General features: G+C 43.8%; 2 protein-coding genes across 2 annotated transcripts; both read left to right on the top strand.

The window, feature by feature from the left end:
* Window positions 1-12,892: 12,892 nt before the first annotated feature.
* Window positions 12,893-36,303, top strand: Znf449 (zinc finger protein 449). Its single transcript, XM_041637300.1, has 5 exons — window positions 12,893-12,915; window positions 14,995-15,440; window positions 17,107-17,311; window positions 32,821-32,934; window positions 33,100-36,303. The coding sequence occupies exons 2-5, from the start codon at window positions 15,087-15,089 to the stop codon at window positions 33,981-33,983; spliced, it is 1,557 nt and encodes a 518-aa protein (XP_041493234.1). The 5' UTR covers window positions 12,893-12,915; window positions 14,995-15,086; the 3' UTR covers window positions 33,984-36,303.
* Window positions 36,304-47,724: 11,421 nt separating this feature from the next.
* LOC121437407 (small integral membrane protein 10-like protein 2A) lies at window positions 47,725-50,849 on the top strand. Its single transcript, XM_041637298.1, has 2 exons — window positions 47,725-48,467; window positions 49,235-50,849. The coding sequence occupies exon 1, from the start codon at window positions 47,878-47,880 to the stop codon at window positions 48,112-48,114; it is 237 nt and encodes a 78-aa protein (XP_041493232.1). The 5' UTR covers window positions 47,725-47,877; the 3' UTR covers window positions 48,115-48,467; window positions 49,235-50,849.
* Window positions 50,850-72,089: the final 21,240 nt, after the last annotated feature.

Here is a 72,089-nt window from a genome sequence, read left to right on the forward strand (position 1 = left end):
AGGAGTGTGATAAGGCTAGCTAATTGATCTAAGCTGGGCTAAAGAGAATGGGAATGAAAAAAAAAGAGAATCCATATCAAACACCACAAAAAATTACCAGAAAGCTTCTAGACCTGCGCCCAAAGGAACCCTTATCTCCTGTAGTCACAAGCTGAAACCTGCATGAAACCACTCTTAAGGATAACTTTTTTTAAGGGCATTGATTGAAAAGAAAAGCTATTCTGTAACACCATCATGTGGATGTAAGGAGAAATCCTCAGAAAGCTCAGGATTCAGAACCTTCAAATTCCGCCACATATTCTCTGACAATTAAGAAAGGTGTCTTTCAGGTCGGACATGGTGGCTCACACCTTTAATCCCAGCACTCAGGATGGAGAGGCAGGTAGATCTCTGTGAGTTTGAGGCCAGCCTGGTCTACAGAGCGAGTTCTAGGACAACCAAGGTTGTGTAGAGACCATGTCTCCTAAACCAGAACAAAAGAAAATTTAAAAAAAAAAGTATCTTTCTACCAGTTTGAGATGAACCCTGAAAAAACTTTAATGACTTCTATTAGTTAGTTGCTTTTCAAGACAATGATGACTCGCCTCAGGATTTCCCTCATAAACAGACTTTTGTATTTCTAGACTGAACACTAACTAGTCTTAAATTCTAGCAGATCTCAAAAGGTGAGGTAGAAGAAGAAATATGCTACAGCTAAAGATTAGTTTATTTTCCAATTCATAAGAACACAAATTTAGACACTGTGCAAATGGATGCTAGAAGCGTGGGATAGGACCCGGAAGAAGGCTCAGCAGTTAAGAGCATGGACTGCTCTTTCAGAAGATCTGATTCTCTGAACTCACACGGTGACTCAAACTATCCATAACTCAGGTTCCATGGGATTTGCTGCCCTCTTCTGACCTCCTTGGGCAGTAGGTACACACATGGAGGACAGACACACCGGCAGGCAGAACAGTCAAATACATAAAAAATAGGAAAAAAATCTTTAAAAAAAAAGGTGAAAAGGAAAAATCTTATGAACCATTCACTGAGAATTTTTTTATATTATCATCTTTGTTTTCGCAGTTTCTAAGGGGTTAGGGTTTTTAACTTTTTTATTTATTTCATGGATATTAGTGTTTTGCCTGCATTTATACATGGGCCCCACATGTGTGCCTGTGGAGGCCATAGGAGAATGTCAGATTCCCTAGAACTGGATTTGCAGATGGCATGTAGGCACTGGAACCAAACCTTGATCCTCTGCAAAAGTAACAAGTCCTCTTAACACCTGAGCCATCTCTCCAGAGTCAGACATGTTTTATAATTATGATATTGGCAGAAATCACAAGAATGAGCTTCCTGGTTTATTGTATGTTTATTAAAAGCTTTTTATTCAGTAAACAAAAGAAAACAAAGCTTTTCTGTGTCAAAAATTGTGTGATTATAATTATAAAGTTTCTCCTCTTCCATTTTCTCACTCCATATTGTCCTATGCAACCTTCCTTGGTTACCTTTAATTTTATAGCCTCTTTTTTTCTAATTGTTATTACAAAAATTATTTTTAAAAACCCAAAACTTCAGAGTTCAAAAATCTGAAACAATGTGGGAGTAATGTAAAGTTGGATCGAGTTGAACGTACTGATGTTAGGTGAGAACGCAGTGCTTCCGAATCTAATGCTAAAACCCAGAGCTGGGGACATTAGCTCAGCAGAGCTGTTGACTGGCATGTTCAACGACCAGGAAATCATTTCATTTATCTGTGGAGTGAGAATTACTACAAAAATATTGTAAAGGGTATACAAGGTGTAGAAAGAGGTCTACTAGTTTCACTGAAGCATGAATGAAAGTGTGCCTTGTGTTAATCAGAGTTGAAATGATTGAACTGCCTTGATATACTGTATACAGATTCTTAGGGAAATTACAATGCTAAAGACCCACTTACCCTCAGTGCAGATTTTAAAACTACAATTTAGTAACTATGTAGCATACATATGTGAAAAAGGCCCCCCTCCCGGATCTTTTGGATCTCTTTGATTGTTCTTCTCTGCAGAAGAAAAATTTCAGTGGCGCTAGGTGGTGGTGCTGTACTCCTTTAATCCCAGCACTTGGGAGGCAGAGGCAGGTGAATAGCTGTGAGTTCGAGACCAGCCTGGTCTACAGAGTTAGTTCCGGGACAGATAGGGCTACACAGAGAAACCCTGTCTGAAAAAAACTAAAAAAAAGGGGGGGGGGGACTGGAGAGATGGCTCAGAGGTTAAGAGCACTGGTTAGTCTTCCAGAGGTCCTGAGTTCAGTTCCCAGAAACCACATGGTGGCTCACAGCCATCTGTAATGAGATCTGGCGCCCTCTTCTGGTGTGCAGCCATACATATCAGCAAAACACTGTATACATTATAAATAAATCCTTAAAAAAATTCATTGACAACTGCTCCCCATGAACCTGTTTACATAAAGTGATGGAGGTGACTGAACACCAGGGTGGCATGAACCAAGTCAGGACACTTAGAGACTTCCGGCATTGACTTAGCTGTTCAGAATGGCCCTTGAAGAGAGCCTACTGACGGGATGGATGGAAGACCTAGAGAAAATTCACAGGAGACTAACTGCAATAGTCCAAACCTCAGCCATTTTCAGATCTGAGCCAGTTACGTACCTAGAGCCTCCTGAATGAAAGGGGAGGCAGAGGCCAAGCACCCTTGAGAAAGGACAGGCTTCCTTCTTGCTACAATCTCAAAAACCTATTCTTATAACGGCTCTGCCAGGTTTCCCCAAAGGGAATTAAGGTCTCTTACCAGACGAATGGGAAGTAAGGAAAATGCCATCAGACATTTCAGAGACGTTGCTGACAGGAGATCTAAGCATCACTGTGATGTATCTACAAGTTTAGAGTGGAGGACTATGGAGGTGAGGTGATTAATGGAGTTTCAGCTCAGGTCCATTCTCCCAGTGAGACAGATAGGTCTCTGAAACCACCCTGCAGCTAATTCCCCACTTCCCAAATGTTTAACTGGAAAAAATACACTCAGCACTTGCTGTAATTCCCACAGCCTTACCTTCGCCTGTAGAATGAGCACTATTACAATGTATTAACCCATGTGGTGTAGTGATATTTTGAGAGAGGAATATAAGGCGAGAGGAGACAGGAGCTCAGTGCAGTCTGCGATGCAGTCTCAAGCAGTCAGTCTGAGGATGCAGTCAGAGCATGCAGCTTGAGGATGCAGTTTGAGGAATAGTAGAGACAGGATGCTCAGTCTGAGAATTCGGTAGAGATAAAAGGTATCTCTAGTAGCTGGCTAGTGCTTCTCTAATCCTTCAGCTTTCACACCATGATAGCTGACTCTGAGTTTTTATTATTAAGACCAAAGAGAAGTCGTGTTACAATGTGGATATTGTTAGAACAGCCTTTCCTGTAGTAAAGTCGTAAATTAACATCAGTGTTTCACTCCTGTCTCTAGTTAGGGTGTGGCTACCTGGGACCCAGGTAAAAAACCTGGGAGGAACCAGGTGTGCGCTCTCTCTCTCTGCAGGGTGCCCACCAGACAAATAGGATGTTGGACCTCCCACTCTTGTAGCGTGAGTTTCCCCTTTTCAACCATTAAAATATAGCTGTTATTTTTGAGCTGGTATGGTTAACTAGATGTGATTGATCGATAGAGTTTCCCCATCATCCTACCACAGTGATTTTCAACTTTCTGGTCTACATTATAATGACTTCACAAAATTCATTTTAGTAAAATATCTTATTAATTCTTTGAAATTTTCATACACGCATACAATAATTTTGATCATATTCATCCCCAATTCCTCTCCCTAAGTCCTCCAGTAGCCATTCATATCCACACAACTTTTATGGACATAAAAATGTCCTCTTTATTATTTAATAGCCCACCAAATCTAGTTTGTACTGCCCTTACATTCAGGGGTGTGGGGACATCCACTACAGCTTGGTTCACCTATCAGGGGCCACTGTAATGGTCTGCTCTGTTCCCTTTAAGAGACAAGCCCCGCCCACTCCCTCCCCAGTCCACACCTAAGGTAGGCACATCTTCCTTCTTGCCTGCAGCCCAAGTCTTTTCTATAAGTTCCAGTCTCTGACCTCCATCTTTGGAGGCCCTGTCCCTGTGCCCGCCAAACCTTGACCCCTCCCCAGAGGAAGGTCAAGACAGCTCGCCAAAATCTTGACCAGTCCCCCAGTCTATTTAAACTGCTCCCCCAGAAAGTTCCCACATGGTCTCTCCCCCACCCCCAGTTTATGGTCCCGATTTCCCCTAGGGGCCACCCAAGAGCACAGGAATACCATTAAACCTGGATATTTTTAATTTTGCTTGTTGTGATTTGGCGTGATTGGGATTTTTGCACAGGCAGAGAGCTCGCTTTAGAAAAATTCCTAACACTTTCCTTTCCTTCTCTCTCCCAAAGAGGTAGCTGCTGCCGTGGCTCCTCTCCTCTCCCCTTTCTCTCTCTCTCTCTCTCTCTCTCTCTCTCTCTCTCTCTCTCTCTCTCTCTCTCTCTCTGTGTGTGTGTGTGTGTGTGTGTTTCTTTTTCTCTGCTCTTACCCCTTCTTTCCTTCCCCCTTTTCCCTTACCCCTCCATAACCCACTAAATATATCCAACCTCACTCTGCATGGCGTGCCTATCCGTGTCTTTAATCTGCCATGGCTGAGGCTCCTCTTGGGACTGGCTGCCCCTCCAAGGTCTCTCACCCACCTTGCAGCTCCCTGCCTAAGCTCCCTGCCTAGGACCCTTGGGCTGTCATGGCCTGCAGGCCACTCAGGGGCTCCCTGCCTGGGACTGGCTGCCTTTGTGACCTGCCATGGTTTCGTGCCGCTGCCCATGCTGCCTACTGCCACCACTGGGGCATTGTTTTATTTTTACCATTATAGCCACACCCTTCAAGGAAGCGACCTCTTCCTCCCCCAGGAGCTATCAACTGTTCATAGTCTTTCAGTTAGGGGTAGGGGATTCCCTCCGTGATGCAGTGTCCACTGGCTTGATCTTGTGCAGATCTTAGTACACAAGCACAGCTTCTGGAAGTTCACGTGTACAATGTTATGCCCAGATCACATAGTCCCCCCAAAAAACAACAAGGAGACCGAGTTCCATGTGTAAAAGCAAAGAGCTTTTTGTAATGGTCTGCTCTGTCCCTTTAATAAACAAGCCACGCCCACTCCCTCCCTCAGAGGCAAGCTGATCTTCAGCTTCCAGCCTGAGTCCTTCTTTTTGTCTCTCCCCCAAAGACGCAGCTTCTGCCTCACTCCATTCTTCCCCACTTCTCCCCTTCTCTCCTCTGTCTGTCTCTCTCTCAGTCTCTCTCCCTGTTTCTCTCTGCTCTTTCCCCTTCTCCCCTTACCCTCTCTCCCCTTCCCTTCTGTTGTTCCTTTTGGAGACTACAGCTCCCAGCATTCCCCTGGACTACGGATACCAGCGCGCACAGGCGCAGGACATTTCTCCCAGACGCCCCTGCGTTCCCCGTTAAAAACAGGGGTCGCCACGAGCCCCCCCCTCTCCCCCTCCCTTTCCTTCCGTCTCTTCACACCCACCCCTCACCTGTTGTTACCCCCCCATTAAAGTGCACCCACGTGGGACTGCCGCCTGTGTCTCCTTCCTAACCCCACACCGCCGTGTGTCTCGCAGTCCGTCTCCACCCTCCAACCCCGCAAAAAGAATAACATTTTGGTGCCGTGACTCGGATATCATCATCAAATACGGAGTCAAAGGCTCAGGCGGTAAGCAGATTCTTAACAAAGTTCCTTGACATAACAGGTCAGTCGCTGACTGCAGCAGTGACCCTTAAAATGTTAAGGAATATACGGTTAAAATCTATTTCTTTTAAGATACTTTCTTTAAGCTCCAGGACGCCAGCCCGACCCACCTAAACAAATCAAACACAAGAGGATCATTAACGGAATAAGTATCATTTAATTTTTTTTATCATTCTTAACCCCAGACCTCCTAAAAATCCCCCACCCCAAATCTCCCCTTTAATTTTCCAAACCTCCTCCCAAACCTCCTCTCCCCTTTAATTTTTTTCTCTACTAATGTGACTTTTGTCTTCCAGCATCTTAACTATGACCCAGCTACTCAGGAGGAGTCAGACAGATGCGATGTCTTCAATCAGCCACCACAAAACGCCAGCGAACAGGACATAACCAACAGGACATCGTCAAAATAATCGGACACTCCCTGGATCCCTCAACGCCCAAAGCCAGCAGGAAGCAGTCATGAGAGACCGGGTTATGCCCCCATTCCCTACCCTTTAAGACCCCCCCGAATTTTTTTTTTTATAAAACCAAAAGGGTGAAATGTTGTTCCTTTTGGAGACTACAGCTCCCAGCATTCCCCTGGACTACGGATACCAGCGCGCACAGGCGCAGGACATTTCTCCCAGATACCCCTGCGTTCCCCGTTAAAAACAGGGGTCGCCACGAGCCCCCCCTCTCTCCCCCTCCCTTTCCTTCCGTCTCTTCACACCCGTCCCTCACCTGTTGTTACCCTCCCCCATTAAAGTGCACCCACGTGGGACCGCCACGTGTCCGTGTCTCCTTCCTAACCCCGCACCGCCGTGTGTCTCGCGTTCCATCTCTACCCTCTAACCCCGAAAAAAGAATAACACCTTCCATAACCCACTAAAAAAATATCCAACCTCACTCTGCATGATGTGCCTATCCATATCCATGTCTCCACCTGCGGCATGGCTCCCTGCCCAGGACCAACCAACTTCAGAGACCTGTGGCATGGTCGTGGCCTGCTCATCTGTCTGTCTCTGCTCATGGGACTCGCTGCCTCTCTTGGCCCACTGCAGGCACTCCGGCAACTGTGCCGTCCCTGCCTGGGACTGGCTGCTCTTGGGACCCACTGCCCTCTGTAGCCACTTGGGGACCTGCAGCATTTCTGCCGCTGCAGCCACTTGGGGATCCACAGTATTTTTACTTAATCCATTACACCTTTATTTTTATACAAGTTCGTGAACTCGGACTCTCTGTGTGTCCAATATATTAGCGTGATTGGAGAGCCCCTGAGCTCAGTTGGGGTTGGATTTTTAAAATAGCAAAGGTAGGGGTGAGGGATTTCTAAGGTTCAGGACCCCTGATTGCCTGACATTTGTTTAGGAGTGTCCTGGTGAAAAGCAATGGGTGCATGTTGGCAGGTGATCCTATCTACAATGGTTGGAATGTTAGAAATTTCCTTTGGAGGGTCTGTTCCTGGGTGGTGTTTGGGTGGTCACAATTTGTGGTCTTGTCTTAGGGTAAACTACTGAGACTTGGGCTTCTATTGAGCTTGTCATGGCTGGGTCCTACATGCAGCAGGCCTGCCATGTCCAGTGGACACTTTTGCCCCAGTACTTCTCAACCTCCATTTATTTCAATCTATACATCTTCTACAATGGTTCCTGAACCTTGGGAGGGCACAAAATTCTTTATCACATTTCCCTTTCATTAGATTACATTTTAGCCTTTTACACTGATGACATGCTGACTGGACCAAATGAATTAGAGGTAGCAACTACTTTAACTGCAGGGCTTTTTTCCCCTATCAATCAATTGCTTTTGAAAACACAATAACTGCTATTCTGCTTCTGAAGGTAAAAGCCATTCCAAAAGCATTTCTGTTTCTAGCCCCCAGCTGGTTGTTTTTCAGTAGCAACCTAAGCTCACTCTTCATCACCATGGGGGGCCAACATAAAAGGGATCTGTTTACAGGAAACTGACAGCAAAGTTTCAACAGAATTAATCTGGCCCCAACAAGAGAAAGGGGTGGTTCAAACACAAGGGTTTTTTCAAAGTCACACATCCATGCAACTATACATATGTAACTACACGTGGACGGTTTGGGGAGAGGGCCCCAGTCAGCATTTATCTTTACCCCTTCCTTCCATCTTCTTCCAATAGAATCAAGCCTGTCCCTGACCACCAGAGAAGCTGATTTGAGAGCCATGAGTACCTCAAAGTCTCACTGCGAACAACTTTTTCAAGTTCACGATTAACTCTTCTCTGAAAAAGGAAAAGCAGGCTGCCAACCCTGACTTTAGTAACTGATAGTGAAGGGTCCAAGAATAAGATTATAAAAATGTAGATTCCAGAAATAAGAATGTAAAAGTAAAGAAATATAAAGTTGTACGCCTCGGAGAATGAGAGCAGGCTGTCAGCAGCTTGGTCAGCAGCTCAAGGATTAACTATTAACAGCAGGTTACTCCACTTTACAACTGGCTGCTCTGTTTACAAGAGTGAAGCAGCCCTCTACAAACTGATGGCCAGCTTTTAGATAACCCCCGTGACCACTCATGACGCGAGCTGAGTTAACTTTTAAATGATGGGATGTACCGTGAGTTTTGACTTTTTGGTTGTGCATTTTTCCATACCCTTCCCTGCAATGAGAAACTGGCAGTGTCATGGGAGGTGCAGAGCCTTGGTAAACACTATCAAGGGATACCAGGAAAGACAATAGATTAAGAACAAGCACTAGTTTAACTGAAAAAAAAAAAACTCTGTTAATGGAAATTGCAAAGAAGGGCAATTTGTATCTGAGTTTTACCTTGAGATTGTAAACATTCTTTTGTTATTGCCTAATTCTTGCTAAAAAAGGAGGAGTTCGGAAGCTCTCCTTTGCCACAGCCTTACAAAACCCATCTCTGGTTGCAGTCTAAGCTAGCTGATAAGCTTTTTGTGCCCCATGAAGATTTTTTTTTTAATTTTTTTCCTAGAATCTGGTTTCTGGAATCGTTTGCTTCTGGTTTATTAGACTTTAGTGGTCTGTCCCCATCTTTGCGCCACCCGTGTGGACCCGACAATAGTTTTAGCACTAACTGTGTCAGCAGAGTGATTAAAATGCACACTCTGCCATCCATCACAAACAACCTCAGAAGACTTGGAGGATTTCATCATTAGAGTTTTACCTATAGGGAAAGTGAGGCTAGGAGAAATAGTGTCTTGTGTTAGTGTCATGCAGATGGTAGGCGACAGGCAAAATCTGAAAGCACCTTTATTCATTCATTCATTTATTTATTTATTAAGACAGAGTTTCTCTGTGTAATAGTCTGGCTTTGTAAACCACGCTGGCCTGGAACTCACAGAGAGAAAGCACCTTTTGATCTAAGGACACAGCTGATGTTTTTATTGAAGTAACTCCGTCTTCCTATGGAAGCCAAAAGCAATACCACAGTATTTACTAGAGTTGGGGTTTGTGGAGAAAGCTTCCAGACTAAGCTATAAAAGGCATCACAGGTAGAGATAGGACTTCTTAGTGTAATCCAGAAAATCTGAATGGACAATGGATAAGTGGATAAAAAAAATAATATATACATACAGTGACATTTTAGTCAACCATAAAGAATGATATTACCAACTAGATGTGATGATGCATGTCAGGTATAATTCTTAAGAGGAGCCTGTCTGCCAACACAAATAATTCCAATCAGACCAAATTAGACCGAATAAAAGATGCCCACGTTTAATGCAGTGCTCCCAGATGGCCAGGAGCATGGTGAGGGGAAGAGAGTGAGGAGGAAGGAGACCATGGGAAACCCGAGACCATGTGTTCCTTTTCTGGGTGGCAGCCTCAATAGCCTGTGGGAGTGGCCCCTCTGCTTGGCGGGCTTTTTTTGACCCTCCTTGGGGAGGGGTCACTGCTTGGCAGGCTTTCCTGGAGGTGGAGTCCGGACCAAGGCAACTCTCAGGGGGAGGGGTCTTCCAAAGATGAATGCCGGGTATTATAGTGAACACTTACAATCCTACTATTTGGAGGCCAAGACAAGAGGATCGTCTAAAAAGCAAAGAAAAACAAAAGAAAACAAAAGACAGAAAATGGAACTAAGACATTTTCAAGAAAATTGATAGAACTGGAGATCATAAATTAAAAGAACGTGAAGGTAAAAGGGAGATTATTAGGGACGTGGGGGTGAATATGACCACAATATATGGCATGCATACATGAAAAGGCCATAAGGAAAATCTTTACTTTGCACAATTAGTATACGTTAATTAAAATAGTAGATGGAACATGTGACCATATTGGTGTCCGAGGACCTTGCTGCCATGGGGCCATGCCAACTGAGTATAGCCTGTGCAGCCACATGGGGCTTCACCAGGCTGGTGCCATGGGGCCATGTCTGGGTCTGTGGCCCAACAGCAGCCAGGATCTGGACTGATGTGCATGGCTGGGTTACCACAGAGGGTCATAGGAACCATGCATGTTGAAATCCAAGAGCCACGCTGAGCCAGCACTGTCCCTCACTGGCCCCAGAAGAGGTGTCCCTGCCTCTGCTGGACACTGCAACAGGTGAGCTAGCAATGCCCCTCCACAAGAGAGCTGACCCCAGCACTCAGGAGAGATGGCCCCGCCCTTCACCACAGGCTTGGGAGAGCTGGTCACAGATGACATGGGCTGAGTAGAGCTGGTTCTGCCCCTCACCTGAGGGGGCAGTCCCAATGGCCCAGCCTGACCAGCTCAGCTACCACCCAGACCCACATCCTGGGCCTTGGGTTGGCCCACCCTAGCATCTACCCCATCTATGACCTGATGGAGTCAGTGAAGGGACTGGTCCTGCAAAATGATACCGCAGGATCTCCATGACTTGGGGCAACAGCAGGGTATCTGAGAGGAGTTTTGATGAAGACCCAGTGATGATGGTGTACCAGAAACTAGAGACGTTGAACCAGACCAATGAGTCATTGCAATGAGCACTTTTACAGGTGGGACTGACTGGACACAGGGTATATATAGTGCGTGACACACTGCAGCTCCCGATGCCACTAGGATGAAGGAAGAGATATTGGAACGATGAAGGAAGAGATATTGGAACAATGGAGGATCATTTTGTTATTTGTTTGCTTTGTTTTATTTTTTAATTAATTTGGGAGGCATACTGCAGGGGTGAGGGGCAGATATGGAGGGACTGGGATGTAAGCAGGATTAGGGTGCATGATGTGAAATTTCTAAAGAATCAACAAAGAATTATGTTTAAAATAAAAAAAACAAAGAAAAGGTAGATGGATAATATTACACAAACACATTATATAAAGGCATTTTCAAAGAATAATTATTTTTAGAAAGGAAAAGGGTTGGGAATGTAGCTCAGTGGTAGAGTACTTAATTAGAATGCATGAGGTCGGCTGGGCAGTGGTAGTGTGGCCCTTTAATCCCAGCACTCGGGAGGCAGAAGCAGGAGGATCTTTGTGAGGTCGAGGCCAACCTGGTCTACAAGAGCTAGTTCCAGGACTGGCTCCAAAGCTAGAGAAACCCTGTCCAAAAAAAGGATGCATGAGGTCCTAGGTTCAATTCCAACACCAATTCCCAGAAGAAACAAAAAACAAAAAACCTGAGTGCAGCAGCCAGACAACATAGAGTCTCAGACCTTAGAGCCAACTACGAAGCAGAAAAATCTTCCCTCGTAACCTACTCTCCAAACCTTACAAGCACTCTCCAAACAAATCACATGAGTTTTTTAAACACACACACACACACACACACACACACACACACAGTTATAGCTTCTTCACAGCTCTCTGAGTACAGCACCTGCACTTTGCTGTGGATTTCCTAGAACAGGCGGTCAGGAACTAACTGCTCTGGCATCAGCATCCCCACGCTCTGCTCCTCCATGCACATCTTAAGCTGAATTCACCCATGGCAGTGCCCCAGGGAATGCCTAAGGGTTCTTTTGAGAAAATGAAAAATAGAACGCCTCTTGGAAACAGAATTCTCAGAAGCATAGGTGGGCAGCCTCTAGGGGTGTGTCTTGGGTCCAGCAGGGACAGGTTGTACCTCCACACACAACTGCAGTTTTACTATCAATCACCCTTTCCAGTTGGCTCTCAGATCAAAAGAATAATCAGACTCCCATACCACCTTAGTGGAAATCAGTTACTCTTGCTATCAAGAGAGCAGCAGTGAGTTCACAGGACTTTGGAGTCAGGGGCTCCAGCTCAGCTGATGAGAACATCTTTGGCTTGGGTGGAGCTGTCTTCAGTGCCTGCCAACAACCCCACTCCTCCCATGTCTGTCTCACTTCCCAAGAGATCCTCAAGGAGACACAGGAACAGGAAGTTTGTTCCTCGATATCTTGGGCCCACTCAGGCCTAGATACAGAATCTCAGGCAGACAAAAAAAGCCCTAGCACTAAAATCAGGCACCCATAGACCAATAGCCCCAGCTTGGTCCCAATATGAGCGTGGTTTTCCAGTTAGCACCATTGTATCTGGTGGCCTTTGGACTGAGTCTCAATCCTGAGAGTGGAAAGTTTGTTTCCAGGGGCGGAAACAGTGGGGGACCAATTTGAAGTAGTGCCAGCGGGCTAATCCTAAAACTCCAGAGACCACTGGTGGCCGTACAAAGTGGAGAGGAATGGGAGGGTTTCGCTAGATGGAAGCTCCAAGTCTTCAAGAGAAAAAAAAAAAAAAAAAAAAAACCTAAGATGTATCCCCAAGGCCACTGTGACACACAGAGAAGACAGATCAGATTCAGCATCCCAGAAAAACTATTAAAGTGCGAATCCTTAAGCTCCAAGCTCTTTCGCTCTCCAGGGTGTCGGGTGGGGCCCAGAAACATGAATTTTAAAATGCTTTCCCTAGAACCTCCCCCCTCGAGGCTTGAGAATCACTGCGTGGGTCAAGGCTGTTTTAAACGAAGTTATTCCCCCACCTGCACTGATTACTCTAAAGCTGCTGGGAAGACGTCCTTACTTGACTCAGGACTCAGGGCTCGTCCCACCCACTCCCCTAGGACCCAGAAGCTATAAGACCGGAAATAGGAGCTCTTCCAAAGTCGCTTGAGGCTAGGTGGAAGCCTGGGAGAGTCCCAGCCATTCCCACGTCAGCATCCTTCTGGGCTAGAAGAGCGGGCAGCGCGGAGCCTACCGGGAGATGTAGTACTGAACGCGGCTCCGCGCCTGCGCCTTGAGCAGTTGCCGGTGAGCTTGGGAGAGCCGTGGGCGCAGAGGCGGTGAGTCCCGGAGCGGCCAGAGGGCGTGGCTGTCCCTGGGGCGCGGGCGCGGGTAGCGGGGCTCCTTTCGCTGGCTGGGGCCACACAAACTGGCAAATTTCATATGTGCCCTGGGCGCCAGGCCCCAGGAGCAACGAGGAGCGGCGGGCCCCTATTCGTTCAGGGACCCCGCCGCCGCTCCCTGCGACCCGGCCAGGCCTTGCTGGGAGTCCTCCAGGACTGGGAGTGCCCATCTGGGTGGTCGGGCATCGTCATCTAGGAGCTTTGGGGGAACCACATCCCTAACACTAGCATCGGATTTTAAGCCAGCTTTTAGGCTTTTGGGGGACATGTCACGCCTGCCGTTTCCCAAAGCGCCCTCTTTTCTTACATTGCTTTATGGGTAGGCCCTGTGGGTGGATTCACTGAGAGAGAGAGAGAAACCACTGTTCCTTAAAGAAGTGAAATTTTCACTAGGTAGGGCCCAGGAAAGGAAACCTAGAGGGTCGCTTCCCCGGTAGACGTGGTGGAAGGTTTTGGGTCAGCCAGGGAAAGGCTAGCCAGCTGTGAGGCTGGAGAAGATTAACTGAGTGGGTCCACAGCCAAAAGACTGCAGATCCTTGGGTGTCCTCCAGCAACGGTTACACGCCTGGGCTCAGGAAACTAGAAGCTTCCTAGGAAGGAGCCTTGACCAACGAGAAACTTCACTTAAGTCTTTACATTGTGCCAGGCACGCTGCTATTCACTTTCGGTGCCATTTGGTCCTTGAAGGATATTTTAATGAAGTTGATGCTATAACTATGTGTGTGTTGCAGTCAGGGGCATGTGGGTGTGACGATTACACAGAAAATTATGCCTAACCCCTGCCACAGAAGCATAGGTCACTGTCCCGGTGACAGGAAGCATACATAGGTTACTGTCACAGTGATGGGAAGCATACATAGGTTACTGTCACGGTGATGGGAAGCATAGGTGACTGTCATGGTGACAGGAAGCATATATAGGTTACTGTCAGGGTGACGGGAAGCATGCATAGGTTACTGTCACCGTGACGCGAAGCATGCATAGATTACTGTCCCGGTGACGGGAAGCATACATAGGTTACCTGTCACGGTGACAGGAAGCATAGGTCACTGTCACGGTGACGGGAAGCATGCATAGGTTACTGTCACGGTGACGGGAAGCATAGGTCACTGTCACGGTGATGGGAAGCATACGTAGGTTACAGTCACGAAGACGGGAAGCATAAGTAGGTTACTGTCACGGTGACGGGAGGCATAGGTCACTGTCAGGGTGACGGGAAGCATACATAGGTTACTGTCACAGTAACGGGAAGCATAGGTTCCTGCCCACAGTGACGGGTGATAAGGAGTCAGTTTCGGATCAATTGACTGAACGGGAGGAGAATCGGACTATTTTTTTCTTGACTCACATCAGAAATCTTAAATAAGACAGGTATATACGGAACTGCCTCAACAAATGCAGAGAGATGGGGGGGGGTCCATAGTATACCTGTATGTACAGATATGGCCAACCCTGTGACCCCACAGATCACACTAAAATGTCTTGACACTTTTAGTTATTTCAGAAGTGTTGCATTATCCCTATTTTTTTTTTAAATCTCCCTATAGGAAAAAAGACTTGGGATTAGACTGGGGATAGGATTAAAAGCCAGCAGATCAGTGGGGGCATATAAAAAGGCAGTTACCTTTGTCATTGTAAGATATTAGCAAAGTGCTTCTGGTAATGTTATTTCCTGAGCACCTTAAATTTATGTGGCATAACTGAGAAAGTAAGTTGAATTTTTGGTTAAACTTAGAATACCATATGTTGTTATTATCATATTGGATAGCATGTTCTAGAGGATATGTGGGGGAGCTCTTGAGATTTTTAGAAATATTAGAAACTGATTGTGTCTATAGATGTTGTTCTGGGAGGTGCGTCCCCAGCTTCTATCTGACTTGCAAAACCGCCAGAAAAGACTGTGAAGTGCTCCTTTAAGTTTTTGTGGGAGAAAGCAAAGCTAAGTAAGTTAAAGACGGTGAGTGTGCCATCTTGTAACTGTTGCTTTTTCTCCTTTTTATGTTTTCCTGTCTTCAGCTGTAGGTGGCTCCCCCAGATCATTACAGAGAGGAAAAACCTGGACTCTGAGCCATAGACCCCAGATACACTGTAAAACTCTCGAAGAGGTGATGGCTGTGGCCCTGGGTTGTGCAATCCAGGCCTCCTTGAACCAGGGCTCTGTCCTGCAAGAGTATGATACAGACTGTGAGGTCTTCCGCCAGCGCTTCAGGCAGTTCCAGTACACAGAAGCTGCGGGGCCTCATGAAGCCTTCAACAAACTCTGGGAGCTTTGTTGTCAGTGGCTGAAGCCAAAGATGCGTTCTAAGGAACAAATCCTGGAGCTGCTTGTGCTCGAGCAATTCCTAACCATTCTCCCCACAGAAATAGAGACCTGGGTGAGGGAACACTGCCCAGACAATAGAGAAAGAGTTGTGTCCCTCATTGAAGACTTGCAGAGAGAGCTTGAGATACCAGAACCACAGGTGAGAAAAAAAAATGTGGAGTCTCTGTTCTTAGGGGAACAAAAAGAGGTACCCAGGCCAGGGGTCTGTAGCCATCATTTTGACTCTGATTCCACAGCCCCAAAACTTCTCCAGAGACTTTTCCAGGGTTCTCTTCTGCTGGAATCAGCATGTGGGTCTGAGATTCTCCCCTGTATCTGACCCCATGCCCTCTCTAGGACACACATATGAGAATGCCCCATTTGGTATTATTAAATGAAATTTGCAGACAGCATAGCTTATCTAGAAACATCAATTACAGTTATCCATACTCTGCTCTATGGCTTCCTAGCCAGTTCCTGTCATGGTATGATTGATTGTGACCACTAAGTTTCTAGGGGTTTTTACTTTGTTAATGACTTTCTTTTCAAAACAGAAGGAGGAGAGGATAGGGTGAATGTGGCCTGCACATTCTAAACTCTTTACTATTGTTTCTTTCCAGAATGATCTGGCTGGCATTGAGTCAAGTAGAGTCTAGAGAGAGTACAAGGAAGGCAGCACAGTTTAGTGTAAACTGATATGCATTTCTCCAGTGCATGTGATCACTGCATGGGAGGACATGAAGTGGTCACATGCCAACCCCTCTGCTTTCAATTACTGTGATGGGACAGTCAGGAATTCTGAGCAAGGCTCCAGTGCTATGAGCAGTGTTGTCCCTGGTGATGTGATTGTACAGAGTGGCCAAAAAATCAGTTCTTGGTAAAGGAAAAGAAAATCTGTGGTTTTCTCTGGTTCGCACAAAAGTTCTAAACTAATAAATGTGCAAAAGCTGTTCAGTTTCTGCCTGATCACCAGGATGTGGTTCATACTAGGTTCTTTTTCTCTACATGAAGATTTGAAGAAGGAGTCCCATGTTTGGGAGAGCGTAGGAAGAGCTCTGATTGTAAGTGATGTGCCCATTGCTGGCCCATTAAATTCCAGTAGCACCGGCTGCCCGCATATTGCCTTGTATTCAGTACCACCCCTGGACGCTTCTGCTAGGGAAACCATCAGTGAACACAGGGCAAGCTGAACACAGGGCACTTTTCCCAGAAGGCAATAGCAAGAGCTTCTGTCTGACATTCACAGTCTCTGGGGCTTGGGACACAGATTACTAGAGCAGTTGGCTTCACTGCAAGTAGTGGCTTGCCTAGGAAATCACCAAGGTCCCTGCATCCCTAGGAAGTAGTTTTCATTACTTTCCTTAGCTTCCTGGTTTGGGTGAAAATAGATGATTTTTGTCTTTGGGAGGTCTGGGCATCTCTGCACATCTCTAGAGTTGGAAACCACTCCTGGCACTTGATCACTTAAATGCACTTAACAGTGCAGCTGGATCACACTCCCCAGAGACTTTGTATGAAGGAAAGAGCAGGTGGAATAACTCACTAGGAATTATTTGTGTTGATTACTATTGAAATCCTGATACTTTGTAGATGTTGTAATAAGGCCATCCTGGTACAGTCAACTTACCTGTTGTTGGTTGATGGTTGGTTGGTTGGTTGGTTGGTTTTTTTTAGTGCATTGCCTCCCAGAACCCCTGGAGACCTTAAAGCTACATCTGTGGCTCATGGTACTGTTGGTGAGGAATGGCTGACTTTGAAAGTGGTAAACTGGCTTTAGTTCCAGTGGAGTCTCAACTCGGGAGTGATGTGTGTGGCCTCTCTCTCAGATTGACATGGATGACATGCTCTTGGAAGAACTGGCACCAGTTGGAACAGTACCCATGCCATCCACCTTGCACCTGGAGGCACCTGCGCTCCAAGTAATGGAACCTGTCCAGGAGCCCCCGGTGCCAGATGCCTGGATGCCACAAGCAGGGCCACAGGAGCTGAGCTACAGTGCTAATGGTGAATGCCAACCCTTTCTGGACCCTGGTAAGACACGACTTTTCTTTTCATTCTGGGTTTGTGTTTGAGAGCTAAAGAACTGGGAAGGTTTTGGTTTGAGTTAGAAATATGAATCCCCCAATGGCCCTGAACCACTGCCATAAAGAAGTGGAGGGCTGAGAACAGGAGGTAGATATCTTTTTCTAGGTCCCCCAGTGCAGTGAGTGATGCGCATCGGATCGAGTGGCCTTGGGAGTTGGGTATAGTGATGGCCTTGCCCAAGAGACTTTTCACCAAGAATGTTATTTGGGAAAACCTCTTGTGGGAGTTCGGATCCTCTGGTGAAAACACAGTTGTTCACCAAGTTTTGAGCCTGTGATGTGAGGTAGAGGGAGGGCAAGTTAGTTCCTTTTATGGCATGCAAAGTCCCATTTTAGAAGAGGACTTTGCAACATGCTTCCTTCAGATCCTTAAAAAGGGTGCGGTTCTTTATAGAATAAGGTGAAAAAATGTCAATTTCACCATGCTGTGGTGGCACATGTCTTTATTCTCAGCACTTGGGAGTCAGAGGTAGGCGGATCTCTCTGAGTTCGAGGTCATCCTGGTCTACAGAGTGAGTTCCAGGACAGCCAAGACAATACAGGGAAACCCTCTCTCAAAAAGCAAAACAAAAAAGGTCAATTTCATAAAAACCCTGACTAGAATGGTATTTTTAGAATGTGGTGAGGAGACCTCAGGCATTAGTTTAATACAGATAAATGCTACACACACTAGTGTTTGAAGCTCACTGACTCTGGCATAACAGGCGAGTTCTAGAAGGAGCTAGGTCCAGTAGAGAAACGCAGCTGGGCCCTGTAGCCTTTGTGCCCTTGTGTTTCCCTTCCCTTTGGGGTTCTCTGCTCCATTTCTCCCCTCACTGGCTCATGTGTGGCTGGAACCCTGACTCCTGGGGGCGGTGCATTTTGAACATGTTGGCACTTGGACTAAACTGGGTAACACTGAGACAGCAAAAGCAAACAGCAAAATGGAAATCAATGAGAACAACCCAAGTTACCAAAGCAAAGTGCCTGATGCATGAGTAACTAGCAACAGCTAAGGCCTAGAATTCCTTTTTACAATTCCGTATTATTAATTCAGCCAAGATTAGGAGCACCTGAAAAGAACCAGACCAGACACTGGGAAATTGTTGATGCACAAAGCAAAAAAGCAGCCTTCGCCATTCTGGAGCTCCAAGTCTGGTGGGCAGTTGACACATTCCATGTATGATATGGAAAGTAATCCTGGAGGGCATAGGTGACAATGAAGCACATTGAGAGACACCTTACCACCAGTTAAGAGAACTGACTCCAGGAGGAGGGGTTAGGGGGAATGCCTATGGGAAGGGACCAGGATGGGCTTGCTGAGTGAGAGCCGCGCATACAGGGGGGGAGAGGACTCTGAGCAGAAACACTAGGGCCAGAAAGAACACCTGCATCTGCACTGGGAGGGACCGACTGGAGTACGAGCCAAGCTGGTGATCATGGAGAGGAAAAAGCAATTTCAAAAATATTCAGCCTATGTGAAACATAAGACTTGTGACTGACTGACTGGTTACTGAGTAATGAACGAGAAAGGTGAAGGATGCAGCCTAAGTCTCTGGCCTTTGACCTGGGTAGATGGGAATGTCACTCATTGGTATGGAGAACTCAGAGGGAGACTGGCTTTCAAAGGTCAAGATAAGCTTAAGGTATGACCACACCAGGCCAGAATAGTTTTAAATGATGGTAAGAAAGAAAAAAGAAACACTGTAAAGTCCATACTTACACATATTGGTTGAAGCAGAACTATATAATATTATTGTTTATATTCTAGTATTTATATTGCCTTCATTTCATAGTCTGTTGAGAAGTTTAAATTTAGCTGGGCGATGGTGGCTCATACCTTTAATCCCAGCACTCGCAAGGCAGAAGCAGGCAGATCTGAGTTTAAAGCCAGCCTGGTCTACAGAGTGAGTTCTAGGTCAGCCATGGGTACATAGAGAAACCCTATCTTGAAAAACAAACAAACAAAAAAAAACCCAAAGTTTAAATTTTTGTACATATATGTTTGTAATTAATTTTAGAACTTAGCCATCCTACTCAGTTATAAGTCTATATACTCATTCTGATTTTGCATGTGATTTCTTTCTTATCTCAATATTGCACATATATAATCGCAGAGCAGTAGTATTAATATTATTAGTCATATTCATTTTCATACTTTCTAAAGCACAAGTTTCTGTCTCACTCAGTCCCAAAGCCATTCAGTCTCAAAAAACACACATAGGCTTATATTAATCATAAACTGTTTGGCCTATTGCTTACGTTTATTACTAACTAGCTCTTATGACTTATATTCCCTCATAATTCTTGTCTTTGTTTAGCCATGTGGCTTGGTACCTTTTCTCAGTGAGGCATTCTCATCTTGCTTCCTCTGCATCTGGCTAGTGACTGCATCTCTGCCTTTTCTCTTCCCAGAATTCTCCTAGCCTGGTTGTCCCACCTATACTTCCTCCCAGGCTACTGGCTAGTCTGTGTTTTATTAAACCAATATGAGTGACAAATCTTTACAATGTACAAGAGCATTATCCCACAGCACATTGACATTCAGTGTATTTTTAAAAACAGGTATAATGTATTAATGAAACAAGTATTAAATAAAAATCGGAAGAAATTAGCCTGTTTAAAATGATATAAAATGGTGCAAGACTTATTATCACATTATTTATTTAAAAGTTACTTAAAGTTTTGATTTTTAAAAAAATAAAAGCATCTCAATATTTTGCATGATAATCATTTTGGAAATTGAGTGAAAGATCATAAGATAATGGTTAGTGGGGAAATAAATGTAAAAGTTATATATGAATTTGAGTTTATCTGAAAATCTGGACCATATCCCCTGTTGGTAAAAAATGAACTTTTGGAGGATATAAGTACTGCAATTTATAATAAAATAGTCCCACACTAGCCCAGAATGGAGTATAATAAAGGTTTATTTATTTAGGGGTAGTCTCACATAAAAAGCAGTGACCAGTAGTCCTCTGCGTGAGCAGGGAACTAGAACCAAATCCAGCAGCCAACGAGTCTCATGTGCCCCTTTATCTGCATATATAGTACATATGACTATGGCCAAAGTGGGCCAGCATCCCAAAGGCCATTGGCTGAAGGAGTTTCCACAGCACCTCCCCATTTTGTCTAAATAAGAGTTCCAAACCCAATACAAAACTATATATAATAGGAAAAAATATCAAGTATAAAAATTAGAATTACAACAAGCATAAACAATATCAAGCAAGAAACATATGCTAAATGTTTTAATAGTTATCCTATTCTAAGCAGCCTAAGTCTTATATTAGAAATGGCTTGGTTAAGTCATGAGAGGAAAGTAACTATGGCTATCTAGTCTTCAACCCCATAAAAGTCCTGAAAAGGGAAATAATATTACTTGAGTAAACAGGAAGCACAATCAAGCAACTTCCAAAAGGTGTAAGAAATGACAGAGATAACAGGCTACCTGGGCAATCACCCAAAGTCTCATTTGCAACACTGGAGCAACCATCTTTGGCTAAGGTCTAAAGTATCTGACAGACCATTTTCAGAAGCAGGAAAATTTTCAAAACTGTCTTACCCTGTTTTGGCAAGGTTTGACAGTGTTTTTGCTTGTATTCTGCTTGTCCAGTCTGGACACCATGCATTTTGTCAGCAGTTGAGCAGGGGCAGTTCTTTGTTCAAAGGCCAGTTTTACCAAGAAAACAAACTCCAAGTGGAGTGTCTTCGGTGCCCAACATTCTCTCAGGAATAGATTGGTGCTGCCAGGAGCAATTGTGTCTCACATCAACAGAATACTAAGTTATTTAAATGCCATGTTTTACAGCTCTTTGAAGTGGATGAAGATTATCTATCTATGCAGAATATAATCTGTATGTAACTAAAGTACCTGACTAGTATAACCATAAGTATGACAAACAAGGATGACTATTGTTCTATAATTCTTAATACCTATTAGCTTAAAGACTAAGGCTTTATATTAAAATAGTAAAAAAACTTTAAACAACTGTGAAGCAAATTGGGACAGTGACCTCCAAATGTAAACAATATATAAATATTTTGATCAGAGGTAGAAATGTATAGTGCAATATGATAAATATATTCTAAAATTGTATCAGTATACAAAATATCTTAAGCAGAGGTAGAAACATGTATGCATACAATATGATAAAATAACTTTGCATAGGTACACAAATGTTGTAAAAAGAAATAGGAGAATATTCAATATAACAAATATAATTTGAATTTGTATCAATATACAAGAATCTATACCAATATAAGTTTTCTATAAATAATAGCTTACAAGTATTCTCACTATCACTATTATTATTAGTGTGAGTAAGCTCACACTAATCTACCTATTATCCCATCCAATTCCTTTTTTGCCTTAAGATATCCCTTATCCTACTTAATTTCCACCCCCAACTGTATACCACTTATAATCAACCCCAATAAATGTCCCTAACCCTGAGGACAAACTTTGTTGGGAGAGGGAACGTCGTTTTCTAGAATTACTTCCTGCTCTCATGGGAGTGATTTATTTCTATGGGATCCTGTAAAAAGTAAAATGATGGTTAAGTTCTAAGATTACTGTCTGGTGTAATTGCAAATAGTTTCTGAGTAGTCAGTAGGGCTTTTTGAAGTTATGTATATGTATAGGAGTCATTTAATCATAGTCACTAACCTATTGCCACATTTGTTAATTGCAAAATTAAGAACTTAAATGCAAACTACAAATAGAGCTAACAAAGACAAAAGCTTTAAGAATCCCTCATTGCCAGGTGGTGGTGGTGCTCGCCTTTAATCCCAGAATGTGGGAGGCAGAGGCAAGCGAATCTCTGTGAGTTCAAGGCCACCCTGGTCTACAGAGCAAGTTCCAGGACATCCAGGACTGTTACACAGAGAAACCCTGTCTCAAACAAACAAACAAAGAAAAAATCCCCACATTTGGGACTGGAGAGATGGCTGAGTGCTTAAAAGCTTAACTTTATGCCTGACACCCTAGAACTCTGGAATACTGTAGACTATCTGCAGTCAGAAAGAAAAAGGGTAAGGAGGCACTAGGCCTGGGTGCTTAAACTGTATCATATAAACTATAATTAGTGCCTCACAGCTAGAACACATTTTCACTTGCCTAAGCTTTGGATTTTTTGACTCAGTTAATGAGATTTCACTCTGAGTACATGAAAGATGCCAAAGAACACACCAAAAGATTCTTTTTCTTTTATTGTTTTGTTTTGTTTTTAGAAACAGGTTTTCTCTGTGGAACAGTCCTGGGTGTCCTGGAACTCTGTAGACCAGGCTGGCCTTGAACACAGAGATCCTCCTGCCTCTGCCTCCGGAGTGCTAGGATTAAAGGTGTGCACCACCACCGCCCAACCTAATTTTTAAAAAAATGTGTGTATGTCTGTGTGTGGATGTTTGCGTGTGAGTGCAGGTGCCCATGGAGGCTGGAAGAGGGTGCTGGAGTCCCTGAAGCTGTAGTTACAGATGGTTGTGAACACCTGACGTGAGTGTTGGGAACTGAACACTCATCTCTGAAAGAGCTGTGCATGCTCATAACCACTGAGCCATCTCCCTAGCCTGAGAAGAATTTTTTTTTGGTTTTTCAAGACAGGTTTTCTCTGTAGCTTTGGGCCTGTCCTGGAACTAGCTCTTGTAGACCAGGGTAGCCTTGAACTCACAAAGATCTGCCTGCCTCTGCCTCCTGAGGGCTGGAATTAAAGGCGTGTGCCACCACCACTTGGCTCCTGAGAAGATTTTTTTTAATAAAACAAGTTTATGTTTATTTATTTTGTGTGTGTGCATGTGTTGATGTCCATGCATGTGTGAATGTCAGAAGAGAGTTTGCAGGAGTCACTTTTCTCCTAGCGTGTGAGTTCCTAGTGTCAAACTAGACCTTCATGCTTGTGGGCAAACTGTTTTACCTGATGAGCCATCACTAGCTGAGAAGGCTATTGTGAATTAAATCTCTTCAGAATTCCCTGTTCCATTAAATGTTAATATAGGTAATATCTAATGCCCGGCTATAGTAATGATACCTCATAGAGCAGTGCACCTTTAGTAACATAATCTTTGCTAAGTGGAGCTTAGTAAAATGATTGGCTGAACATTAGTGAAGGATCTCTTTCTTAACCTCCAATTGTTTTATATCATCACACTCCACTATATTATTTCTTTTGTACCATAGTCTACAACTGTAAATCGCCTCTGAAGTTTAGCAGCTTAAAGGAGAAAATGAAAAGAGGGGGGTGCTTTTAAAAAATATAGACTTTCTATGAGCCAGGAATTTCCAGAAGATTTACAATGTTTCTGGCTCGGTCTCTGTGAGCTAGCAGAACCCTCAGTTTCTTGCTAAGGGGACTTCTCCATATGCGTGTCCTCAAGACAGGCTTCTCTCATAGGAGATGATCTAAAAGAAAGCAAGACATGTGCCACAATGTTGTTGGTAACCCAGTCACACACCGTCACTTCTGCAATTTTCTCTTTAGAACAAAGTCACAGATCCACCCACGCTTAAAGGGGAAAAACATCTCACTCGATGACTGTAAAATAATTTGATGACTTAGCTTATTTGAAAACAACCCATTCTTTCTTGCATTTAGAAATTGGATCCATTTTCAACAATGATTTAATAGCATGTGAGGGCGGGACGCCATTTACTTGTGTGTAGTTATCTAGCTGTGATTTCATTAAAAGCCTAAAAGTAAAAAGCCTCTTATTTTGCACTGAATGTGCTTATGACTGAAGGCCCATAGGTTTAGTTTACCGTTGGACTGATTGTTGGACATTGGTTCTCAAGAAAGGACTGCATTTACATTTTGTAGATTGCTGTTGTTTTTATTAAGTTTTAGAGTCAGCTCACTGTGAGGATTGTGTTACGTCTGAAGATAGTTTGGAGAATACTGCTGTATTAATGATACTGTATTTTATGAAGCCTGAACCTGAAATGTGTTTCTATTTATTTGGACTTTCTCAGGTGTTTTCAACAGTGTTTTAGAGTTTTCAAAGTATAAATTTTACACTGAGCTTATTAAATTATTTTAGTCATATTAATGTTATCATTAATGGGATTATCTTATTCAGTGCATTTTGGATTGTTCTTTGAAAATATATAGAAATGCTATTGATTTTTCCATATTGATCATGTAGCCTACAAACATACTTGCCTTGTTTATTATGATAGATTCTTTAGGGTTTCCTGTATATGTATAAAATTATGTCACCTATGAAAGGTAATAGTTTTGTATCTTTTGTTGTGTAGTTTCCCTTTAGAACAATATTAAATTGAAGTAGTAAAAGTACATCCTTGTCTTGTTCCAGGTCTGGGAAGAATTTTATTTCTTCTTTCATTATTACTTTTATATTAGGTATGGGGGCTTTCATAGATAGAATATATCAAGTTAAGGAGATAATTTTTCTCTTCCTACTTTGAGTTTTTTTTTTAATTTGGGTAGCAATATTTTGGATATATCTTATTAATTAATTGTTCTTTTACTCACTATAAAATGATATCCTTTATAAATAGTAAGTTTTGGGTTTCAGTATCTGAGTTGTCTAGCTGTCTTATGAATAATAATTATAGAACATTCCCTTTAATATCTTGGAGGCAGAGGCAGGCAGGAGGATCTCTGTGAGTTCAAGACCAGCCTGGTCTGCAGAGCGAGTTCCAGGATAGCTAGAGGTGTACAGAGAAACCCCGTCTTGAAAAACAAATGAAAGCAAACAGGGAGTGCAAAACTCCAGCAGGAGCTCTGCCTTTCCACTGAATTTTGTAGTCCGCTCAGATCTAGCCTGGTCAGTATGTAGTTGGAGTTACAGATGCCATTTTATTTAGTCTTCTATATAACTCTCTTCTCTCTCACACATGCACTGCTTTCTCTTGTGTTAAGTGAATATAGTGTAGCACTTTGCTTTAATGAACATTCCCTGTATCTAAGTTAGTTCTTAAGTAGATGATTACAGCTCCCCATTTATGCTTAAACTTATCATCAGTTCAGAGTTATATTAACAATGTCATTAAATACAGAAACGTTAGTGCTATATAGGTCTATATTCTTTACTTCTGTATTAGAATCATATTCTCAAACCTGGTATAAGCCCCACAGTACATTGCTATAATTATTACTCCACATGGTTTTCAGGATTTTAAAAAGAAATGAATGAGAAAGGAAAACAAATTACAGCTTTTTTAGCTTTATTGTCATGTACGGTTTTATTTCTTTAGAAGGATTTGAGCAGGCAACTCTAGTCATTTCTTTACCATGTACCGAGTTTTCTCTCACGTGCCTCATATGTGGTGCTGTTGACAAATACAGTACCTTCCTACATGGCATAGAACTTGTTTTCTCAAATGTTTGAGACAAAAGAAACAGACTTTGATTTATAATGTCTTTTCCAATTATATGCTACTTTTATTTGTGCTATTTTTTCATGTGGCTTCAAGTTACGTTCTCAGAATCTCTCACTTTCAGACTGAGAGATTACCCTTTTTTAAAAACATATATAGCTATTTTCAGGCAAGTCGGCTAGCAGTGAATTCTGTTTTGTTTTTCAGGGATATCTTTATTGCATGTTCATTTGGGAAAGACAGAATTCTTGAATATAGGATTCTTTTTCCTTCCTTTTTATTTATTCATTTACGTATTTATATTTTATATGCATTAATGGTTTGTCTACATGTCTGTCTGTGTGAGGGAGGGTGTCAGCCCCTGGAACTAGGGTTACAGACAGTTGTGAGCTGCCATGTGGGTTCTGGGAATTGAACTCAGGTCCTCTGGAAGAGCAGCCGTGCTCTTAACCACTGAGCCACCTCTCCAGCTCACTTTTCATTTTTCTTTAAGCACTTTGACTCTGTCACCCCACTGCGTTTTAGCCTCTTGTTTGTAATGGAACTCACAGTTTCATTTCAAACTAAATTGGTATAATTAAATCTTTATTTGACTAATTTGGGGTTTAACGTCTTAGTAAATTTGCTTGCTACTAACCTTAAAACTTTTATTACATTCATTTATTTGTATGTGTGTATATAAAAGTTCCTGGAATTGACTTTAAGTCACTGAGTTTGGCTGCAGGGGCCTTTACCTGCTGAGCCCTTATACTGCCCTCCTCTACTAACTTTAATCTAATCAGATTTAATCTCTATGTAAATAGTTCACTTGTAATTGGGGGTCATTTTTCTGATTTTCAAGGTCTCTCTCTGTGTCTCTGTCTCTCTCTGTCTCTGTCTCTCTCTCTGTCTCTCTCTCTCTCTCTCTCTCTCTCTCTCTCTCTCTCTCTCTCTCTCTCTCTCTCTCTCTGCTTGCGGATCTTCTGTAATTATCCTACTTGGAATTCATTGACCTTCCTACGTATGTAGGGGAGTTCTTCTCAATATACTTTAGGGATTCTAGCCATCATTTCTTTAACTATTTCCTCTGATGCCCTACAGAAATACCTGTCATTCCAGAGTGACCATGAAGAAGTTCTGTCAGACTGCTTTCTAATCCGTAGTTTATAGGGGGCTAGAAATCACTAAAATTACCCAGTCATCAACTTAACCTGGAGCACACACCACAGACAGCTCAACAGGTGAAGAGTGTCCTTTCCAAGTGCCTCAGTTGGCCTAAACCTCTCGTAGGCAGCTCTGCTGGTTTCTGTGTCTTCCAGGCCACTGCTCTGCTCTCAGAGTCTTCTTTGCAGCTTGCCTGGTCTGAGAGTCTTCTTTTCAGCTTGGCTTGTTTACTCCTAGAATGAAGGGGCCCAGTGAATCTGGTCAGTTTCAGTAACTTTCTAGAGTTTTTTTTTTTTTTTTTTTTGAGTTTCTAGACTTTTTTTGAGTTGTTTGCCTTCTGTCTTAAAGGCTTCCCTGCAGAACGAAGTGTTCATTTTTTAGAGGAAACTGCTATACAACACATTTAAATTACAGTTATTACAGTATATTATCTAAAAATACCATTGCCTTAAAAATATAAGATATGCTTGTGAACATAAAAATATACACCTACTGGAATGTGGAATGTAGTCCAGGCAGACCTAGAAACTCACTATGGAGCCCATATTGGCCTTTTTTTTTTTTTTTGAGGCAGGGTTTCTCTATGCAATAGTCCTGACTGTCCTGGAAATCTCTCTGTAGACCAGGCTGGTCTTGAACTCATACAGATCTGCCTGTCTCTGCCCCCAGAGTGCTGGGATTAAAGGTATGCGCCACCACTGCCCACCCATATTGGCAGTCTTTCTGCCTCAGGCTCCAAGGTGCTGCAGTTAGTCATGAGCCAGCACAGCTGGTTGACCATCACACTTTTACAAACATCTGGTCACTTGTCCTTCTGTTGATTTCATTACTAATTCTTTTGCTGTTTTTTTTCTCTTTTTTCTTTCTTTTTAGTTTTTTTATATATACACTGGATAGTAATCCTCTAAGATGAATAACAAAGATTTACCCATTCTTTAAGCTATTTCATTACTATTGTTTCCATTACTGTTCAAAGGATTTTTTTTTAACTTAATAGGATCCCACTGGCCTGTTCTTACTATTATTTTCCAAGATTTGGAGTTCATTTCTGAAAGGTTTTACTAATACCTATATCAGGACATATTTCACCACGGTTTTTTTCTGGTAGTTTAAAAGTATCAGGTCTAACATTAAAGTCTTTGATTTTTTTCTTTCTCTTTGGAGACAGGTTTTCTTTGTGTAATCCTGGCTGTCCTGGAACGCTGGGATTAAATGTATGTGACACTACTGCCTGACTTCTTTGAGCCATTTTAAATTAATTTTTAATCGAATTATTAGTAGGGATAAAGTCTTAATCATGGGCATGTAGAAGTTGGGTAGTGGTGGTGCACACCTTTAATCCCAGCATTTGGGAGGCAGAGGCAGACATATCTCTGTGAGTTTGAGGCCAGTCTGGTCTACAGAGTGAGTTCCAGGACTGCCAAGGCTACACAGAGAAACCCTGTCTCAAAAAAAAACAGAACAAAAAGTAGCATTTACATGTAGATAAATTCTGTTTTCCAGGTACCATTTGTTGAGGAGACTATTTTTTTTCCTCCATGTTTTATTTTTGGCAACTTTGTCAGTATGGTTCTGTAGTATAATTTGAGGTCAGGTATGATGCCTCTGGCATTCTTCTTTTCAGTGAGAGCTGCCTTCGCTGTTTGTATCCTTTGTGCTTCTGCATGAAATTTAGGGCCGATTTCTAGTTCTCTGAAGAATGTAGTTTGAATTTTGAAGGTTGGTTACACTCTACCACAGACCACTTTGGGCGACAGTGCTATTTTTACAATTTTAATTCTGCTACTTTGTGAAGTTCCTCAGTCTTCTAGTATATTCCTCTGATTCTTTCATACATGTTTTGTAGTTATATTATAGAGGAATTTTGCCTCCTTGGTTAGATTTATTCCTAGGTACTTAAAAATATTCTATTGTTAATTATGTGTGCATTTGGGGCACATGAATACAGTGCCTGCAGAGGCCAGAAGAAGGCATCAGATCCCCCAGACCTGAAGTTACAAGCAGCTGATGTCTTCTGATGTGAAGTGCAGAGAAGTACTGCTTTTGCCATTTCTCCAGCCCCTATTCCTGGTATTTTTTATGGTATACTAGATGGCATTGTTTTTTCTGATTTCTTTCTCAAGGTCAAGTTTTATATTAAAAAAAAGTTACTGGATCTTCTTTGTTGATTTTGTATCATGCCTGTTTGCTGAAATTCTATCAGATCTTTGATTCTTCTATCTTAGGGTCTAAATACAAGAATTTATCTTCAAATAGGGATATTGGGCTTCATCCTGTTCTGTTTGTTTCACTTTTATTTCTTTCTCTTGTCTTGCTGCTCTGGCTAAGATTTCAGGTGCTATATATTAAGAGTAGTGAGAAAGGCTAGCATAGAGCTTTCAGAGGCTTTGGTTAAGTCTTTTCCAGCAGCCAGCTGATTGGCTGTCTGGTCTAACACTTCCTAGATTAGTTAGTGGGTTTTCCTGTGGGTTTCGGGAGACAAATAAATGTAGGTAGCTTTGAATCCTGGAGCAGTTCAGGGGAGACCTTAAGTACTGCAGCATGATTACGTGGTGGGAAGTAGGGAAACTTCGGCCAGTGCCGGGATGCTATGCAAAGCCCGTGTTTCATGTCAAGGTTGTCTTTTGCATACTGGAGAAGACTGCATTTTCTAAGTTTCTCCTTTTCTTTACTCCAGCCCCTGCCCGCTACTGTGCTATTACCATGTACAAGGATGCTCTTTCTTGTCCTCTGTTCTACTCTCCAGAAAGATTTGCATTTTCTCATATCTCTGCCTTTCCACCAACAACTAACACCAGCTACCTCAAGGGTAGTTAGCTCCTCTCTGTTTCAGTCCTATTCCCAGGAGAACTTGGCAGTGGTTGGGTGGGTATACTCTGCCATCTTGGACTGTTACCTGAATCAGTATTTTACACATTAGCTTGTTAGTCTCTTCCCAGTTTTAGTGTGTGCCCTCTGTTTCCTCGCAGCAGCTTTCCTTTGGGGTGTGGCCCTCAGCTTTTTTGTCTATCCCATATTATCCCTTCATATTATCTTAACTTTGAAATCCAAACAAAAATCAAATAGCAAATTTTGAAGTACGTATCTTCTTTTTGAGGCAGGTCTCACTCTGTAGCCAAGGTTGACATGGAACTTGAAATCCTTCTGTCTGAGCCTGGAATTATAGCATGCACTGTCAACGCCCAGCACAGGAAACCATTTGAGCTCCCTATCTTTCATTTGTTAGTCTTAAGATTGAAACATATGGTTTCTTCTTGATAAAACAAACAAGGAATTTCTGTCCATTTCTCATGCCTTAATCTAAAATACAAATTAGTATTTGCCTGCATGTGCCATTTTAATAATTCTAACATTTAACCATCAGCCTGTTTGTTAGCTCATTTCTGTACCAAATGTTCCTGTAGAGCAGTATACTTGGCCAGCAATGAGGAGGATGGAGAAAAAGAAACAGGAAAAATAGGGTGCCAATGAAGGCTGAAATGGTGGGAAACCAAGTAGTACTTAAGATGTTGGGCAGAAAGAACCACCTCTGCCAAAGCTACTTTGGGGTTTGATCCTCAGAAACACATCTATCTTATAGTTGCTAAATTTAAGTGTAATAATAAACACAGAGATAATGAATTTTAAAAAGATGTTGGGAAGAAACACTACCTAGCAGTTCATTTGGGTTATTTATTTTGAAGTGCCCTTTCTAGACTTCTGCTGACACATAAAGACTACCTTTTGCTGCTGCCAATTAAGTACAATACAATGGAAATGTTTCTGTGAAGGGATCAAGTGAGCTTATTCCAGTAAGCAATTTCCTAACACATGTGTTCACAGCACTCTTCTCCAACACCTGTGTCTACGCGGCTCTTCTCCAACACCTGTGTTCACACCACTCTTCTCCGACACCTGTGTTCACACCACTCTTCTCCGACACCTGTGTTCACAGTGCTCTTCTCCGACACCTGTGTTCACAACACTCTTCTCTGACACCTGTGTTCACAACACTCTTCTCTGACACCTGTGTTCACACCATTCTTCTCCGACACCTGTGTTCACACCACTCTTCTCCGACACCTGTGTTCACACCACTCTTCTCCGACACCTGTGTTCACAACACTCTTCTCTGACACCTGTGTTCACAACACTCTTCTCCGACACCTGTGTTCACAGTGCTCTTCTCCGACACCTGTGTTCAAAGTGCTCTTCTCCGACACCTGTGTTCACACCGCTCTTCTCCGACACCTGTGTTCACAACACTCTTCTCTGACACCTGTGTTCACAGTGCTCTTCTCCGACACCTGTGTTCACAGTGCTCTTCTCTGACACCTGTGTTCACAGTGCTCTTCTCCGACACCTGTGTTCACACCGCTCTTCTCCGACACCTGTGTTCACAACACTCTTCTCCGACACCTGTGTTCACAACACTCTTCTCTGACACCTGTGTTCACAACACTCTTCTCCGACACCTGTGTTCACAGTGCTCTTCTCCGACAGCTGTGTTCACAGTGCTCTTCTCTGACACCTGTGTTCACAACACTCTTCTCTGACACCTGTGTTCACACCACTCTTCTCCGACACCTGTGTTCACAGTGCTCTTCTCCGACACCTGTGTTCACAACACTCTTCTCTGACACCTGTGTTCACAACACTCTTCTCCGACACCTGTGTTCACACCACTCTTCTCCGACACCTGTGTTCACAGTGCTCTTCTCCAACACCTGTGTTCACAGTGCTCTTCTCCGACACCTGTGTTCACAGTGCTCTTCTCCGACACCTGTGTTCACACCGCTCTTCTCCGACACCTGTGTTCACACCGCTCTTCTCCGACACCTGTGTTCACAACACTCTTCTCTGACACCTGTGTTCACACCATTATTCTCCGACACCTGTGTTCACAACACTCTTCTCCGACACCTGTGTTCACAACACTCTTCTCCGACACCTGTGTTCACAACACTCTTCTCTGACACCTGTGTTCACACCATTCTTCTCCGACACCTGTGTTCACAACACTCTTCTCCGACACCTGTGTTCACAACACTCTTCTCCGACACCTGTGTTCACAACACTCTTCTCTGACACCTGTGTTCACACCATTCTTCTCCAACACCTGTGTTCACAACACTCTTCTCTGACACCTGTGTTCACACCGCTCTTCTCCGACACCTGTGTTCACAGTGCTCTTCTCTGAAACCTGTGTTCACAGTGCTCTTCTCCGACACCTGTGTTCACAGTGCTCTTCTCTGACACCTGTGTTCACAGTGCTCTTCTCCGACACCTGTGTCTACACGGCTCTTCTCCAACACCTGTGTTCACACCACTCTTCTCTGACACCTGTGTTCACAACACTCTTCTCTGACACCTGTGTTCACAACACTCTTCTCCGACACCTGTGTTCACAACACTCTTCTCTGACACCTGTGTTCACACCATTCTTCTCCAACACCTGTGTTCACAGTGCTCTTCTCTGACACATGTGTTTACACCGCTCTTCTGGGCACATATGTTATATCACTCTTCTCTGACATGTATGTTGATACCACTCTTCTCTGACATGTATGTTTAGACCACTCTTCTTTCACATGTTTGTTTACACTCCTCTTCTTTGACACATGTTTACAGAACTCTTCTTTGACACGTATGTTTAGACTGCTCTTCTTTAAGCACTCAATAACAGTAATTCCCAGTTTTTAGTATACCAACATTCTATGAAGATTTACTCCATAGTTTATCTCTAGCATAAATAAATGTATTATCAAAATAGATACAGAGCTAAATGCATTGCTTTTAGCACATGATTCATTCACCTGAGATCACAAAAAGATGGCCTTCTCAACTGTTGTTTTGTTCTTATCTTTTCAAAAGACTCTTCTAAGTGACTCCAGATGAAGGAACAATTTGGGGAGGGTATGAGTATTTAGAGGCTATATATCCATGTAGTCAGCCTATATGCTAGAAAAACCCTTGATGAACCACACTGTCATGCTTCTCCCTTTTGCTTCTGTGACCAGGTTATCAGTTACCAAAGCTTGACATGAACTTCCCATTGGATCATAGAGAAGAGTCATGGGTAAAAGAATTACAGGATCCCAAAGATATGAAACAATTGCTTGATCCCAAGATTGGTAAGTAATGGTTCCTTTCTGGTCCTGGGAAGGAGGGGAAAAAAGCGCAATAATGGGGGTGAGGAGCATGGAAGTGTGTCTAGGCATTTCTATTCACTATTTACTTTCCTCCACTGGTTCTCTTTTCCGAACACAGTGACATCTTCAGTTTCTATTTCTTCTCAGGTTTTGAGATGGGGCTAGAAAATGAAGAGGATCCTTCAAAAGAGAAAAAACTGGAAGATATGTACCCTTTTGTGGTAACTTTAGAAGGGAATGCTCTCCATGGTCCCATCCTGCAGAAAGACTATGTGCAGTTAGAAAACCAGTGGGATCCACCCCCAGAGGATTTACAGACAGACTTAACCACACTTGGAGACCCTCAGAACCCCACTCTAGGAGAGACACCTGAGACCTCCAATTTGGAAGAACCTCTCAGCCCAAAGCCTCCAAAGAAAAAGAGTCCTGGAGAGAAACCTCACCGATGTCCTCAGTGTGGAAAATGCTTCGCTCGGAAGTCCCAGCTTACTGGGCACCAGAGAATTCATTCAGGGGAGGAGCCTCACAAATGCCCTGAATGTGGAAAAAGGTTCCTGCGGAGCTCAGACCTATATAGACATCAGCGACTTCACACCGGAGAGAGACCCTACGAATGTACTGTATGTAAAAAGCGGTTCACTCGGCGCTCACACCTTATTGGGCACCAGAGAACCCATTCTGAAGAGGAAACATATAAATGTCTTGAGTGTGGGAAAAGCTTTTGTCATGGATCGAGTCTTAAAAGACACCTGAAAACCCATACAGGTGAAAAGCCCCATAGATGCCATAATTGTGGAAAGAGTTTTAGTCGCCTGACGGCGCTCACTTTGCACCAGAGAACACACACGGAAGAGAGGCCCTTTAAATGTAGCTACTGTGGGAAAAGCTTTAGACAGAGACCGAGCCTTGTAATTCATTTGAGAATCCATACAGGGGAGAAGCCATACAAGTGCACTCACTGTTCTAAAAGCTTCAGACAGCGAGCGGGCCTTATCATGCACCAGGTCACACACTTCAGAGGACTTCTTTAAGAACTCTTAAGGGAAGCAGGTCCTATGACAGTTACCATTGGAGCCTATAGGAGCTGTTTGTCTTAGAAGCCTTTTGTCTGAACTTACAAGTACAGGTTTGATGGTGCTGTTTTTAAAGCCCATCTTTCAAGGTGTAGGAGTTCTAGAGTGACTACCTATCCTTGCAGTTTTTCTGAATTTCATACATTCTGTCTTTTTTCTGTTGTTTAATTGCAATGGAAAGTTTTGATTCCAAGGCAGTTAACTGTATGATAAGCACAAAGCATAGACATGGTGGCAGTCGTTTAGAGATAGGACCAGCGTAATGGAAGCACAGCGTCTGCCGTCCCACTGCCACACCTCTCCCCTCCGGAGTTGCTGAAGGCAGCTGTGTGAGAGTGGCCACTCAGATAGACATGCCTCGTGTGACAAGAAATGAGGCAGTGAATTTTGTCTAACAATACAAACGTTTCAGGAGGATTAGGGAGAGAATGCCATTGGCCGAAGGAGCAGGCTTGTTTCCCTTTCCAGTCTTATGCTTAGAGCTGTGACATTGAGCTCGGACTTTTGTGGGGTTTGCTGCTCTGCTTAGCTGGCCATCTGGGGTAATGGGGACTCCAGTGGAGTTCTGTGCTTCTGACTGCTAGGTCTAGCAGAAGTAACTCACAGTTGAAGTTGTACAAGTAGAATCTCTCTTTATCTGGATGGACTGAAGAACAAGTATCGTGGCTTTTCGTTCTGCTTTGGTATTCTCTCACGTTTATTTCAGTGCTTTTGAAACTGTGTTCATTCTCTATTCAGTGTCTCCCTAAGTATGTGTCATAGAAAACTTCGTTCTGCAAATCTTTGTGGAAACTGCTTCTAGCTTTTGTCCTTCCTAGATTCATGATGCTCATCAGCATATGAGACTCTTGGAAAGGGCGTAGTTTAGTAAAGGAGGCTAAGGCACCTCTTGTAGCTCGGTGCTTTCCAAACTTATTTGACCCCTGAACCTTTGTCATGTACTCGTAGTAATAGCTTGCAGGACTATTCTGCAGGTATCCCTTGGGACACACTGCCTTAAACCAGTATGTCTGTAGCTATCAGTGTAGTCCCGTAGCTCTAAACCTAGTTATTTCCAATTTCAAGGATTTTATGAAAAATCATTTGAAAATATACATCTTTTGTATTATACACACATCATTTCAAGGACATTAAGATCACTAAGTGACATAATTTGTGGGTTACTTAATGATTTGCAGCCTCTGAATTTTAATTATACTTACACATCATTTTCAGAGATGACAGTCACTACGTCACATAAGTTATGAATTACCTAGTGATTCTTGATCTTTTTGAATTTTACTCATAATCACACACACAAACACATACATACACATACAGAGTTGCTACTTATATAAGTGTTCTAAATGTAATCATAGTAACAACTCAAGTCTCATAGTAAGGGAGAAAGTCATTATCAATTGAAGCTATTGATATGTGAAAATACTCGTTGAGCTTAGTCCTTGTTATTAGATACATGAAATGGGACATTCAAGTATATTCCCTTTATGAAGATGCACAGTCATCTTTAAAGTAGAACTAAGGAAAATGTATCTCTTCATTGCATTCAAGTTCTTTGAAGTGATATGTAAGTATTTGGCGGGTATGTATTATGTGCCTAACTTGTCCTGTTCTAGTCTTAATTGAAGCTAGTAACAAAACATAATTCATGTGTAAGGCTCATAAAACTTTATAATATCTCTAGTTAAACAAGAGTTGGGAAAAAAAATGGAGAAAATACAAGAGAGCTTATAATTAAGTGCCAAATCATATAAAGTGCCAGAGCCAGGATGTGTCTTTAATTCTTGGCATCCAGGTCCCTGTATGATGCTGCTAATAATTCTGGGATTAAAATTAGACCCAAGGAACATAGGAGGAGTCTGAATGTAGAGATTAAAAAATACAGAATGTAGTGGCTTCTCTTTCTCTCTTGTGGAATTGCATTTAAACCAGAACAGTGCCTTAGAATGGATGTGCCCAACCGCTCTGTATTTATACACTATTTTAATAAAATGGAAATGTGTATGCTCTTTTTGATTCTCTTGACTTGAATAATCATTTGAACAATTTAGAGCTGCTTCCCTAAGCGGGGACAACAAGCGCCCCAATAGACTTCTCTGTGCCCATCCCAAGTTGGACTCGCTTTTCTGACTGCAACCCTAGTGCTGTGGTTAGCTAGCCGGACCAGTGGCAATTGTACTATAAACTGTATCCCCTCCTTTGTCTTTATTGTGAGTAGATTTATACAGGGTAGAAAACATTGTGGAATTTTTGTTACTTACTGTGCCCTGTGTAGAATAATAACCATTAATAAACGTTTGTGGCATAAAATCAAGAGACATGTGAAGTAGTTCTTGGAAACAGGCTGCACTGTTGGTACACTGCATGCGTGTGCCTGATTGGGGCATATACAGGACCTACCTCCTATCATAAAGGTGATAAACAGCACTCACCTGATAAATACTATGAAGACTGAAATATATTTTGTTCAGGCCCTACACAGTATTAGCATTAGTAAAATCAAGCATATTGTACTTTATTTCTTTCTAATGTAATAATAAAAACATTTGAGATTATGGGTTTTCTCTTAAGTATGGCTTTGGTCACATTCTATAATTTTTACACATAATTTTTCTTGATTATAAAGTTGTTATAGTTTTCATTATAATTCCCCCCCTTTTAGCCCAAGTGTTGCTATTTTCATGTTCATTTTTTGGTTTTGCTTTATTGCAGTTGAAAAAAATGGTTTCATTTCATTGCTGCTTTTAAACCTCATTTTAAAAAGACTTGTATTTATAAAATTTGTTAAGCATCCTAAAAACTATAGAAGCTAAGGTTTCATTTGTGAACACAGTATTTAGAGTCCTGGCCTCTCCACTGCTTTAGTATCTTCCTCCCCGTTCTTGTGAAGGAAGAGGAGCATAGAGAGTGGGTTGCTCCCAATTCTGTCTCCCTGCACACCACCTTCCCTTGCTTCAGGGGAACTTTTGTAATGTCCTGTGAAATCATGTTACAATGTGGGTAACAGTCTGAGTAAGCCAAGAGCAAACCAACTAGGAGTAGTATGGCCTCTCCAAGCAGGCTCAGAAGATTCACCCCCAAGATCCCCTCCTTGCCTCTCCTGAGAGCAGCCAGAACGCGCAGGAGTCCCTTAACGGTTTTCCACAGCCCTAGCCTCCTAAGCAGCAGGGCTTCTTTCTTTGCTTGCCAGTTTGTTCACCCAGGACTACAAATAGGCAAACAGTTCCCTACTGGTCACCACAAGGTGCCTCCTTCCTTAGCGTTTGCTGGAAACCAGGGTTGGGCTCTTCCAGAAACTGCACAAGTTGCAGCCCATTACCCTCTGTCGGTGCTTGCCTCCTGGCCTGGCCTAAATATGCTTTTAAAAAAACAAACAAACAAAAAAAAAAAAACAGCCGGGCAGTGGTGGCGTATGCCTTTAATCCCAGCACTCAAGAGGCAGAGGCAGGCCTGGCTCTACAAGAGCTAGTTCCGGAACAGGCACCAAAGCTACAGAGAAACCCTGTCTCGAAAAACCAAAAACCAAACAAACAAAAACCAACACCCCCCGCCCGGGCCTGATGCTGCTTCTGTAGTCATCTGTATCACAGGTGTAATGCAATGGGAGAGAATTCAACTCTCAGCCTGTCAGCTCGGGAACCTGTTTTCTCAGTCCCCCACTAGGCACTTACCCACCTAGTTTTCGTAAGGGACCAGATGCCTTTCTCCGCTCAGCGCTATAGGTTACCTCTTTTCAAGCCTTTTCCAAAGCTTACACTGTTAGGCAGGCCTTCTCAAAGATCTAGACAAAACTAATTTCACATTTCCTAACTATATTAAGACGTTAAAATATTGCGATTTTTATATTTTAAAAATTTATATTTAATACATTTCAAAGGATATTTATGTGTGTGTCTAAGCGTATATGTATACCATGTTTGTGCATGCAATCATAGATGTCAGGAGAGGGCATTGGATCTCCTGGAACTGGTGTTACAGGCAGTTGTGAACTTCTGGATGGGTGCTGGGGGTCGAACCTGGGTCCTTGGAAAGAGAAGCAGCTACTCAGTCCTGAGCCATATGCACTACTCTGTGCCCTAATGCATGAATTATGAATTACTGGAGATTGCCTCAAAATTTGAAGGTCTTTTTTATAATCAAAACCTACCTGTTGGCCCTTGGAGAAAGCTATTTTCCCTTATTTTTAAAATACATTCTTCTGGGTGGTGGTGGCACATGCCTTTAATCCCAGCACTAAGGAGGCAGAGATAGGCGGACCTTTGCTGAGTTTGAGGCCAGCCTGGTCTACAGATGAGTTCCAGGACAGCCAGGACTACACAGAGAAATTCTGTCATGAAAAACCAAAAAGAAAGAAAGAAAAGAAAATACACTCTATATATTTCTTTTTTGGGGGGGGGGGGTTCGAGACAGTGTTTCTCTGTGGTTTTGGAGCCTGTCCTGGAACTAGCTCTTGTAGACCAGGCTGGCCTCAAACTCACAGAGATCCGCCTGCCTCTGCCTCCCAAGTGCTGGGATTAAAGGCGTGCACCACCACTGCCCGGCTCTATATATTTCTTTAGCTATGTATTTCCCCATAAGATTCCCTCCCTCTGTGAAAATAGAAGAAATCAAGTCCCCCCCCCCCCCGTCTTAATTGGGAGTGAAAGGACACTGTCTTCAGAGACAGCTCATCCTGGCAAAGTTGGAGTCTCTCATCTTAAGATGCTATTTACATGGTGCTACACACACACACACACACACACACACACACACACACACACACCCCGCATGCCTATGTATGCACCAGGGGACAAGAAAGGGAAGTCTGTACTTCCTATCCCAATTCCTTCACTTTTCAGACAAAGAAAAGTGTGATTAGTACTGAGAGGTTCTGTGTTTACCAAGCAAATGACCTTGGCAAAGGCGCCAACGCTTGATTTCTTAACCTGTTGTGACAGTTAGCAAGCCTTTCTGGAAACTCTTAGCTGGGTTTCCATCAACACGCACAGTTAATGGCCCTTGCCTTTGGATATGGGCACCTTTGAGATTGCTACAAAAAGAATGTGGCTGATGTGACTCTGTGTTCGGAGATGAGACCATGAAAGACGTTACAGTTTTACCCACTTTTCCACTCAACACTCTTGGATCCCAAGCTACAAATGTTACTATTTTAAGATCACCATTATGAAGAGGACACACATAGGGTCTTGGGAAGCTGTAAAGTAATGCAAGTTTTAGTATACTCTTGAAGCTAGGATATACATTAAACTAATTTGTTTTAAATTAAGACATTAATTGTAATCTCCAGGGTACACACTGAAAAACTGGCCTAAAACTACAGGGTTTTTTTTTTATAAAAACAAAACAAAAACAAGCCCTACATCTGGTAAAAATATAAAGAATAAATGACAATTGTGGGGAGCCCAACCCTGATTAGTACATCTCCAAGGCAACGGGTAAACCTAAGGCTCAGGGAACATCTCCGAAGAGGGGGTGGAAAGATTTTTAAGAGCCAGAGAGTACCAGGGCAGCTGCTGCTAGCGTCTTCCAGACAGAACAGGGAAGCAGAGCCAACATGGAATCTCAGCAGTATGGTTGCCTAGACAAAGACCTGCATAATGACAACACCAGTTGAGATGCCAACATGGACGGCCAGAATTTCAGAGGTCTCACCCCTAGATGAAGAGCTGCAGGCGATCAGTGGCTGCGGAAAGAAACGGTTTCTCCAGGGACGAGCTCTCTTATAGGTGATCAGTCCCAAAGTGCTCAACTGTAGACACATGTATATGCAAGCAACACTAAATGGACTCAATAGTAGGTGTAGGGGTGTGTGTGTGTGTGTGTATGTGTGTGTGTGTGCACTTCATAGTGAGACTCTATCTAAAAATTAAAAAACAAAAACTGGACTCAATAGGCAGGTGTGTGTGTGTGCACTTCATAACTTCATAGTGAGACTCTATCTAAAAGTAATTAAAAAACAAAAGATAATACCACATTACCAGGAAAATAATTCATTTAGTAGAGTGTTTGCGGCACAGGCATGAGACAATAAACTGAATCCCTAGAACCCGTTGTAAAAAGCCTGACTCAGGTGCATACATGCCAGTGATATCAGCACTGGGAAGGCAAAAACAGGATAATCTCTGGGGCTCACTGATAAGCCAGCCTAACCTCTTCAGTGAGCTTCTACAAGTGAGTGACCCAGTTTCAAAAGCAAAGTGTGGGCTGAGGAGGTGGCTGAGCGGGTACAAGCACAAAGACACGAGTTCAGATCCCCAGCACTCATGTGAAAAGCTGGATGTGCTGGCAAATGTGTAACCCAGGCACTGACGGGTAGGGTGGGGATGGCTGGAGACAAATGGATCCTGGAAGGGCAGTTAGCTTGTAGCTGATCCAGCCAAGAAACTGCGAGCTCTAGGTTTAGTGTGAGACCTTTTCTAAAATAATTAGAAGTAAGGCAATGGAAGAAGATATTCCATGTCAATCTGTGGTCTCTACGTACACATATACAGGCAAGCACACTCACCCATATACACATGCATACAACACACACGCGCATATGCACACACACACACACACACACAGAAATAAATAAAATGGATATCTCCTGAGGGATGACATTCAAATTTGTTCTGCAGTCTGCACATGTACATGCACAGACACAAACACATACACACAAAATAAAGTGAAACCGTGTGCCAGGAAAGCACCTGTTTAAAATAAAAGACAGGGGGCTGGAGAGATGGCTCAGAACTTAAGAGATTTCCAGAGGTCCTGAGTTCAATTCCCAGCAACCACATGGTGACTCACAACCATCTGTAATGGGATCTGGTGCCCTTTTATGATATGCAGTCAGAACACTGTATACATAATAAATAAATAAATCATTTTATAAAGGGGAGTAGGAAGATACATATATTAAAAAATAAATAAAATTAAAGGCAATAAAGTGTTGAGGATATAAGACACAGAAGACATAAAATACAGAAAATATCAAAATGGATACTATACATCCTATCTTTTGTTTGTTTTCCGAGACAGGGTTTCTCTGTAGCTTTGGAGCCTGTCCTGGAACTAGCTCTTGTAGACCAGGCTGTCCTCGAACTCACAGACATCTGCCTGCCTCTGCCTCCTGAGTGCTGGGATTAAAGGCACATGCCACCACCACTACCCAACTTTACATTTTATCTTATTGGTAATCACATTAACTTCATTTGATTTTATTTTAGGTGAATGACTGTTTTGTCCCAATACCAGGTGCATGCCTGTTGCCCCAGGAGGCCAGAAGAGGGCGCCAGATCACTTGTGAGTCACCCTGTGGATACTAGAACTCAAACCTGGGTCCTCTTTAAGAGCTAACCCCTGAGCCTTTTCCCATACCCTAGTTGCATTAAATTTGAATGAGCTAAATTATCAATAAAAACATAAACATTGGCTGACTGGATTTTTCTTTCTTAAGAATGTTATATGTAGGGCTGGAGAGATGGCTCAGCAATTAAGAGCACTGGCCGTTAGTCCAAAGGACCCCAGTTCAATTCCCAGCACCCACATGGCAGCTCACGGCTGTCTGCAACTCCAGTTCCAGGGGACCCAACACCCTCATGCAGGCAAAACACATAGGTGGTTTGCCTACATATGTCTGTACACCACATGTGTGCAGCGCCCACAGAGGCCATAAAAAAGCATCAGATCCCTTTAGGACTGAGTTACAGAGAGCTGTGGGATGTGGGTGCTGGGAATTGAACTTTCATTCTCTGAAGAACAGACAACAACCACTGAGCCATCCCACCTTATATTCCTCTCTAGTGCTGGGATTAAAGGTGTGCACCACCACCTGGCCTCTATGGCTAACTAGTGTGGCTGCTGGGATTAAAGGTGTGTGTGTAGCGCCACTGCCTGGTTTGTATGGCTGACCAGTGTGACTGTTTTGCCTTCTGATCTTCAGGCAAACTTCATTTATTAAAATACAAATGAAATATGACTACAGTGTGGAAAATAATAAATTTTAAATACACACACATAACAATATTAATTGCAGAAGAAGAGATCATGAACTTGAGAGGGAATTGTGGGAGAAAAAGGAATGGACATGATGTAAGTACAGTAGTACATAATCACTATTAAATTCTTAAAAAACTAACTTTAAAAAATGTGAAAAAAGACTGAACTATCATGTATATCCCTTAAATACATAATTATCATATGCAATTCAAAAATAAAATAATAAATTACATTAAAATGTGCAAAACTGTACCCCCCAAAAAAGCTAAAATTGTTATATTAATGTCAGGAACAGTATATGTTTTATTTTTTTAGTTTTTCTTCTATTTTTGAGATAATATAGTTATATTTCTTCCTTGCCTTTCCTCCCCACTTAATGCCTCCTTTCTCTCTTTCAAATTCATGGACTCTTTTTCCAATGTTGTCACATGCATGCATATATATATACCTCAAGCTTATTATTAACTAGTTCTTAAAACTTAAATCAACCCATTTCTAATAGTCTGTATTTTACCACGAGGCTCTTGGTTTGTTACCTCACATCTTGTTTTTCCAGCTGCTGCTGGTGTCTCCCAAACTCCTCCTCCTTTCTCCCTTTAACGTTGCTTGGATTTCCTGCCTGGCTCTATTATGCCTGGCTGTTGGCCAAATCAGCTTCTTTATTAACCAATGATAATAAAATATATTCACAACATACAGAAGAACATGCACATCATTTACATATATGTGGATATATATGTGTGTGTATATCTTTTTGGTATCATATTATATATATAATTTAGAAATTATATATTATATATAATTATATTATATATAATTACTAAGTTGTTGTAACATTTTATAAGGTATTTCTCCTTGCTGGTCAAAATTCTCCATGTTACAGGGGAAACAACATTGATAAAATAGTTTAGCCACTTAACTCAAGAAACAATTAAGGAACAAGGACAGTGAGTCCAGGAGAGATTGATGTCTAAAATTGCTGCAGTATTATTTTAACTGTCCATTCTTTCATCAAAGCCTGACAAGCTAAAAATGGCAGAGGAAAAGCCACAAATAATTCTCACCTCCAAAATATCAGTAAAACTACTGGCAAATCATTTCAATCAGCATTTTAGGGTCATAAAAATAACTCAAATGCTTATGTTTGTCAGGAAATGAAAGGAGGAATTTGAGAAAACAGGTGGCAGTTCTGCTTGTTGTCAAATGAAGGAGGAAGTCTAAGTCCCTCAGATAGTTATTATCTCATCTGTTCAGAGGCTCCCTGGAAGACCCCATTGATAAGGAGGGTTATATTAGACTGAACTTTGCAGTCACCCATAAAAAACTATAGGGTTAGGAAGGGAGTTTTATAATAAAGGTGCCAATCTAGCAGGAAGAGCAATATACCTATAACATTTATGTTTCAGTTAACTAACACCATATCCCTAGACTTAATTTCTATCGCCCAAAAGAAACTAGCCTTGAAAAATGTAATAACTATCCTTATTATCAATCTAAACCTCAGAGATTTAGGCAAGTTCTTACTATATGCTCCAGGCTGGACTTGAACTCACTGTGTAGGCCATGCTGGGCTTCATCCTGCCTCAGCCCTCCAAGTTCCAGGATAGTAAGCATGCACTACCATGCCTACTTTTTCTATTACCTCCTCTAAAAATTCTGGCCTGTTTGAAGTTTTTATATCTATAACCATGATTCAAATTCATGTATTCTTCTGGTGTTTTATATTTTCATGCCTAGGCACCAGTATCCCAGTCTAATGTTGTAGACTGAGAAATCTGGGGCTGTAATGAATGAAAACAGTTGAGGGTAAGTTGAAGTTTATATGCAAACACTCCTTGAAAGAATTATTTTGCTAGGGACTGGAGAGCTTGCTTAGCAGTTAGGAGCACTTGGTGTACAATCATGAAGACATCAATAATTAAAAATGGAGTTTGTTGATCGAGATTTTCTGTCCCACCTGGTCCCACGGTCATTCAGTACCAAAGAAACACACAGAGGTCTACATTAATTATAAACTGGTTGGCCTAGTGGCTCAAGCTTTTCTTATTAATTTTTATAACTTATATTTTTGTCTGTGTTAGCTGTGTGGCTTGGTACCTTTCATCAGTGAGGCATGCTCATCTTGCTTCCTCTGTTTCTGGGTGACAACTGTAGACTCAGCCTTTCCTCTTCCCAGAATTCTCCTGTTCTTGTCACCCTGCCTATACTTCCTGCCTGGCTACTGGCCAATCAGCATTTTATTAAAATACAAGTGACAAATCTTTACAAAGTACAAGACCATTGTCCCACAGCATTCATCCACACACACTTTTTTTTTCAAAACAAGAATTCTGAATCTAATGTCCCTTGTTTAGCTTTCTTCCTGACCATTATCCATAACAACATGTATCCAACACTCTAAACAAAGAAAAATATCCATTTTTTGAGAATGTGGGCATAGTTTTTCTACTTCCTGCTGACTGGTGGCACTGATAATCTTATGGGTACCTAAAGAACATTTAGAATTATGAGCAAGTCCTGACTGGAGTATCCTGTGAGGCTTGATCATCTCAGCCAGCAGTTTTGAATCTGTTCTAGATGTAGAACTCAGACATCTGGGCCATCTGGATTTCTCAGGAGGTCTTCTTTGATCAAACCTGAGTTTTCTTAACCCAGAATGAATCCAGCGCCTCTCATTTCCTGTCTAAACAAAAGCAAAGCCTCTTCTCCAAAGTAACATATATTTTGACTTATATTATAAAGTCAAGGCATTTTCAAAATACATAGGTTGGATTAATTCAGCAACATTTATAATCAAATGTCGTTTAGCAGCCGTAACACAATAACATATAGTATCAAGACTCTGTGTATTCTCCATTTTTACGTGGCTTTATTTTAAACTCTATTTTTTTCTTTTTCTTTTTAATTTTTGGTTTTTTGAGACCAGGTTTCTCTGTGTATCTGGCTGTCCTGGCACTCACTCTGTAGAACAGATTGTCCTTGAACTCACAGAGATCCACCCGCCTCTCTGCCTCCAACTGTTGGGATTAAAGATGTGTTCTACCACACCTTGAATTCACAGAGATCCACTGGCTGCTGCCTCCCAAGGGTTGGGATTAAAGGTATGTGCCACCACACCTTGAACTCACAGAGATCCATCCACCTGCCAGAGTTAAGATCCCAAGACTGTGTAACACGCCAGCCGCACCTAGCAAACACCCATAAGTGATTCTAGTGCTGAGATAGATAGACAACTTCTTGCTTCTGCACGGGACAAACATATGCAGCTACACAAGCACGTGCAGGTGTATGTCCCTGCTAGCATGCATGTACATACACACATTTTTAATGTGTTTGGCGTTTGTTCATTATAAATACAATTAAAATAATAACACAAAAGTAAGACCAGCCTAGGTTACATAGTGAGTTCCAGGCAAGTATGGCTACAGATTGAGACTGAATCAAAAAGTTAGGTATATGAAAGTTTAAAATAATACTTTTTTTTTTTTTCATCTTTTGAGACAGGGTTTCTCTGTGTAAGAGCCCTGGCTGTCCTGGAACACTCTTTGTACACCAGACTGGCATTGAACTCACAGAGATCTGCCTGCCTCTGCCTCCCAGTAAGGGTATTAAAGGTGTGCACCACCACACCCAGCACTGTAATCTTAGTTTCTAAAGATACTCAAAATCAGTGATTTAGAAAACGCATTTGCCCATACACGGCCATTAGGGTATCAAACTCTTACATTCAACCTGGCACTGTGAATTCTCTTCACTGCAATGAGACAAGGAGCAGCTAGAATAATGAAAAGACAGAGAACTGTTTGTACACAATAAGATATTCTAGTTACCAAGTTTCACAGTATTGACAAAAAGATCCCTAGAAACAAGCGGAAAGTTTGTCTTCTTCCCTGCACACAAGATGAATGCACAGAAATGTGTATTTCAAGGGTAGGAGGAAGGCTCCAAATGTAAAACACAACGTTGACATGCCCAGTGTAATGATGTGTTCTGTCTCTTTAAGAGACAAGCGATGCTGCTCACTGCCTCCCCAAGCCAGGCATGGAGGCACAGGGGGCAGAGATGGTTTTTTGGTTTGTTTGTTGGGCTTTTTAGTCCATAGGCTCACCATGCAGGCCTGACTGGCCTGGGACTTGTTATGTAGACCAGGCTGGCCTCAAACTTACAAAGGTCTGCCTGCCTCTGCTGCCTGAATGCTTAGGATCAAAGACTTGTGCAGTCATACCTGGCAGTGACACAAGTTTCAAATCCCAGATCTTGGGAAGGCAGTGACAGGCAGATCCCTGGAGCTTGTTGACCCTCTCTCTGGTCTACTGGAAGGGCTCTTAGCCATGAAGAGACGGTCCAACAACTGAAGTAAATAGGCTCCATGGGTTGTCTTCTCGCCTCCACACACAGGAATGCATGCACACCTACGCATACATGTGAATCCACACAGGAATGCATGCAGACACATATACATACAAAGATACATTTCTATATACTAATGATGAACAGGCATATGGAAACTGAGATTAAAGGTCCAAAATCATTTATAGTGCTTTCAAAGGAAATGAGTATTTTTGAGTAGCTATAACAAATGTAAAAAGGATCTCAATGCCAAACCATACGAATTTCAATAAAAGAAATAAAAACATCTTGATGAACAAAGACAGACTCTGTTCTTAACATGAAACAATCTACATAAAAATGGTGTCAGTTCTCCCCAAAACTAGTCTATTTAATACAGTTTGAAGCAATGCCTTTTGTACTCACTATTTACTTCTTAAATTATGTGGGTATGCACAGCCCCTAGAATAACTAAAGATGTACTGTCAAATAAAAATAGAATTTGGAGGGATCACTCTACTCCCTATTAATAAATACAGATGATCTTTGATTTACTCTGAAGTTTATCTAGATAAATCAATTTTAAGTGGAAAATATCCTAAGACGAAAATGCCCTTCGGGTACCTAACCCACTGAACACAGTAACTGAGAAACGCTCTACAATGTGGAAACTTGGCTGTTTTTCTCTCACCCTTGCATAGGTGACTGAACGCTGCCCACATCGCCAGAGACTATCTGGCTTTGGGTTGGATTTGGTTTAACCTGTTGATCTAAAGATTAGATGCTAACATGAAAAGGCAGCCAGCAAACACAACAGAAATGGAACAAAATGCATGCACCATTGATCTGATGGCACTGCTTGGGGCAGTTCAGGGCATTATGCAAATAATGAGAGGTGCAATGAGTCCTTGGACCTGGTTCCCGAGGAGGCGGTGGAAGAGGGCTGTTAGCGTGCACAGGAGAGAACTACTGGATATACTTTCCTATAGAATTAGCAAAAGTGGTCCACGAGAGCTGGCTAGTCCTTAAAAGAAATAAAAACATCGTGATGAATTCTAGAGTATTTCTCTAGAGCTAGTCCCTGCAGCGCACCATTCACGCCGTTCAGTATTTGTGCACTCTAGGAATAACAAGCTGAACAGGTGGGACAGGCACTTGGTTGGTATGAGACTTCGTGGAGAGAGGGTTCCCATCTGTGGGACTGAGGTAGTAAGGCCAAGCAAGCCCGGCCCGACCTCTGCCGCCATTCTGTAGCAGCAGGACTCAGGATGAGACAAAGATACCTGCTGAACTAGGTGGGGGGTGGGGGGAAGAAAGACTTCTGCCCAGAGCCTGCGGCGAGGGGGCGGAGCTGAGCAGCCGCAGGTCTCGCAAGAAGGCCGAGAGCCACTGAGGCTGCGGGGTGGTGGGTGGAGCACTGGAGGCTGCAAGGACCCGGAGCCCGAGGGCGGGGCTGCAGGCAGCGTTGGGCAACTTGTCGCGGTGCAGCGCGGCGAGGCACACTGAGCTGGCTCTGCGGCGGGTGAGCGGGTGAGCCAGGCCGATGGCGGTGTCGACGGCCCTGTCGGCTGCAGCTGCGGCTGCAGCCCTATCCGGCCTGGTAATGCGATTGTCGCGTTGGGCGGCGATGCGAGGCTCCTACAGCGCTTTCTGCAAGGGGCTCACGCGCACGCTGCTCACCTTCTTCGACCTGGCCTGGCGGCTGCGCGTGAACTTCCCCTACTTTTATATGGTGGCCTCGGTGATGCTCAACGTCCGCCTGCAGGTGCGGATCGAGTGAGCCATCGCCCGCCACAACAGCGGCCCCCCGGGTGGAGAGCGCCATCTGCGTCACCCGCGCCACCCCCCCATCCCCTCCAGGCGGCCGCTTGAAGGACCTTGGGGCCGCTCAGGGCCCAGAGACAGTGGCGGGGGGCGCAGACGGAACTGCCTGGGTCCCTCCATTTTAGGCCTCCGCGGAGGGCCACAGTACTGCATCCCATACTGCAAAAACCCTTCGCAGCCGAGTCATTTTCCGCGGCATCCAGAGAATCATCAGAGTCTGGCAAACCTGTTGCCTCCGATTGGCCAGAAAGAGGGAGAACCCGAAAGAGGGTGTGCTACCGCAGGATTTACCAGGCCCTGTGCAGTAAGGTAGGTGCGGACAGGTTGGAATGGGGGCTGGTGGGTATAACTCGTTTGTGGAAATAGGGAATACGCCATGGCACACCTGCTGCGTAGCCAAGCTTAGAAACTGAAAAGGTAGGCAAGGCTATCCCGTGTCTCTGGTGGTGGTCCCATGATAGGGTATCGGGAGACAGGGAGCCCCTCTCACCCACCTCCAGGCCTCAAGTCCCTTTTTTGTTTGTTTGTTTTCGAGACAGGGTTTCTCTGTCTAACATTTCTAGCTGTCCTGGAACTAGCTCTTGTAGACCAGGCTGGCCTCGAACTCACAGAGATCCACCTACCTCTTCATCCTGAGTGCTGGGATTGAAGGCATGGACCACCACCACCCTGGCTTCAAGTCCCTTTTTTGTAGAAGCCTCCTAAGATGTAACCTGAACCCCGAATGACAGAGTGAATTGGGCCAGTGAGCCCCCCAGGAAGGTGCTAGAAGAGGAAATATTTGTCCATCGGTCTCCCTATGTCAGGTGGTCAGATAAAATGGACAGTTCTTTTCTGAACCAAACCTCAGGTCTGTCCCCTTCTTTGCATGCAGGCCCAAGGTTAGTCTCTGCAGCTCTGTGCAGCCCTTCTCCAGACTGCCTCCTGCACTCTTGGGGATGGGGCAGGGGACTGTCCTCTGCCTGCTCCCCCTGCTCTCCCTGTTGCTCCCCTAACCCAGCATTCCTGAGGCTCTCTGCATCTGCAGACAGGAAAGAACAGGAAATATTGGTTACAATCGTCTCTTTCCCCCACAGCCTGCTTCTCCCATCCTCCCTGTCTGCCCAGCAGCACCTGCGATGACACTGGTGAGACCCAGAAGCCCATCTTCCAGCCATGAGCAGCCTGGCAGCTGTGTGCCACAGGATCTGGGGAAGTGGGAAGGATTCCAGCAGCAAGCATCTGCTGTCGGGATAGGGTGGAGAAGCAGAGTGCACAGGAAGCCAACTCTGAAGGCTTTTTTTTCAAGCCTTGGTCTTCTGGGTGATGTCTCCCTTCTGTGATCATTTCAAGATGGATCCCTATGTAGAGATGCCTGCCTTTGTTCCTGAGCAGCCCGGGGAGCAGCTGAGTGAAGAACCTGCCTAGAAGAGGAAGGGCCTTTCTGGTAGAGGCCTAGAGAATGGTGGGGTTGCTCAGGCCTTCTGGCCCCGACATAGAAAAGATGCCAGTGTCCCTCGGGCACTGATATTTCCCAGTAACACTGTGAGGGAGACATATTCCCTCATCTCATGAACACAATGGGGCTCAAGTACCGGGCTTGGTTTGCCCTTGTTACACACAGAAGAAGGGAGGAGGCTCAGCCTGCCCTGGACCTGCATTCCCCCACCCCTTCTGCAGTCTTCTCCATGACCTAGAAGGACGCCGGGGTGGGGAGGGATTAGAGAGCTGCCAGGGGCCTAGGGAGAAAGAGAGGCTGTGGGTTAGGGTAGCTGGGTATCTGCCTTTCCTTGGAGTGGACTAAAAGACAGGCAGATGTTGAGTTCATGAACAGAGAGGTTGGTTCAAGAACTTCCTGAAATTAGTCCTCTCCACCTCTCTGGTGCTTGACCAGGGGCCCCCAAGCAGTTGTGTGGTAGTGGACTGCAATGATGACATTATGGTTCATGGGAAGTCGAGGAGCTACAGGCTGAGACCCATGGTATGGCTCTGTTTCTTTGTTCCCAGGCTTGTAGCCCCATCCCAGGCATCACATGGGAAAAGCTTCTCCTCCAGATATACTGAGCACAGTCTGTCCAGGAGGCCCTTCTTAGGCTAGACTCTCCAAATGCCCAAGGATGGCCCAAGGGATACTTTTACTATGTCTCCTACACTCCTCAAGCTTCTCTGGCACTGGTATCTCAAGGTCCATGCATTCCATTCCTGATATGGAAACCTTCAGCATGCTGGTCAGCCTTGGCCTACTGGGAGAAATGAGTATGGAGATGGAGGCCCTGCCTTCTTAGACCTCCTGCTCCAGGAAGCCCCTCCCTGCTCATGTCCAGGCATGGGCTATGGTGTGAGGTCAGAGGCACTGGCAATGGACTGGACTCTGGGCCAGTAGATGCGGGTAGAACTAGGACTCTGCTTTGTGTTCTTGTCCCATTCTGGCCCTGAGTAGTCTGTGAGCCTCTGTTTTCCCCGCCCCCTTGGCTACTTTTCTTCCTCCACAGTGTGTGATGGGGTCGTGATGCACTTTATCTCCTTGCAGTCTGTACTGCAAGCAGAAGAGCTTCAATCAGCTCAGAGACTGAACCCGGATGGCTGTACATTTACATTTGTGATGAACTCTGCTCTGCCAGCACTGTCTGGTCAGAGATGCTGTTTCTGATGTTGCCCCAATGTTGTTGTCTCTCAAATTTAAAAGAAAATCTTCGAGTTCAGTACACCAAATACTGCCTGGATGCCTCCTGTTTTTCTCTGGTGCCATACCGTACCTAGTGTGGGAAAGTTGGTGGGGTGCGAGACAGCACTGTCCAAGCCCAGCAGGGGTCACCCAGAGAGCTGATCAGGGAAACTGCAGCTTCAGAGCCTCCTCCTAGACCACCCTTGACAGAACCACCACCCTCTGCTCCCCCCACACCAAGTGGGTAACAGTAGAGCCAGGACCAGAATGTTCCAGTTGGTCAAGAAGCATAGGTCTTTTCTTTGCTTCTAGAGACTGATGTCAGAAATGTTTAACTGAAGTTGAACTTCAAGGGTAAAGGGAAGTGTAGCTGTGATCTTGGAGGTCACTTGGTGCTGGTCAGAATTTCTAAGAAGATAAATGACCCATAAGGGAATGGTGCTGAATGCCTGCTATTTCGTGGCCTTGGGAGTCAAAGTCTATTCTCTCAGAGTAACATTGCCCTGGGCTCCTTCAAAGAAACCAGGAACCAATCGGATTGAGGTGAGAAGGTGGTTGACAGACAAGCTGCCCAGTGGTGGCGCACGCCTTCAATCCCAGCACTTGGGAGACTGAGGCCAGCCTGGTTTACAGAGGGAGTTCCAGGACAGCCAAGGCTACAGAGAAACCCTGCCTCAGAAAAAGAAAACAAAAATCTACAAATGACATTAAGAAATTGGGGAATCTGGGTGGTCATGGCACACTTGGGAGGCAGAGGCAAGGGGATCTCTGAGTTTGTGGCCAGCATGAGCTACAGAGTGAGTTCCAGGGCTACACAGGAAAATCCTGTCTTGAAACATGTCCCTGCCTCCAAAAGAAGTTGAAGAAAATAGAAAGAGGGAGTGAGGTTCAGGGGGAGGGCGGGAAAGGAGGAATCTAGGAAAGTGGATGGGGAGCTCCAGGCTGGGTCCCTCCAGAAGAGGCCAGAAGCCTGGGAAGGAAGAACGTGGAGCGTGCGGGTGGAGCATCCACCGTACACTAAAGAAGCATGCTTCAGCAGAGGAGTACAGCCTGAGTTTAGGGGCTCAGGTTATACTCATTACAAGGCTCCAAGCACTCCCCGGGGGCCAGGGAACCGGAATAAGGACAACACTCCTAGCAGTGGTGGAAGTGAGTCCCTGTGGCATCTGCCAGTCCAAGCACAGATCTGAGCCGCTGAGCCTACCCTCTCCATCCTGCTCACCTCATTAGCATGTACTCTCAGATCTCCTGGACCAGCAAACCAGAGGAGGCAGGCAGGCTTGGCCTGTCATGGTGATAGGTGGTGCCCAGCAAAACGCCGAGCCAGGCTCTCCGCCTTAGTTCTGCCAGATGCCTGGTACAGAGGTACGGCACAGCGCACCGCACAGCGTGCATTGGTTTGGTTTGTTCAGTGACCTTCTCGTGCTTGTGGGCATTCAGTGGTGGAAAAGCTGTGTGACATTTGTCAACAGGTCATGGAGCGGCCTAGTTACTAGGAAGAAAAGGAACTGAGTGATGAGAACTGACCTCCAAGGAGATCTTGCCCGGTGATTGCACTGTGCTTTGCATTCTGAATCTCAGCATAATCCCACACCTTTATCCTCTGTCCAAAAAAGAGGTGGGGTCTAAAATAGACCAGGAAAGAAAAGCCCATTTTCTGCATCCCTGTCCCTGGGTAGGAAGAGAAAGGCGGGCTGGAAAATGGTGGAAGAGCAAAGGTAAAAAGGTCCATTCTGTGTGAGGTCCAGGACTCGGATAAGAAAGCCTGGGCTTTGGGGAGTTGACCTGCTCCAAACCGAGCTCTCTATGGGGAGCAGCTAAGGCCATGCAGAGATGGGCCACCTTCTCTCTGTACCACCTCTGGAAAGTTCTAATCTTAGTGACTGAGTCAGGAGAGAGCAAGTTGGCAGTAATCAGGCAGTTCTAGGATAAACAGAGCAAAATGTATGAAGAAAGTGAGAAGAGTGAAGAGCAAACAAACGTTCCTGTCACTGATCCCCTGCTGCACCTCCCACAAAGGCTGCGGAGTCTTGGGTGAATGTGGAGGCGCGGGGGAGTAGAATGTGAAACTGAGCTGTGGCAAATCCGTTCTTCGTTCCTCCCAATTCTTGCTTATCATTCCATATAGTTGATTTTTTTTCTATATTCAAAGCTGCCTTAGCCCCTTATAGGAAGGTATATTGCATTTCTCCATGTTTTCTCATGCCCTTTGTTTCTGTTCACGGTTTTTCTGTTTTCTGGAAGTTTTTTTTTTGGGGGGGTATCTTTTTTTGTTTGCTGTTATGCAATTTTATAGGCGATGAAATGACAACTGTCATGAAGGATAAATACGTGGCATACTCGTGATGGGTTTCTAAATACATGCTTTTAGATGTAGATGAAAGGTCGGCATGGGTGGGGCTTTTGTTTAGCTCCAGCATCTTGGTACCAAGTTACTTTCCTCAGCTCAGCCAGGGGTGAGAGGCTTTTTTGAGGAAAGGGTCACATTCTGGGTCACAGCAGCATTTAAGAATGCTACAGTCTGCCAGGCAGTGGTGGCGCACACCTTTAATCCCAGCACTGGGGAGGCAGAGGCAGACAGATCTCTGTGAGTTCGAGGCCAGCCTGGTCTACAGAGTGAGTTCCAGGACAGGCTCCAAAGTTACAGAGAAACACTGTCTCAAACAACAACAACAAAAAATGCTACAGTCTTCCATTGCCTCAAGCTGGGTACAGTTCTCTCTCTCCAATACCAATATATTCAGTTGAGCCCATTACTTTCCTAAAACTTTTCTCTCTTCACCATTCATGGCCCAAATTAAATCTTGTCTCCTAGTCTCTGTGGACAGACATCCATTAGGCTTATAACTATTTCAGTTTGATGCATTAAAATGGCTTATTATAAGAATCCATTTTAGATTCCTTTCAATACACATTAGGACAGTATGTGGTCATATGTCTATTGGCCACTTGTATTTGTCTTTTCAAACAGAAGCACTGTGTTTTTAAAAAGAGGAAATGGGGTGTTCTTTTCCATCATTGATTAATGGGAAATGATTTCGGGCCAGGCTGTCAGCATGAATGTGTGCGGTAGACAAGTGGCGCTTGTTCCATCCTCCACCCTCTCTACTAACACATGGCATAGCATCATTTAGGAACACTAGCTGCTCTCCAAAGTGAAGCAGACAGAAACAGCAGGCGGCCAGAACGATGAGTGGAACCGAAAGCGGGTCTGGGGGGGGGGGGGGGGGGGCGGAAAGTCAGCCAGCAACAAATAGGCACCCCGTGCAGGGTGAGGGCAGGGTGGGGGTGGGGCTGTAACTATGTGATTTATGCGGGCCTTTGTGGTACCAGTGTACTGTCTGCCACGAACGGGAGCCAGGACATCTTGACTTGCTTGCTTGTGACTCAAGAAAATTAATTCTCATGTCCAAGCCTTGGCTTGAAAGAGGCTCACCATCAATCCCCATGAGAACCTTTCTGTTAACATAGGCTTCATACATGGCTTTGGGATGAACACCTGACCAACTAATCTAAGGGCTTAGGAATTTCTCAGCACAGAACTGTGATGCCATGAGCAGAGCCTTTCTGAAAAGGTTCCACTCAAACTCTACTTTGGGAAACATGAATTCCTTGCATTTTTCTTGTTCATGGGACTCCCAGCAATCTTTGTCAGACTGTACTCAAATACATATTGCTGCAGCTCCGTATGTACCAAAAGGTATTCACTGAAGCAAGTTCACTGAAAATTACATATTGTGGGGTTGGGTCAGAAACACAGACATAGGCTGTGTGGTGGTGGCGCACGCCTTTAATCCCAGCACTCAGGAGCAGAGGCAGGCGGATCTCTGTGAGTTCAAGGCCAGCCTGGTCTACAAGAGCTAGTTCCAGGACAGGATTCAAAGCTACAGAGAAACCCTATCTCGAAAAAACAAAAAGAAAGAAAGAAAAGAAATGTAAACATGGAACTCATGTCTCTTGAGTACTAGCTGTGCTAGCAGGAAATTGAATAAATTTGTGCAATCCCACGTCCTTGCCCAGGTTTAGAAGTCCCTAGTGGCAGATGGTGGAAGTGCAGGACCTGCTGGGTTTGGGTGGTGATGCCTGAGATCTGGATGTGTGCAAGGCTGTCAGACAAACGCTGTGGCATCGGGGAGCTAATCTTGGAGTGAACTGCAGTTGGGGGCACTTTGGTCCCATGCTGCCTTCTACCAGCAAGCAGGAACACTGAGGCCATTTGAATGTGCTTTCATCCCCAAACACACTTCCTGCCATTTGCTCTCGCCAAGGGGCACACAGCACAAGGAGACTCCGACAGAAATGAAGAGCGTGACCATGCCCAGCCAGAGTAATACCCACTGGTACACAAACACTACAATGGAGACAGTATTTTCTCACTAAGATCTTCTTTCTCAGGTTGAGCATGGTGATGCACGCCTTTAGTCCCAGCCCTCAGGAAGCAGAGGCAGGTGGATCTGTGTGAATTTGAAGCCAGCCTGGTCTACAGAGTGAGTTCCAGGACAGACAAGGCTGTTACACAAAGAAACCCTGTCTCTAAAAACACATACACACACATACAAAGATTTTCTTTCTTTTTCACTGATGAACTATTCAAGCATTCAGGGCCATGACTAAAAAGACCAAACTTAAGGAGCTGGAGAGATGGCCCAGTAGTTAAGAGTGCAGACTGCCACTGCAGAGGACCCAAGTTTTGTTTCCAGCACTCATGTTGAGTTTCTCACAACTGCTTGTAATTCTAGATCTGCAGAATACAAGATTGTCTTTTGGCTTCTGTGAACATCTTCACTCATGGGTATATTACCCTTTACCTGTCTTCCCATAATTAAAAATAAAATAATCATAAGACCAAACCTTGGAAGGGGAGTGGCTCATGATCTCCCATACTTAACTGAGGAGCTATTGACAATTGGTGGCTTCTAGGAGGGGGAAAGGAACTAATTTAAGAGTTCAACCCCTAGTGGGTCACCAATGTTTCAGTGGATGGTTCCCAAACCTGGGCGTATCTAGTAAGCACACATCAGACAGGGTTGTTTTCTCATTCCTTCCTTCTTTCTTTTTTTAAAGACACAAAGTTGAGAGTGGACAAGGAAGTGGGCATGGACCTGAGAGGCATTAGGAGGAGGAGTGGAAGATAAATGTGACCGGCATACATTATATGAAATTCTCAAAAAAATAATACATATACTATATTTAAAAATATGGAAAGGTGCTTGTAAGAATGTTGTTCAATATTAAATGTTCAATAAACATTAATTGTTATTCTTAGAAAAAATATCAAAAGTAAGTGTTCAGGTGTAGAAGGTACTGGGGGTATGGATGAAAGTCACAGAAAATCTCTACGGTTAAATAAGAGAACTTCTGTTGGGAAATTCATGACACAGATATCTGAATACAAAATGCTTTTAAATTCAACAAACAAGATGAAAAATACTTTCCCTGTGCCATTCTATAGTTTATCTTTGTGTGCTTTTGAAACAAGATCCGGCTCCATAGCCAAGGCTGGTCCTGCCTCAGCCTCCCAAGAACAAGGGTTACAATCGTGAGATGATATTCATATTCACAGTTCAAATGCTAAGAATAAAGTAAAGAGAATACTAGAAACTCAGGAATAGAAGTACCAAATTACTAAAAAAGACAGTCCATATATCCATATAGGATGCAGGGCAGTGGTGGTGCACGCCTTTAATCCCAGCACTCGGGAGGCAGAGACGGCCAGATCTCTGTGAGTTCGAGGCCAGCCTGGTCTACAGAGTGAGTTCCAGGACAGGCAGGGCTGTTACACAGAGAAACCCTGTCTCAGAAAAACAGAACAAAGCAAAACAAAACAGCCACCTATGTCTCAGTAGAAGCCCCAAAGGCCAAGGGGGCGTGTGTAATACAGTTCAAGCTCTCACATAAAAGAACTGCTAATCCAGTTTACTATAGCCAACAAAGTTAGCATTCACAATCAAGAAAAGCTAGGGTTTTTCAAGATAAGCTTCAATTTAAAGAAATCATGACTGCTAAATTATCACTGCAGGAGACACTTGAAGGCACCCTGTACACAGGAAGTAGAAGATAAGACAAGCGGGAGAGGGTAGTCAACTTCCTGGCAGGAGTAGGTCAGCTAAGGAGAACTAGGAAAGAAAGTCATTAGGAAGACAATACCTCTGAAAGCAAATTCTCCATTATAAAGCAAAGACTGACTAGACTGAAAATGACATTTAGTTGTTTGTTCCTTCCACAAACACATGGGTAGGAAGTCATACAGAGTCAAAACATGGAGAAAAACAACAACGAAAACCCTGTATGTCTTTAGCCATTAGGGCAATGCCAGTCAAGACTATAATAAGTTCCATTCCTACTGAAGCAGAATGGCTATTATCAAGAAAATGAGACGGGAGAAAATTCTGGTGAGAATGCGGGAGGAAGAAGCCTTATGCACTGCTGCTGGAAATATAAATTAGAATAGCAACTATGGAAACCAACATGGACTTTTCTCCAAAGACTGAAAGTAGAACTGTCTTATGTTATTCCGGAGTATATTCCCCAAACAATTAAGGACAGCATACAACAGATACCTCAACACCCCTGCCCATCACACTGCTATTCACAACAGCCAAGCTGTGGAATCGGCCTGGGCAGCCATGAATGAATGAATGAATGAATGAATGAATGAATGAATAAAGAAAATGTATAGGACACAAACAACCAAAGTGTTAGTTGTAAAGAATAAAATTGTGTCATTTTCACCAAACAGATAAAACTGGAGATCATGTTAAGTGAAATAAGCCAGATCGGCATAGTGGCACACACCATAAGTCCCAACACTCTGGGGTTAGAGGTAGGAGGATTCAGAGTTCAAGGCTACAAGCAAACTGAAATAAAGCAGGCTCAGAGAGAACAGGTTCATGTGTTTTCTCTCACGTATGTGTAATCTAGGGGAAAAGTCACAAAAGTGGAATGATTGTGTCTTACAGAGACGAAAGAAAGAAGTTCAGATAAGCGTGGAGAGGCAGATAAGGGGGGATTTGAGAAAGTGAATATGGCCAAGTGTCTTCTATATACACAGGAAAACATCACAATTTATCTGTACAATTAAAATATACTGGTACTGAGTTTTTAAAAGGGTTATCAGTACACAAAGAAGGAGAATAAAGATGTTTGACAGTGAATAAAGGATGTTTGGAACTTATTTTATGTCAGGTACTGCTCTAAAGACATAGACTAGACAGTACGTTAGTCAGGAGGGCTCCAGAAAAGAATGTACATAATCCCTCTATGAAGAAAAATTAATCGAGGCTCAGAGAAGTAAAGCAACTTGCTGACAGCCAGACATGTGGCAGAGTGACTTTGTGAGCCAGATAGTTTGACTCATGGTTTCGGAGGTCCAAAAGCCTCGTGCCAAAAAAAGAAAGAAAGAAATAAGAAAATAATTTATCTGAGGTTAAACTGAGGAGTAGCAGACTAAGTTTTTTGGTGGGGTATAGGGAGCATAACAGGAATGTCCTTGTCCCCACAGATCTCCAGGGAAACCAGGAATGTTAAGCATGCAGGATTATCTTTCCAATGGAAAAGATGTTTAAAAAAAAAAAAAACCTGTTCTTCCATCCAGAAAGCTTGGAACTGAAAGTAATTAATAGTTTAGTGACCTGTTATCTGTTGTGCCCACAAACAGGACCAGAGATGCCGAATGGTCTAAATGCCCCTTGAGATCATCCATAGAACCAGAAGCTCCCACAAGCTCCCACAACCAGAACCAGAGGTGACTAATAACCCAAATGACCTCTAAGCTATCTCTATGACCAAGGCCAGGCCAGAACCTTGTCTAGGCCCTTAAGCTAGTATGGGCAGCCTATCTCTAGAACCCATCTTCTTGGCAGAAATGACATTACCTGGAGTTGTGTTTTCAATGTAATTACGGTTCTTTGTGCATCAGAGATTGCATTACACCAGAAAACTTTTTTCGAAATTGCACTGTGTTTAAATTTGTTGAGAATCAACTGCCTGAATGAGTTTTCATCTCTTTGAGCTTGCTTCCCTACCTAGGCACCTGCAGGGTCCCCTCAGTGGGGGAGGTTGCTTTCCTGCTGCCTTACCCAATAGACCTGCAACCCTCTGAAATCAAATCCTCAAAACATAGGAAAGCCTGTCCAAGAAAGCACCTGTCCTGTGGGCGTGGTAAACCGTTCGAAAGCAGAAGAAGGGACCTTAGGCTTAGGGCTGAGGTTTCGCTAACCACGCGTGGTGAAATCGTGACTTGGAAGATTGTTTGGGAGATGTTTCCAAAACTTGAGTCTCTCAAAAGCCAAGACGTTGGCAGTCAGGAAGAGCTGAGATAATAAGTTGAAGGCTATTAGGAGCTGCCCAGGAAGCGCTGACAGATAGGCAAACACTGCGATTCCAGCTCAGCATTTGTTCTTGTTTTGTCTTAAGCTGATAAGAGGATGCCTAGCTGCTCGCTTTCAGTCATCTCAGGAGGTGCACATTCAAATCTCTTAGCACTTCGTGTCTGTCCGCTCCTGGATTTCCCCCAACTTTTACTTCCTTTTGAAAATTTATTTAAAAGATAGTTACATCATTTCTCGCCCACTCCTTCATCTAACCCCTCCCGTGCCTCCTCCCAACTCCCTCTCAAATTCATGCCCCCTCTTTCTTTCTTTATTATTGTTACATATGTGTATGAATAAATACATACATGCAAAAAAGAGCTTGATGCCAGCAGTAGATGCTACTGAAGACCCAAAATGGATATCCATTACATGTTAGGAGCATGTATAAGACATGTAAAAAAATCCATTCAAGAGATCTTGGAAGGGAAAACAGGCCACAATTTCTTTCTTTTTTCATTTTTTGTAGAGTTAACTTCTTTATTGATTCTTTGGGAGTTTCACATCATGCACCCCAATTCTACTCACCTTCTAGTTCCCCCATATCCTCCCCTCACCCCTGCAGCACCCCCCAAAGAAAAATTTAAAAGATCAAAACAAAACAAAGCTAGTAAACAAAAAACAAACAAGAACAAAATAAACAAACAAAAAATCCAAAGAACAAGAAACAAAAACCCTCTTTGCTTCTCATTTCTTGCTTCTCCAACACCTCTTCATTTATGCCGATGGCACTGGGAGCAGGGTGTCACATAGTATATCCTTTTGTCCAATCAGCTCTACTAGCAGATGTTCATTGCCACGAGTCACTGGCCTGGTTCAAGGCCTCTGGTTTCTGGTACACCATCATCACTGGGTCCTCCCTGAAACTCCCCCAGGATATCTTGGTGGCTGCCCCAAGTCATGAAGATCCTTCAGGTATTGTTCCACAGGACCAGACCCTTCGCGAGCTCCAGCAGGTCCCAGATAGGGTGATGCTAAGGTAGGCCAACCCAATACCTGGCTGCGGGCCTGGGTGATAGCTGAGCTGGTCAGTCCAGGCCATTGGGCCACCTGCCTCAGGCGAGGGGGCAGAACCAACACCCCAATGCCCATGCTGTCACGGGCAGGAAAAACTTCTATAGCAAACAAGGGAGGTGGCCGGATCCTGTCTGAATGTCTGGACTGACCACATCCAAATGGCTTCCTGACAATATTCTTCCCTATCAGGCAAGCTGGGGAGTTGCGGTCAGTAGTCGAGGAGTCTATGGTTCACGCTGGACTCTGAGTAGCCTTGTCTGTGACTGTCACTGGTGTTGAATGGCTAGTGAATGATGATTTCATAGGTATCTGGAACTGCCAGCGCTCTCCCTTGCCCTTCCTCTTCCTGGATTTTCTGCTTTCTAGGCCAGTATAATAGCCCAAGAAAGCAGTAAGAAGCCTGGCTCCATTACTGCCCAGAAGAAGTCTCTGACATACAACATGGAGGTACCCTGTGGGATTTTGTGAAATCGCCAATAAGCAAAAGCTCAAGGTCAGCAAGGTATTATTCACTTCTAGTACATTCCTTCCCGGCACTGTGGATCAGGGTCCATCATATTGTGGGAAGGGTCCTCAAAACCTGTAGAGCATGGGGCTGGAGGGATGGCTCAGTGGTTAGGAGCACTGGCTGCTCTTCCAGAGGTTCTGAGTTCAATTCCCAGCAACCACATGGTGGCTCACAACCATCTGTGGTGAGATCTGGTGCCCTCTTCTGGCGTGTGGGCATGCATGGAGGCAGAATGTTGTATACATAAGAAATAAATAAATAAATCTTAAAAAAAAAACCTGTAGAGCAAGGAAGATGAAAATTCTGTGGACTTGGAGAGGGGCTTGCAGTGTAATTGAAAACCCCAGGACTGGGACGGAGCACAGCAGCACTCCCTGAAGGAAGCACTTTGAATGGTACTTCCCCTAAGGCAGTCACCTGGTGTCAGGCTCTGGTTAGGGAACAGAGAGTCTGAAGACCTAGAACCCTGGCATGAGTGAGCCTTCCCCAAGTATAAACGCTGACCCCTTGTGGCACAGAACTCCAGGGTTGCCTGGGGATTCATATTGGCAAAGGGGCCACATTTCCTTTCAGAATGGCTCATATAGGTTGATGAACACTGCCCAAGGCACATTTGTTTACTAAAGCAACTGAGAATTCTTATTGGGATGCCTAACGATTTTATTTGTAGTGACAATAAATAAATTGAATTCAGGTCAGAATTATTGCCTAAACTGGGCACTGGTGGCACACGGCTTTAATCCCACTACTTGGAAGGCAGAAGCAAGCAGATCTCTAAGGCCAGCCTCGTCTACAGAGCAAGTTCCAAGACAACCAAGGCCACACAAAGAAATTGTCTCGAAAAAAAAATTATCTCTGCTTGATGGTTTAATTTATTTTAATAATATGTAATGTGAATCTAGTATTGACACAGATTGCTCTGAGTGTTGCTGCCATGACAGAACCCGCTGGTGACCATGAAAAATAAGGAACTTAACCAACTGGCAATGTTGCTTCTTTGCTACCATCAAGAGCACGTTTAAGGCACCTTCCTAAGGTGGGCTCATAGCTCGGCATGGAGATGTAGGCTTGTATCAAAGCCACTCGGGGAAACAGACTGTTTTCAAAAGGAAAAGCAAAGAAAAGAAGCTAAGATTTAGTTCAATGATGGCGTGTTTGTCTAGTATACATGTGACCTTGTGTTCAAAAAAAGTTGGCTCATGGTCCAAAAAGAATGGCCTAGAGCCGGGCAGTGTTGGTGCACACCTTTAATCACAGCACTCGGGAGGCAGAGGCAGGTGGATCTCTGTGAGTTGGAGGCTAGTCTGGTCTACAGAGCGAGCTCCAGGACAGCCAGGGCTAGACAGAGAAAGCCTGTCTTGTACAATAAAAAACAAACAACCAAAAAGAAAAGAAGAGAAAAAAAGAATGGCCTAATAAAATTTTTTTAAAAAATTTGGAGGAACAAAGACTATATTGTCCATGCTGGTCTCAAATTCTCAAGCCTACTATTTTACAAGTTTTGGAATAATATATGTGTGCTACCATTCCTGTCCTTCGACAGTATTTCAGTAGAATTTACCTGAGGCATAATTTCAAAACAGTGTTTAAACTTTTCCATTCAAACATTTGCCTGCACATACAAAGAAGATGCGAGCTGGGGACATAGTCCACTGGTATAGCATTTGCACAGCATATGTGGAGCTCTGGGTTCGCTCTCCATCACTTCATAAACTTGGCAAGGTGGCATGTGTTCATAATCTCAGCACTGGACAGGTGAAGGAAAGATGGACCAGAGGAGGAAAGGCACCCTCGGCCACATAGGGGAGCTTAAGGCTAGCCTTGACTCAATGAGATGCTGTCTCAAAATAAAAAAAAAATAAATGTTAAACAAAAGAACAAAAGAGAAAGCCAAGGGAGAAACATGGAACAAAGAATAGAAATTTTCTCTTAAAAAAAAAGATGTATTTAGTATGCAAACAGTGTTCTGCCTGCTTGTATGCTGGCATGAAAGAAGAGGGCACCAGATCTCATTATAGGTGTCTGTGAGCCACCATGTAGGTGCTGGGAATTTAACTCAGGACCTCTGGAAGAGCAACCGGTGCTCTTAACCTCTGAGCCATCTTCCTAGCCCCCTAGAAATGTTTTCTCGTGATCTTTCCACTGAGGTCATAGAAATTGCTCTCCAAACAGAGAAAACCTAAACGCGTTCCACTATGGGCACGTTCATAACATCACACACATTAGGGTCATATCCAAGCGGAAGTTTCAGTGAATCCAAGCTGAAAAAGATGAAGTATTCTATCATTCCATGTCTTTCCTCCGGGGGAGTAATATAGGCCTACAAAACACACAGGCTAGAACAGTTTATAGAGAAACCCAATCTGCGCTTGTAGACTCTGCCCCTACTCTGGCTCTAACCGGCAGATTCCTGCTCCATCCCATGCTTGGTTCCCTTTCTGTCTGGAACACTGACAGTACCTGGGTGTTGTGTAAGCCATACCACATGCCTGAATCCCACCTCACACCAAGTAGAAGAATGTGCTCTGTGGCTCTGAATATTAATCACAGTGGCCATTAACCCCTTACAATCCAAGTTAAGAGGCTAGAAAGATTTGGCCGAGAAAGGATTAAGGCAGGTAAGATGACAATTATTGTTGCCACTAACCTGTCACATTTCAAGATTTTGTGTGTGTGTGTGTGTGCGCGCATGCACACGCACGCGCATGTATGTATTCAGGTGTTTGTGTATTTCGTGGGTGCCCAGCTACAGGTGTGTGGGGTGATGAGTATGTGTGTGCATGCATCTAGAGGCCTGAGAGCAATCTCAGATGGTGTTCTTCACGAATTAGGAGCCTTCTTTTTGAGATAGGGTCTCTCACTGAAGCCCGTGCTTGCCAATTAGCCTAGACTTGCTGGTCAGCAAGCCCCATGATCTTCCTATCTGTCTCCACAGCGCTGGGATTCCAAGTGTATGCTGCCATGTCAGGTTTTTAATGTAGGTGTTTGGAATTGAACTCGGGTTCCCAAGCTTGCACGGGGTGCACTTCACTGACTAAGTGGTCCCTTGGTCTCCTATCCACATTATTTCATCTGCTTGATTGTTGAAACTCATGGCCGGTCTCCATTACCTCAATAACAGCTAGCTATTCCTGGGAAGGTCTGACCCCACCAGCCACTCCCTTCCTTCAGTAGGATGGTTGTTTTTCTTCCAATCATCTAAGAATACCCCTGGTTAATGTTCCAAAAAAATACTGTGTAGCTAGGAGCTTAATTTTATGTATTTCCTCTGTATTATTTCCAAACTATTTCCTTTGGGAGGTGTTGCCATTTCTATAAGAAAACAGGCTCCTCTTGGTAAAGAATGCATGCTTTCCAGCACACCCGAGAGATTTTTCTGGCCACAAAACGCATCCTGTAGACTCAGAGAAACTAAGGTCAAGTGCAACATAGGAACAAATCTCCTCCTGCAAGAGCTTGACTTTGGTGGGCTTTGCTGACCGTACATTGAGTTTTGAGATCCACCGAAGCTTGAAATCCTCCACTTCTAATCAGTCACCCTGATAAGGCAGAAAACCTAACGGAGCCGAGGAAAAATTTGAGTGTAATTCTTTCTGCTTTTGCAGCAGTTCTGTGACTTCCAACCCCTCCCCCATGGTTGGTATTCAGTGTAAATTTTCTCATGCACACCTCTTAACAGATGCCCTTTAGCAGCCTTCTGCCAGAAGGGGATTTATAATCCTCTAGGGTCAAAAGCTTAGACTTTAAGTCTCCCGTCCTCTATGGCCTTCGCCTTCGTAGTCAACTTCCCACAGGGTTTATTCCACATTTGTTCAAACTCAATGCCCCCTTCACAGGGAAGAGCATATTTCTCCACCTGCTACCCATACTCAAAGCTTTTTAAAGAGACTTTACGATCTCGGGGAAGGGGCTTGCCATTCCAGAGCCTGGGCCCCCTTACCTGAGAAGAGTCACTGTCCTTAGACTCATATCCCCTGTAGTGGCAATTATGGCTCCGCCTCACAGAATGAGGCCTGCCGTATGGTAAGCACCACATGAATATTGATAATATTGATTCCTACTTGGTATGTTAATTGCGTTAGGAAACTGTGTCAAGGTAAAAATGAATCTGTTTCCAAAAGTGTCTGAGCCAGCTGAAGAACTCTTAAATGTGTTACAGAAAACATAAACATAATAGCAAGAAGAACATATGACTACAAATACAATCTATAAAGTGTATATTATATGCAGAAGACACACACTGTATCTTATGGTTGTAAATACATAGTTTTACAGTCCTGGGATAATCATCAGGAAGCTTCTTCTGTAGCAGATGAGGACAAATGCAGAGAGGCACAGTCAGACATTACACAGACAGTGAGGCACCTTGGAACACTCTACCTGTAATTGGAATGCCTCCATCTCCCTGCAGGACTCAGGAAACCCTGTGAAAGAGGAGGCAGAAAGAGTGTGAGAGCCAGAGGGGATGGAGGACACCAAGAAAACAAGGCCTTCTAAGGCAATAACATCAACACACTATGACTCCAGAGACTGAGGCAGCCTGCACGGGGCCTGCGTGACTCCACCCGGATGGGGTTCCAGCACTGAGAGGGGAAATGCACACATTCCCTCACCCCTAATTCAGAAGCATTTTCTGACAGATAACCCCTTGCAAATGAAAATTTAGATTTCTCCAAGGGAGTCTCACTGAGGAAACTAATTACTCTTAAGGGCTGGATGCATGCCTAGCTGTAGCTAGGCAACAGAAAACAAATCCAGCGGCATCTTTGGAGGTTCCTGCTCTCATAGTGTTGTGTCGGGGCTTTCCCTACCTTTTTAAAATTCTGTCTTATTTTCACACACACACACTCACACACACACACTCACACACACACTCACACACACTCACACACTCACACACACACACACACACTCACACACACTCACACACACACTCACACACACACTCACACACACACTCACACACACTCACTCACACACACACTCACACACACACACACACACTCACACACACTCATACTCACACACACACACTCACACACACACACATACACACACACACACACTTCTCTTTTTTGCCCTGTAGGCCCTTTACATGTACGCTATGGCTTTCTGTTTAGTGTTTTTATGGGATTCCTGCATGTGAGGATGAGCGAATCTCTGCCCCTATATCTGCTCTTGGGCTCTTTTCCTTCCGGTTGTTTTGTCCTATTCTGATATGTGAGTTTTTGTTTTGTCTTATTTTATTCTATTCTGTTATTATCCTTTAGAAGCCTATTTGTTTTCTAATGAGAGACAAAAATGGGATGGATCCAGGTGGAAGGGGAGGTAGGGAGGAACTGAAAGGAGTAGGGGACTGCAATTATGATATGTTATGTGAGAAAAAATAGAAGTTAAAAAAAAGAGGGACTGGGTGGTGGTGGTGCACACCTTTAATCCCCGTACTTGGGAGGCAGAGGCAGGTGGATCTCTGTGAGTTTGAGGCCAGCCTGGTCTACAGAGTGAGCTCCAGGACAGGCACCAAAGCTACAGAGAATCTCTGTCTCAAAAGACCAAAAGAAAAAAAAAGAGGGCCTGGAAAGATGGGTTCAATTCCCAGCACCAACATGGCAGCTCACAACCATCTATAACTCCAGTTCCAAGGAATCCAATACTCTCACATAGACATACATACAGGAAAAACACCAATGAACATGAAATAAAAATAACTTGTAAAAATGCCCCAGGATAACAAGGAATCTACAGTAACTGGAAATCTCACATCCCGCAGGTGAGAGTGTTGACTAGCCCACCCACTTCAGTTAACATGTGCTACTGAAAAAGTCAAACATTTGACTACTCCATAACCAGAAGTGTGGAAGGACACAGCTTTCTCACTCACTCATTTTTTCTCTCATCTGAATTCATTTCTTTGCTGTGGCTATTACCTATTGTATGCATTACCTATTGAGATGACAGTTTCCAAACATATACACCTCCAGGTCTAATCAAACCCACATTGTACTATCCGAGGGCCTATGTGTAAAGCCCGTTGTGCCTCTTCTGGCCCAACTTGCCATGAGTCTTCCTTCCACATCTCAGACTGGCGGCTGGAGCCTTACTGTGGCTCAGGCAAACACCTGCAGTCACTGGCGGCAAAGAGGACCAATGCAAGACTCCGTAGTAGGAGATCTCAGCTTTCTGTCCTCCGACAGGCAGGGATTGTACAGATCCCCAGTAGCGGGGACAGCTGACAGCTGAGAGTGCAGGAGCTCGGGTAAAACGCAGCAGCAGTGCAGGAGAAAACAGAAACCGAAACAAAACCTTGTGCCCCAAGCAGAAATTAGAGCTTCATCTTGCCTAATCCCACCTTCCAGGCAGACAGTCCTCAGAATGCAGGGGGAATTCTTTTGGTCCTAGGTTCCCCTCAAAAGGAAAGGGCTAAAAAAGTGAATACTTAGCATCCCCACCTATTGGGGAACCCGACCCAAATGACTGCTTCTGTTTCACCACAGGTGGGATTCTGGGAAAAGACCAGCTGAGGTGCTAGAAGATGGTTAGGGACAAATGGAAAGGGTGGAGTCATCAGCCTCTGTCCCATAGCACGAGCTACTGTCATTCCCATGGGCAACCTCTGCACAGGACTTCAGAAGCCTCCTCTGACAACAACTAGCCATCCCCTAGACAACCAGAGACAACGGCCAAGTCTGGAAACTTCCAGCCATAAGGTAGGTACTGGAGCAAATTCGAACCATGACGACTACTGTTAACAGTAATGGCTTAAACTGTCTGAAGGCGTGGATCTCACGTGTTTCAATCACACACAAAACAACGGTAACTACTACATCAGGCTGAGGCTATGCAGTCAGCTGGATCTGTTAATCATTTCATGATGTGTGTGTGTATTGCTCCAAATGCCACATGGAAAATGTTAGGTACTTACAATTGTCAAGAATACCTCAGTAACGCTATGGGGAGGAGACACAGCTCAAAACTCGGGAGTTACCTGTGATTCCTCCTTTACAGTAAGCTCCATGTCTACCCTACAATATTGTTGCAGGGGGAGGCTGCTTGTTTGTCCCGGCTGCCCTGAACCAAAATAACCTCATAGAAACTATATTAATTAAACCACTGTTTGGCCCATTAGCTCTAGCTTCTTATTGGCTAATTCTTAGATCCTAATTTAACTCATTTTATTAATCTGTGTATCACGACGATTCTGTGGCTTACCGGGTAAAATTTCCAGTGTCTGTCTCCAGTGGCTTCATGGTGTCTCTCCCTGACTCCGAAATAATCACACAGAAACTGTATTAATTAAAGCATTGCTTGGCCCATTACAAGATTGATTACTAACTTCCAAATATGCCTGGCATCAAGAGTCCTGAGGTCCTCAAGAATCTTGAGGGCCTCCATCACCTCATCTAAGATTGTCGCATCATTTTCCTGGCTCTGCCTTTGCTGCATACAGCGCATCATCCGCAAAGAAGAAAGTCAACATCACAGGAGCATTTACATCCACAGTAGGAAACCTTGCACATTGCCTGGTTGGGGCTGGTTTAATTCTGTCCCCTTCTTTTACTCCAGCTACATGTCAACTGCTTTAGAGGGAAAACATAGAAACTATAGTTTTGAATATAAACAAAATCTCAAAGAAATAGAATTCAACAGTAGACACACAGTATACACAAAAAACTATACGCCCATCCCATCTTATTTTTAAGCATTTTCAGTATTTAAAAGTGTTTTTCTTTTTTTCTTTTTTCTCTTTTAGTTTTTTGAGACAGGGTTTCTCTGTAGCTTTGGAGCCTGTCCTGGAGCTAACTCTTGTAGACCAGGTTAGCCTCGAACTCACAGAGATCCGCCTGCCTCTGCCTCCGAGTGTTGGGATTAAAGCACCACCGCCTGGCTAAAAGTGTTTTTCATTGTGTGTTCAATAGGACTTACATGCCAGCGTTCAGGCATGAAAGTCAGATGTCTCTGGAGTGTATCTTTCCTTCCACATTTATGCGGGTCCCAAGGATGTAACCCAGGCCATTGGGCTTGCGAGGCAAGCACATCATAGCCCACTGCAGAATCTTATCTATCCTCACTTATTTTAGGATGCTGTCTCTATTCAAATATATCAAATAGAGTATCTTTTAGTATAGGAAACTATGTATGTGAATGAGAAAATGATTGACTTTATGAGAGACTGACCAGAGATAAAGTACATTTCATTGATGGGTACCTAATAAACAATAGCATGAATTTTACAAATATTGCCCTCTCATCTCTGTTTTGCATTTTCCCTTCTATGCCCAAAGTCCATTGCAAATATTAAAAAGCCACTGAATGGCATCAAAGGTAGAAACAATTTCAGTTTTAAAATATTACCAAAATATTAATCATTATGTGCTTGGACACATAAACCATACTTTCAATTACATGGCTGAGAGAAAAGAAAAAAATTGTTTTCAACATACAAAGTATTTTTCTTTACACAGGTAACATGGCCAACTAAAGATCTGGATCCCAGCCCAGCGGTGGTGGCACATGCCTTTAATCCCAGCACTCGGGAGGCAGAGGCAGGCGGATCTCTGTGAGTTTGAGGCCAGCCTGGTCTACAAGAGCTAGTTCTGGGCTATTGAGAAACCTTGTATTGAAAAACCAAAAAAAAAAAAAAGAAGAAGAAGAAGAAGAAGAAGAAGAAGAAGAAGAAGAAGAAGAAGAAGAAGAAGAAGAAGAAGAAGAAGAAGAAAAAAAAAAAAAGAAACAAACAAATATCTGGATCCATGGTATGATAGGCTGGTGGTCACAGATTTATCAGGGGCAACATCCACCTATAGCATAAGGAAACAAGTACTTAAAATAGGACCAAAAGAGTAAATTCAAATCTTTAAAATAGTGGTTCTCAACCTTCCCGATGCTGAGACCCTTTAATACAGTTCCTCATGTTGTGGTGACTCCAGCCTTAACATTATTTTCATTACTGCTTCATAGCTGTAATTTGGCTACTGTTAGGAACTGCAATGTAAATATCTGAGATATACCCCAAATCGGTTGAGAATCATTGGCTTAAAATGTTGTTCAAGAAGCGCTTCAAACCTGGTGTTTCTCATTGTGTTCAATGAAATCCCGAGGTTCCCAGATCCTTGAAGGCTGAGGCTGGAGGATCCCTCGAACCCAATTAGTTCAAGGCTAGCTTGCGCTAGTGAGCAAGAGTTTGTCCTAAAACATTTAAACAGTTATTCTGAGGAAGAGTGTGCATGCAGGACCACACTTAGGCATGACGTGATGGTTTACAAAACTCTGTGCTTCAAGCACTGACAAAATGCATTGAAAGAGTTAACTGGCCACCCAACTTCCCTAAACCGCCATCCAGCTTGGTGGTGAGGCAAAGGCCTTGGCAGCAGCAGGTCTCCATCTGCCTTGGAGGGCAGCCTTTAGTAAAATCATGAAGATCTGTCCTATGCCATAGCCTACCCAGGAACCATCACAGAAAACTCCTGGAATAGCTAGACCTCTCTGCACTCTGATACCTTATTTGGGCCGTGTGACTGTGAAGTGCTGGCTCCAGCTGCATGCTGGGACTCTTCCTTACATCCCCTCCACTCCCCACCCAGACATGGTGGCACATGCCTCTAATCCTAGCACTCTGGAGGCAGAGATCAGAAAATCACGAGCTCAAAGCTCGGAAGTGAATTTCAGGTGTGCCTGAGCTACAGCAGGAGGCCCTGCCTTTCTTGCATGTATTCCTTTTTTTTATAGAGAGAGCACTACAACTATTAGAAAAGAGGCTAGGGCTGGATGTGGGGGATGTGGCTTTAATCCCAGCACAGCACTTGGGGAGGCAAGAGGATCTCTGTGTGTTCCTTGTCTGTCTCAAGCAAAAGAAAGGGTGCGGGAGAAAGTAAGAAAAGAACCTAAAACTTCAAGGGTAAAGAACTTCAAAACCCTCTAGATATACTAGAGCGCTCACTTGTAAGTGGTTGAATTAAAAATAGAAACAATACTGAAACACCATTAAGAAAAGAAACTATCCCCCAATTCATGCAAATCTTCCTTGAGTAGCTTTCAATCCACTGGTGTGTCGATATTCTACTTCAGCAGTAACTGTCTGCCAGACACTCAGAGGTGTGTTACCCGTCACAACATCAGCATTAAAGGATATAAGTGATTCTGTCCAGCCATAATCACCAGAATAACCCGTCACAACTCCTGGCACAGATTTTAATTTGGCTTCACCTATAAGACAGGTAAACACCAGATTCTATTTATTAATCTGAAAAGCTAATAACGTTTGCCACAAACAATTCTTCCAAGAGAAAGACAAGGTAGACAGCCATCTCCTAGAAACAGAATGGCTCTGATTTCTGAACCAGAGGACAGACAAGTTGGGCATAACAGTGATCTGTGTGGGATTCTGGAGGCAGAGTAACCAAGTTCAAGTCCCGCTTGTGCCCCTTTTCTTTGTAAAGCACAATCTGCTGGCAACGACACACAGTGGAAGGCCACGGTCAAGAGCATGAAGATGGGATCCAGATTGCTTAGTCATAAAGCCCAGCTTCCTACAAAGGTCAACCTTATAACTCTAAGCACGGTTCTAAACCGTCCTGAACAGGGTGCAGCTGTTAAACAAGGATACTCGCAGCGTCTGCTTCTTTCCATTGTGCCCACACGGCCACTCCCTGGAAACATGCATGCCTTGCACCCTGGAAACATGCATGCCTTGCACCCTGGAAACATGCATGCCTTGCACCCTGGAAACATGCATGCCTTGCACCCTGGAAACATGCATGCCTTGCACAGGTTAAAGGATATTATTTTACCTGCATACGGAGAGCCCCTTAGGGACACCTACTATTATGCAACTAGCACTGACCAAAGAGGAGGCTGTTCTCATCCCCCTCCTCAATGACTGGAATACAGGTTCCCAGGGTGAGAAACCGGTGGGCTTTCTGCTGTGTACATCAAGGACTTAGCTGTTGTTGTTGTTTTTTTTTAAACAAACATAAAAATCCTTGTGCTTCTCTTGTTGAGTAGAATTAAATACTAATTGATAAAAATTCCAGGCTATGAACCAGGCCGTGGTGGCACAAACCTTTAATCCCAGCACTTAGCAGGCAGAGCAGATTTCTGTGAGTTCAAGGCCAACCTGGTCTACAGAACGAGTTCCAGAAGAATCAGAGCTACACAGAGAAACCGTGTCTTCAAAACAAAACACCCTCACCCCCCAAAAAAATAAGAAAGGAAGGAAGGAAGGAAGGAAAGAAGGAAGGAAGGAAGGAAGGAAGGAAGGAAGGAAGGAAGGAAGGAAGGAAGGAAGGAAGGAAGGAAGGAAGGAAAAGAAAAGAAAATCCCAGGTTTTAAATCCCCTGGTCAGGCGTTCTTCATACCTAAGCAACTGGACACAAACTAGATTCCTATCACTCAGA

Source organism: Microtus oregoni, unplaced genomic scaffold (assembly GCF_018167655.1).
Source record: "Microtus oregoni isolate MIOR12 unplaced genomic scaffold, Mior012 000052F_005, whole genome shotgun sequence".
Lineage (NCBI taxonomy): Eukaryota > Metazoa > Chordata > Mammalia > Rodentia > Cricetidae > Microtus > Microtus oregoni.

Excerpts from the sequence above, each read along its gene's own strand:
- LOC121437407 (XM_041637298.1), top strand. The coding sequence starts at position 47,878 with ATGGCGGTGTCGACGGCCCTGTCGGCTGCAGCTGCGGCTGCAGCCCTA.
- Znf449 (XM_041637300.1), top strand. The coding sequence starts at position 15,087 with ATGGCTGTGGCCCTGGGTTGTGCAATCCAGGCCTCCTTGAACCAGGGC. Across the intron at positions 17,312-32,820 it reads CCAACCCTTTCTGGACCCTG|GTTATCAGTTACCAAAGCTT; the intron begins GTAAGACACGAC and ends TTCTGTGACCAG. Across the intron at positions 32,935-33,099 it reads ATTGCTTGATCCCAAGATTG|GTTTTGAGATGGGGCTAGAA; the intron begins GTAAGTAATGGT and ends ATTTCTTCTCAG.